Source organism: Pogona vitticeps, chromosome 4, assembly GCF_051106095.1.
Source record: "Pogona vitticeps strain Pit_001003342236 chromosome 4, PviZW2.1, whole genome shotgun sequence".
NCBI lineage: Eukaryota > Metazoa > Chordata > Lepidosauria > Squamata > Agamidae > Pogona > Pogona vitticeps.
Window position 1 is genome coordinate 25352672 of NC_135786.1, and position 62612 is coordinate 25415283.

A 62612-nucleotide genomic window follows, 5' to 3' on the forward strand; every position below is an offset into this window, starting at 1 on the left:
TCTGGAGCTAGATTTTGCCTCCTGCTTCAGGATTTTGTCCATAGAGCATGTTGCCTCTTCCATGGTTGAAACGGCACATTTCTATAAGCAGCTGCCAACTCTCAGCTATTTGTCTCAGCAACCTGAGACACAAAAAGTGACATCCAGGTTCGGTCACAATTGAGTAGACCCACTAAAATCAATATGATGTGAGAAATCTGTGACTAACTTAAGCTTGGTTCATTTTGACATGCCTCCTTTAAGTATGGCCTCACCTGGATTGGGTTCAAATATGAAAGCATATAGTTGCTTATCATGTAAAAGCCTTCAGGATTTTGTTTGTGCAGAATGTTGCCCCTGCCATGGTTCAGATGGAACATTTCTTAATTTTTTCTTAATTTTTTTCATTTAAATTTATACCAATATCATTCTGTTCAAAAGATTTAAGGAGGTTGTTTTTCTGTGATGTTGCTTTATTAAGATAAGCATGGTTTTGAACATGATAGATTCCTAAACAAAGTCTATGGAAGACGGGTGAGGCACCATGTGACCAGAAAAAAGAATCAGCAAATCTAAAATAAAAGTGATTATATGATAAATGATTGATTGATTGATATACTGTCCTCTTAGTCCAAACACTATATTGGGTGGTTTACACAAGACGGAAACTTACAAATTCTCAGTATCCCACAATAACAAATAAATAAATAAAAATAATTCAAAAACAGTATGGCAATACACTAGACCAGTGGTTCTTAACCTTGGTGTTTTTGAACTGCAACTCTCAGAAACCCCAGCCAGCACAGCTGGTGGTGAAGGCTTCTGGGAGTTGCAGTCCAAAAACACCTGAGTAACCCAAGGTTAAGAACCACTGCACTAGACAATAATTATGGCCATAAATATGAATAACCCTATAAAAATCTAGAACTGATTTTCAAAAGCTGTTATTGACAAAATCCTGGAGACTGGGTTATTAAAGGCACCGTTAAATAATTCCATCTTTATCATCTTTCTAAACATAAGGAGGGAAGGAGTATGGTGTATCTCTTTCAGCATTATATTCCGGAGACTAGGAGCCACAATTGAAAAGATATTTGGCCTCCCTTGGTGAAATACTGCTGCTATTTCAGTGGTAAGATCTATGAGTTACATTAAAAATATATAATTAAAAACAGGCATGCCTTAATATTGAAAGACAACTGAATCAAAAGCAATGAAAGGACACATAAATATTTAAAAGCTTAGAAAATTTCTGTTTTGAACCCCAGCTCCTAATATCTTCCAGACAATTTGGCCATTGGCCCCTCCCAGAATCCTCCATCTGCTGACCATACACACTGAGAGATAATGAATGACAGTCCAAAAGAAAGAACTTGTACGAGCTCTGTTAAAAAAATAAAAATAAAAAATAAAAGTTTAGTATCTCCTTTCATCTCTGCTGTTCAGCCAAAAGTGAGTGGAAGCGCAACAGGGAGAGGGCAGGGTGACTGCATGAAATGGAGGATGGCGGTCCTGTAACGTACCTTAGTATAGCTAGTTAAATGTATTATAGGAAACAGCCATTCCGTACTAAGTGTGAAGACACATAAAAAGAAAGAAGCCTTAGGGTACACAGGCATCCTATCCTTGGAATAAATGGGTTAAGGACATGGATAAACCCTATCCATCATTTTCATTCTGGATAGGACTGATGCAGAATGATATGAGAAACATCCAGTAAGGAAAAGGTATTCAAAGAAAGAAACTTGAAAGGAATTTAATTACATTACTTGTTTCTGGTGCTTTGTGTAACCACTATAAAAGCTACGCTATGTATTCTGAAGCTTCAGACTTCTATATTGACACCTTAGGGTGTGTATGCATTGATTTCCCTGCTGGGGTTAATAAATGTTCTCCTGACATCACACAACTTAAAATGCCTCTTGGCAGATTTCTAAAACAAAAGTCTCCAAAATAGGAGGTGGTGAAAATTAAGCAAAACATGGTGAAAGACATGCAATGGAAGAAAATCTTCCTCCTTAAAAACAAACAAACCATCATGGTGCTGAATTGATTTCACTGAGTGACGTCTCTAACTACTATCAGGCAGGAATCAGAGCAATATTCAAAGAATGACCTTGCTTTGTTTTTTTCAGGCAACTGAAGATCTGATACTAAAGCTTCATGAACATTTCCAGAGAGTCAAATAACAAACTAGGACTGTGTGTGTTGGTTGGCTTTAAGTATCAGATGAGCCTTAACAGGGCTGAATGGAGGAACACTAGTCAGTGTTGAGTGTAAGAGGTCCTGTAGCATTACTAGATTCGGAGAGAAGGATATGTTGTTGTTGTTGTTGTTGTTGTTTAGTTGTTAAGTCGTGTTTGACTCTTCATGACCCCATGGACCAGAGAATGCCAGGCCGTCCTGTCTTCCACTGCCTCCCGGAGTTTGGTCAAATTCATAATGGTAGCTTCAATGACACTGTCCAACCATCTCGTCCTCTGTTGTCACCTTGTCCTCTTGCCTTCACACTTTCCCAAAATCAGGGTCTTCTCCAGGGAGTCTTCTCATGAGATGGCCAAAGTATTGGAGCCACAGCTTCAGAATCTGTCCTTCCAGTGAGCACTGAGGGTTGATTTCCTTTGGAATGGATAGGCTGGTTCTCTTTGCAGTCCAGGGGACTCTCAAGAGTCTCCTCCAGCACCACAATTCAAAAGCATCCATTCATTGGCAGTCAGCCTTCTTTATGGTCCAGCTCTTACTTCCATACATTGCTACTTGGAAAACCATAGCTTTGACTATGCAGACCTTTGTCGGCAAGGTGATGTCTCTGCTTTTTAAGATGCTGTCTAGGTTTCTCATGGCTGTCCTCCCAAGAAGCAGGCCTCTTTTAATTTTGTGGCTGCTGTCACCATCTGCAGTGATCATGGAGCCCAAGAAAGTACTGTAATATCGGTCACTGCCTCCATATCTTCCCCTTCAATTTGCCAGGAGGTGATGGGACCAGTGGCCATGATCTTAGGGTTTTTTTTATGTTGAGCTTCAGACCATTTTTGGCGCTCCCCTCTTCACTCTCATTACAAGGTTCTTTAATTCCTCCTCACTTTCTACCATCAGAGTGGTATCATCTGCATATCTGCGATTGTTGATATTTCTTCCAGCAATCTTAATTCCAGTTTTGGAGTCATCCAGTCCACCCTTTCGCATGATGTATTTTGCATATAAGTTAAATTAGCTGGGGGACAATATGCAGCCTTGTTGTACTCCTTTCCCAATTTTGAACCAATCAGTTGTTCCATGACCAGTTCTAACTGTTGCTTCCTGTCCCACATATAGATTTCTCAGGAGATAGATAAGGTGGCCAGGCACTCCCATTTCTTTAAGAACTTGCCATAGTTTGCTGTGGTCCATACTGTCAAAGGCTTTTGCGTAGTCAATAAAGCAGAAGTAGATTTTTTCTGGATCTCTCGGGCTTTCTCCCTAATCCAGTGCATTTTAGCAATTTGGTCTCTAGAGAAGGATATAGCTTATTTTAATTTTATTTTTCTGTCTGTTGTTGTTGTTGTTTAGCCATTAAGTCGTGTCTGACTCTTCGTGACCCCATAGACCAGAGCATGCCAGGCCCTCCTGTCTTCCACTGCCTCTGGGAGTTTGGTTAAATTCATTTTGGTCACTTTTTTTTGTCTAGGACTCTCACAATCTTAGTCTCTAAACTATAACTTTCCTGACTTGTGCATAAATCTGTCCCAAAGCTTTCGTACATCAAGTATGTTCAGCAAATGGCTCCATCCAAACTATATTTAAACCTCTTTCTTCCATTTCTTCCTGATCACCATCAATAACATTGTTAAAACTTCCAGTGCTATCTGCATAGGCAGGCCGAGTAATAATTAATGATGCCCTTTTGTGGAGTACAAATGGAAGATATGATGGCTCAGCTAGTTATAAATCACACTGCAAAGTTTCCATCTGGTCAAAAGTCTATTTATATCACAGCAGCCCCAATTACAGAAGCCCCAATTAAAACCATGGGCCAGCTTCTCCAGGTGGTAGTAACTTTGGTACCTGAAGAATTTTATATCCAATACATTGCACATTTCACCACCCGAAAGTGTTCACCCCTCTCTCCCTTCTCCTTTCCCTGTTTCCCTACCCTTGTTCTCCTTCCGTTTTCTTTCTTTATTCTCCCTCTGAATCTGCAGCCATGATGGCAGTTGCAAGACCGAGGCTGCTGGAGGTTGCTATCTGTTGCCTAAACAGACTAAACAACGGGCCTCCCCACACTGGCATATTGTTATGATATATGGATCACTGATAGCAGTGGTTCTGAAAAAAAAATGCCTTATTTGCTTGTATTTCTATTTAGGATACATCCTTCCCCTTTAAGACCTGTCCCTGACACAAACCTAGGGGCATGCATTCTTTTTGGCACAATTTGGTGCCCAGCAAGCTTGGAGGCAGCTGGAGAAGAGCAGCCTGGGAGAGACCAGCAAAGGCTCCTCAGTGACTATCCCCCCAGAGACAAACTGCACAGGCTCACCATGGCATGGGGGCTGTGCAGTACCCTGAAGGCTGGTGTCACCTCCACCACCACAGCTCCAAATATCACCTTGACAGCGGTGGTGACAGAGGTGCTAGCAGCGATCAAGAGTGGAGAAGAACAGCTGACAGGCTTCTGGGAGGCTGCAGAGTCCTTCAGTCTTGGTTCCCTCAACCAGCTTTTGGCCTGATGCAGCTGTGGAGTGGAGGGGAACAGCTGAGCGATGGAGAGAAGCTGGGAGATGGGCAGATGAGCTTCTCTAACACTGCAGCCACCTTCCCACCCTTATTGATCAGCTGGGAAGCAGAAAGGAGCAACCAAAAACAATGCATGCCCTATTGCTGGTCCAGAAAGATGCATGGCAGGTCTTAAAGGATGGATTGTTCTAAACAGAAACACTTGTAGATGAGATCTTTTTTTCAGATCCAAACTATGCCATCAACAATCCATATATCAAATCTGTATACCAGCATGGACAAGCCCCCTAAAGCCAGTTTAGTCCTACAGTGGTGCCTCGCTAGATGATGATGATCCGTTCCACTGAAATCATTGTTTAGTGAAATCATTGTCTAGCGAAAAGTTTCCCCATTGGAATGCATTGAAACCTGTTTAATGCGTTCCAATGGGGCAAAATCGTCGTTGTCTAGTGAAGATCAGCCATAGGAAAGTCGTTTTGCGAACCGCCGATCAGCTGTTTAAATTGCTGTCTTGTGAAGCTTAGGTCCCGAAAACACCTGTTTTGCGAGTGCGGAGGGAGCTGTCAAAATCGTCGTCTAGTGAAAATTGGTTTGCGAAGCAGGGACCAAACATTGTCCAGTGAAATTCCTCCATAGGAATCACTGTTTTGCGAATCACTATAGCGATCAAAAAAGTCAATGTTTAGCAGAAAAAACTGTCATGCGGGGTAACTGTCTAGCGAGGCACCACTGTATTGAGATTGTGGGTGCTATGTGCTTTCAAGTCATGTCCAACATGTATTTATGACCCCTAAAATGTCTCAGCATGAATAGGACTTGCTCAGGTCTTGCAAACTCAGGTCTTGCAAACAAAAGGTCATGGCTTTCTTTATTGAATTAAACTATCTCATATTTGATTTTTCTGCTGCCTTCAACTTTTCCCAGCATTATTGTCTTTTCCAGTGAGCCTTTTTGTCTCATGGCATGCCCAAAGTATGATAGTCTCAGTTTAGTGATTTTTAACTTCTAGAGATAATTCAGGCTTCTAGCACCCATTTATATGTTTTTCCAACAGTCCATGGTATCTATAATATGCTCCTCTAATTACACATTTCAAATGAATCATTTTCCCCCTCCAGCTTTCACATCTTTACATGATATTTAGGAACACTGTAGTACTGATGATTTTGGCCTCAGTCCAGTGCCATGTCCTTCTTCTTACAGATCTTATTAGTTCTTTCATAACTGTTCTCCCCTTACTATTGGATGCACACTTTAATGCAGTGAGAGATGTGATTGTGTCAGGGAAGCGGAGAGCAATGCCATCCAAGGCTAGACCATAGGTTCCCAAACTTTTTTGCCCCGTAGACCACTTGTCAACTTATTTATTTTCCGTAGATCCCCTGCCTACCTAATATCGCATTTACAACATACTGACATTTACCATAACATTTTACCAATTTTACAAACTTAACACATGAATGTAGCACACCACAATACAGATAGCACATAGTACCTAATTAAATAATATTATGAAATATTATGTACACAGAAGCTGTGTTTAATGTAATTAAGGATCACCTAAATATTTATTATGATCTGCCAAATGGGATCTGCTCACATAGACCCCCCCATTTACATCTCGTGCACCCCCATTTTTTTCTCTCTCCGACATGGAGCCCTTGCAAGTCGATATCAACCCCTGGGGTTCCATAAAGACCACTTTGGGAACCTATGGGCTAGGCCACTGGTTCTTAACTTTGGGTTACTCAGGAGTTTTGGACTGCAACTCCCAGAAGCCTTCACCACCAGCTGTCCTGACTGGGGTTTCTGGGAGTTGCAGATCAAAAGCATCTGAGTAACAAAGGTTAAGAACCACTGGGCTAGACTATATTATGAGTCTAAAATCCTAGCAGGGTCAGCTAAGGCAGAATGGTCAAAGCTAACAAACCAGGCAAAGATGCATTTATCATCTTCAGGAACTAATGGTAACATCAGTAGAAGAGAATTGATAGTTCCAATGGAGATGAAGGTGGAGAAGCTTCTAAGGGGCAGCTGCATTAGTGGTTGGTGACACTGGTGGAGAGTCTTTCCTAGAAAACAATAGTGACACTCAAGCTAAATCTTGTCAGCACTGTGCAGTAGAACCGCATGCACATTTTGTACCTTGGAAACCCTAGGAGATGACTAGTATAGTCATCTAAAATTAAAAGGAAATTGTCTCTCTGATCATTTATCAACTCTACTAAATCAAAAAGTTATTTTTCTTTCCCTAAAATATAATCCCCATTATATTTGAAGAATATCCATGCACTGCATTCTTCCTGATATATTACTAGTAGACATGAAAAATACAAGATAGGACTTGCTATAAAAAGAGTTCAGTCTTGCAGTAGGTGGATTCTTTTTAATGGGCTTCTGAACTATTTTGGAGTCTGACAAAGCAGAATGAATTCTGCATGTAAAATTAATTCTCCTGCTATAATTAAGTGTATTTTTAAAAATCCATCTTGGTTTTTTCAACCATAAAATGTGATGTTCCTTTTTCATGATTTTAAAAAAACCCTCTCTCCTTTTTAAAACATAGGTGCTCACTGGCATGAATAATATAATTTTAGAGGGAATGGTGCCTGTGGTGTTACATAATACTCTTGCTGGTTCCTACAGTCAAGAGCAGATTGTGGCTTGACCTATCACTTGTGTACAGTACTATCTTGGGAGGCATAAGTACCAAGTGGCTACGTGACTTCCAAATTAAAACAGGTTTCCTTCTGGTGTACTTGTTGTTTTTCTAAATTTCAGATTAGATTTGATCAGAAAGATTTCATAATAGATTTAATCCAGATAGATTTGATCTGCCCTGCAAGAGTAGGTTGTGTGACTCCACAGTAGGAAGTGTTGTTGTTACATGCTGTCAAGTTGCTTCTGACTTATGGCAACCTTAATTAGGTTTATGAAGTATGTGAGATGTTCAAGAGTGGTTTACCATTCATGTCCTCCAATGAGTTTCCATGGCTAAATGAGGATTTGAAACCAGTTCTCCTGCATTCTAGTCTAGCACTCTACCCACTACAATACACTGGCTCTCACACCAGTAGGCAGTACTGTAGCTCTTATTCAGTTCAAAGCCTAACCTTCCACCCCCTGGAGCTCTGAAATCTTCTTTACTGAACTAACACTCTACAGCCCTTCAAGTATGAAGCTATGGGCTACTTCTCCCACATAGACAACAGCACTTATGTCAATGTCCAGTAAACAAAGTGAGCTAGCATTAAACATTTGAGTTGAATGTTAGAAGAGAGATGCTGTTAGGCCAGGTTGAGGTTGAGATAAATTTGTGTCTGCATATATTTAAGGTATTCCAGAGTGATTCTGCTAAACCCTTTTGTTGACTGACTTTGTCTTATTTACACGTGCAAGCTCAGTGTATTCTTTTCCTCCCCAGCCCTGTACAAACTGTATGTTATGTACAGTCAGTTTGTGTGCTTGAAGAAAAACAGTATTTTTGACACAGTCTGTCAGATTTCTTTTTCCTCCTTAATCCTCATTTCCACCTGTAACTACAGATTATGTACATTTAACAGCAAATATCCACATTTCTCTGAAGTCTGTAGAAACCTCAAGAAATCTGTTGATCCAAAGGACTACGGTCCTTGGATTCTACAAGCTGGACTGTGGCAATTAAAGTGGAATCAAACTGCTATAATTTTGAATGGAGCAAATAACTGGGATCGAAACACTTCTGAGAACTGCCTAAATGTATCAAGGCTCAGCAAAACTAATCCCCTGTGTCTAGTAAGCAGATGGAAGCATGTTCTCTATGAGAGTACAGGGCTTCTCAATGATGGCAGCCCCTCTCATAGAATGCTCTCCCCAGCAAAACCCACCTGGCACTTGCTTCGTGATCATTCTGGCACTAGGTGAAGATTGATTAATTCTTCTGTTCCTCTTAAGTCAGTGGTTTGTCAGTTCTAAGCCACAGCTTGTGACAGTTACAGTTTTCTAATTGTTTAGGTTTCTTCTCTCTGCTGGAAATCAAGAACAGATCACAAATAAAAACAGAAGCTGACTTTTGCATCTGCTTGCATGCGTGTTGTGTGTATGTATGTGTTTTGTTATGTTTTTACATTTGCTGAGCTTATGCAGCTCACAGTAGGTCCTAAAGATGCAAAGCTGGCTCCCAGGCCAACCAAAGTTACCCAACTCCATTTATACAATATTCTTATTTTCTCATATTAATATCCTGCTTTGGCAAGGGTTTGGGCTTGGTGACCTGCTAGCTCTATAAATCTATGGTTCGTATTGTATTTTTATCCTATTTTCTTATCCTGCATTTTACCCACACTTTGCTATTTTAAAACTGTGAACCACGAGTCGCCTTTTAGAGCTTAACATCCTACCCTCTCCTCCTGCAGTGTCATGCAGCTGCCCTCCATGCTTAGTTTGGTGAGGGAACCAGTTGATGACATTTATAGACATAACCAAAGGCAATTGAATGTGACAAAGTTGCTAATTATTTATCAACCTGTCTTTGACAAAGAGCAAGCAGAAGTGCAGAACCCCCATTGGCTGTCTAAATAACAACAAAAGACGTCTTATCAAAAGTTTAAACAAACCCATTTCCCTCCACAAACCAAGTCCTAGTTTCATTAGGAAATGCACAGTGGGGGAAAAATATCAGAGCTGTATGTCTGCAGTAATGCAGTGTGTCCTGAAAGATATTGCTTAGTAGGGAGTTGCCAATTCCCATTCTTAGCACTTGGCAACATTTGCCAACATTTTGATATTTACGGATTTAAACTGGTGTGCGTGTAGTGTGCCCATATGCAGTGTGTGTGTGCACGTGTGTGCATGTGTCTCACTGTGATCTCACTGTGGATGATGTTTATCTTATTTTTGAGTTTCCCATTTTAAAATTCACATCTTTATACACAGAGAGACAGATACATACTGCGCCTTCTGCTCCATATGGCACTATCTGCCTGTGTGTATGTGTAAGGATGTGCATTTTAAAATGGGAAATTCAAAAATAAGACAAACATCATCCACAGTGAGATCATACATACAGAGAAACATCCAAATGTGACATGTAGCCTCTTCGTTAAGTGCAGCAACAAAAAGACTGCAGGAATTGCTGGAAGAAAGTGCCCCACATAAACTCTTTACTCTTGATGTCAGCACAGGAGTTTGCTTTCTCAGAATGTTCTCTTGCACAGTCTGACTTGCACAGCCCTGCAGTTTCAATAGGTGAAACCTCTCCCCATATTAGGGAATGAGAAGGCTTGACAAAACAAGTTGGATGATGATGGACGGATATTATAGCTTGATGCATCTTGGGGGGCGCGGGCTGGCTTAAAAAAAGAGACCAGTCATATTTGGTTTCTCCAGATACATGACTGAGTCTGTTAATATTTCCCAATTTCCATTTCATCCCGTTTCAGGCACTGGGTTCTCAAAACCATGTCCTTGCTATGCTGCTAAGCTGCTGTTATCCCTCAGAGGGTATATATGAAGTCACATATAAGTCACATATAGCAGTGTCATGGGGTAGGCAGCTTCCTTGGGTTTGAGGGCTGACAGGCCCATGCTTGGCTGTAAGTCACTTCTCATGCTGTTGATGGAGGAAGACCTCCCTAAGTTGAAAATTGCCTGGGGAGGGTCATAGCAAAATGTCCCCCTCCATCTCCTAGAGCATGGGTCTCCAAACTACAACCCATGGGCCACATCCAGCCTGCCTTGCCATTTTATCAGGCCCATTCCCTTCAGCCCCTATGGGTTGGGGAGGTAGGCAGGCATCCGTGCATGCATGCGGGGAGTAGGGGATGCATGCGTGCGGGGGTGGGAGGCATGCACAGTATTTTGAAATATAAACCAGGGCAACAGGATGCTACTTAGATTTGCTAGAGTGGCATGTGGTCACTGGGCTACAATTTGCCCAGGTCAGTTGCATAAACATTAGATGCTCTTATAAGAAGCCCCAGACATGAAGGTGAGTAGTTGAAGGGAAAGAAGAAAACCTATTTTTGAGTTTTAGCTCAGCATGGTGGCCAGTGTCTTAATTCCACAATCGGGGCTTGCTCAAAATATTTTGATGACAAGAAGGTCCCTACGCTCAGTTTATCTCTAGAAACTGGTGAATCCAACTACTGAATTTTAATTGAACAACTCATCTGCAGGCAGCTAAGCAGATCCTTGCTATCTTTTAGCAGAAGAAAAACAGGCTGGAGATTGTTGCTGCTACCCAACTCACAGCGCTCACTGTTTCCTGAGGCAGCTGCTTCATTCTACCTAATGAAAGGGCCGTACACATGTAGTTGGCTCCTAAACATCTGTTTCTGCTTTGGGGTGGGTAGAAGAGGTGATATTGACAAAACTCAATTGCAAGGCACTCTCCTGTTTCTTCTCCTTTATGTCCTCCTGTTGGGTGGGTATTTTGCTGTGAAGGTTTTTTCAAAGGTGCAGCACACCCTATAGGATTGTGTAGATGCAATTCTGCTCCTCTCCTTGTGGGATCAAAAACCACCTGGTCTTGAGATGCAGCAAGCAGACAACATTTGAAGTCCTTTCCATTTGAAGTCCTGAACCATCTGAACCCCCAGTGTTCCTCCTGAATGCAACTAACCTAATGGACATGCAGAGTTCGCTAATGGAATGGAAATGGCTCTGAAAATGGGGGACATTTCTCATAGGGAACACCTTCATTCAGCAGTGGCAAAGTGCCCTTTATCCTGAAAAGCCCATAATTTCCTTTGTAACACTTAAAGGCAACTAGCCAGGTGAGAGGAAGCTATCTTATAGAAGATGCTATCAATTATTACCTCAGAAACAAGAAATACTTACATGTGGGCAAAGCAAGCCTCCAGGTAGTTGGGTATGATTTTTTTAATCGTGCAAAAAAATCATTAAGGGAGATAGTGAAGAAAGAATCACTGGCTTGATGTATTCAGCATAAATACTGGTATCCACTTTTAAATAATAGCCAAGTTACATAAGTACTGGAGAGCCAAGTGTGGTGTACCAGATAGTGGGATGGACTAGAATTCAGGGGAACTGTGTAAGAATTCCTGTGGAGCCATGGAAATTGGCTAGGGGATGGCATTGGTAAAACCACTCCTTAAATATCTCACTTACCTTGAAAGTCCTACAGTATAGGGTTGTCACAAATCAGAAGAGACTTTCTGGCACACAACAAAACATAAGTACTAGAAATATAGTGGAGCCATGGCTTGCAGTGAAAGAATGGTGGGACTTCTAGATTAGCAAGGATGATGAGATCATCTCCCTAGGTTTTAATCTGAAGTTTACAGCAGCTGTCTAAGTTGCTGAGCCTATTTTGTGGAACCAAAAAGGTTCACCACCAGCAATAATATATTGTTGTGTGTTATCTCTGTTACTACAAATACAAATGTCATACAGTGGACAGAGTGACAGACCATGAATCAGGAGCCCTGGGTTCAAATCCACTCTCTTATGGAAAATCACAGGTGTGTGCATGTGTGATTGGTAAAACCACTCCTTAGATGTCTTACATATTTTGAAAACTCTATTAAAATCACATAAGTCAGATGTGACTTGACAGCACACGACACACACACACATCTGTTACTATGGGAGGTATGTTGGGGTGGCTTGGTCTTGAATGGGCAATTAAGACCCTTTACATTTCCAAAAGACATGCTTCTTGTGGTGGTGAAAACTGCTAGAGCTATTTTATTGATATAAATGATGGAGTAGTAATTATGAGCACCTGTGCTTCACAGTTCCCTAGTCCATGAATGGAGAATAGAAGGCAGCCAAGTTCAGCCATTGATTTAGAGGAGAAAGCTGAAAGAAATCTTTCTCCTGGTACAATGATTGCAGCTTTACCTTTCAAATCCACTGACAGCACTAAAGGACCAACACAATCTTTATGACAGCTGGAGGGATTGATGTGAAGGCTGCCAGGCTGAGAGCTGTCGATCAAACTGAAAGAACTAGATTTATTTTGTTTGAACTTCTTTATCTATTTAACCTGTATAGCCACCCATCCACTCAAGTTCTCTGAAGTGAAAATAAAACGCAAGTGAAAATAAAATGCACAGTTAAAACAAACAATATTACAATATGCAGCCAAATATAAACCCAAATGGCCAGCATAAGCCTTAAAAGGTTTATTGGTTTTCATTGCTTATTGTTCAAAAAGCCTGGCACAGGGGAGAATTTTAATTTGGTGCCAGAAAGAAAATAGAGAATCCTTTATTATTTACATTGTTTATATCTTGTCTTTTAGAAAAGTAAACCGAAGCAGCATGAAAGAAGGGCAAACCTTTCACCATTCAGATTCCTGCTGTGGGATGCCGTTTCTACTATGAAGAAAGAGGGTCCAGGAAAGCTAAGAGAGGCAGGAATGTAGCACGATTCCTAATTTTAAATATGTCTACAGTAGGATTATCAGGTGAGCAGCATCCCATTCCCTGAGATTTCTGGACTGAAACCAGTGATTAGAGGTCCTTGTGAGGTCACAGCAGGAAAGGCCTTTGCGATGCTAGGAGAGGTTTGAGAGGGACCCAGAAATGTTTCTGCAACAACTGATTGTATAAATATGAACAGGAGTGAATATGGGCCAATGTCTGGACAAAACCCAGCTCATCAGGTAATATGGCAGTCCAGAGCCAGGAGGAAAACCTTTTTTTGGTGATCGGGCAGGTCACAAAATGTACCTGATGGGGTTGGTAGTCCCTTTTGTATATAGCAGAGTGCACAATGGCAGAGACTTAATTTGAATACAGTTATAGTTATTTATTTCACAAAAGCATGATTCACATTTAATTCATGTGCTGTGATTTAAATATTAATAGTCCAAAAGATATAACAACTTTTCATTGCTTATTATTTATTTTTAAATTAGTTGCTTGCAGCCTCTGTAATTTCAGGGCTCATAAATCCTTCAACAGTTTCTTTTCTGTATTCTCTCACCCATGAGGAAATATCCCTGCAGATTCCTCTTATTTCACCTGGCAGTATATTTTTATTCTGTTGCTTCATTCTGCAGCTTCTTCATCTTCTGCTGCTTCCTTCCTTCTTCCTCTCTCCTGCTGGTCTGCTTCTTCTGCTGCTCATGCTTTCTCTCTCTCTCTCTCTCTCTCTCTCTCTCTCTCTCTCTCTCTCACACACACACACACACACACACACACACACACACACACACACACACACACACACACACACACACACACACACACACTTTGCTGCTGCTGCCGCCTTTATACTGATCTTACTCAGAGGCATTCAATGTTTCTCAAGGTTAATCAAGTCATCAGTCTCACCTGCCTGTCTTTCCCTCTTGTAACTTTACTGAGCAGAAATGCTCTTTGTAAAATATAACCCCAACAGTACCTACTGGCTACAACACTTGTTCATATTCCGACCAGGACTTGCTCCCCATGTGGCCTTATCTATCTCAGTCATGACATATAGGGAGTCTCCCCACCTCCATTCATCGTCTTGCACCAGTTCTGCATGGGTTTGTGTAGCAAGAAGGCTCACAAGTTGTGATGCTGGTGGTTCATTCCTAGACTCATTCCAAACAGTATGATAGGCCCAAAGACATGCAACTGAATCTCTTGCCAGTAATTCCCACTTTCTGGCATTCCAACATTAAGCATGTGCACCACACATTCTAAAATATTCATGTGGAGCCACTGAGTCCTGGTGCAAGATGGGAATAGACACAGGTAGCTGTCCAAAAACTAAAGCCACCGCAAATGCAAATTTCCTTTTCTGCTAGAACCACACACTTTGAGATTTGTTTTCTTTCTGGAGGCTGAGAGATGAATAGCAGTGGCCTGAGACTCCAGCCAGGTGCCTTGAGATCTGTAAATGGTAGTTGTTAACATCCTTAGAAATGGATATTTCCAGTTTTCAAGTTATGTTCATGCTTGGTGTTTAATGAACTGTGACATAAAAAATGTGCATAAAATGTGACATTCAGTATCAGCAGACATTTTGTTGCCCAATGGGAAAAACACATAGCTTCCAACTGATACGGTGTAGCTTGGGTATAAGCCAAGCCCCCTTTCTCCAAACAGATTTGACATTCTCGTCTTCTGGGAACCCAGAAATTAGAAATGGAGCCTTCTGCAGATGCTGCTTCTGTCCGCCTGCTTGAGCAAGGGATATATTAGCTCCCGCCAGCAGGCGTACAGTTCTGTCTCTTCCTATTAAAGGACCATGCAATTAATATTTCATTAGCCCTGGAGCTGTTATAAATGTTGCTGCGCTCGCTCACATCCTGGGAACACCGATTTATTTCTCAAGCCTTGAGGGGGAAAGATTGATTAAGCTAGAAAATTGTTGCTAAATGTGATTGAACGGTAGAAAAGGTGGGAACGACATTGATGTGAAGGAGTGATCAATGTTCCTGCCAAGGGAAGCATTAATAAATGGTTCCCTATTGATATATTTACTCCTATTCTGATCACTCATATTCAGGTCTTATTCTGCTTAAAAGATGCTGAAAGTGTCTGTTTCCTAAAATAACAGCTTTTTCAAATGATAAATTGTATTCCCTATGACAGAGCTGGGAAACCATTTTAGCTGAATTCCCACTGGAGAAAGACTAGGGGGGCTAAGAGCAGAGGGCCAGGTCAAAGCAGTTTGGGAATGGGGAGATGTAATTCTTACCAGTTTGGACATTTTTCTGCCAGACATGAAAAACACGTCTCAGGATGTGACTATACTAGTCCTTTTGGTGAGGGTTGGTGCAGTCTAAATAGGGTTGCTTGAGGTTGGAAGAAGGAGCAATATGCTATTTGATGTGATGTTTACATCCAAATGGCATACTGACCTCAAGTGGCCCTATTTCCAGTACTGTATTGTGAAGTGGCTAAATGAGCCTCTTGAAGATATCGGCAGATTGAACACTTCCGCTGCAGAAGAGCAGGGGAAATTAAATTGTTTATTTCTGTCTCTGCTAGACCACGGCTGGTGCACCAAATAACTTAGATGATTTTTTTAAAAAAAAATCTTTATTTTGTGCGTAGTGCTGACTAACAAGCTACCCACAACCATGGTTTTGACTGGCACTTCACACAAATGGAAGAAATTTTTTTTAAATTAAGTAATTCAGTGATCAGTAATGATCTGGAAAAGAAAAAAAGTCAGCAAAATGTTCCATTTGCTGATATCCTGAAGTGACTCACTTATTAAGCCATTTCACTTTACCAAAAATTGACACTGGAAGGAGGCTTGGCAGCTTTGAGAGATGAAAGGCTCAATTTTGCTCCATTCCCAGTGATTACGCACAAACTAGAGCATACCAACCTGCATCAAAAACCCCTGTTGTGGTGGTCTTGCTGTAGCAATTGTGTTGTGTGATTGCCAGAAAAAGGAGCTCTAACACACAGCCCTAGTACACCAACTAGCAGTGGAAGGTTAGCCAGCATGTTACACAAAGCAATGGTGGAAGCCATCCACTTGACTAGCTTCTATGGAGAAATTAGATGCACCTTTGTTTGCTTCCCCATAACAAACAAATGTTTTGTTGATTTGCAAAACAATGGTATTCTTGTACTGTACTGTATGCATTCTTTCAAAAGTATTACTAAGATCCTAGTGAAGCATTGGTAGAATTAAATCCTGACTCATGTGAAAAGAAGAGACAACTTTAGGTGAGTATGAAATGTCAAGTTGGAAAAGAATAATATAAGCTGTTAAAGGCACAAAAATCCCTTGCCCTTCTTACCAATGTTGTTGTTGTTTAGTCATTTAGTCGTGTCTGACTCTTCGTGACCCCAGGGACCAGAGCATGCCAGGCTAATGTAATGACTATTAAAAAGACAACTTTCATGTACAAAAGACAGAGGTGCACTGTAGCAAGTGGTTCAAGTGGTATATTTATATGCCATGAAAGAACAACTAGAGGATGTTATGGGATCTGCTAGAGGAGTCATATTTGTATGACCTCCAAAATATCTTATAACACCAGGTTGGGTGAACCACATGCACCCTGTAGGTAACAGTGCATCTCCTATGTGAGAACTGCTGCCCCCACCAAATGCTGGACATGGTCTCCATAAATTCCTGGCTTGTAGAAAGTCTTAGCTTGACTTTATTGAGTCTGTGGAATGGGGTAACCCAAAAGAAGAAGCAATAATTCCCTCCCAACCTGTCCATATGTTGGGGGTGGTGGAGAACTTCCAGCACTAGTCTTCTGGGCAGCTTAGTCTTTACTGGATCCTCCAGTACTGGATCCTCACTGGGGTTGGTATTTCCAGGGTTTGCTGTTGGTGCCGTTTTAATATCTGTCCCAGCCAGCTCATTCCCATAGAGATGGCTTATAATGTTGGGTCCCCGTCACAGTCTGGAGGTCCAGGACTCCTTGGAAGCACTGCTGCCACTTTTTCTCCCTTTTGTACCTCCAGCATCTTCTCTGGCTTGGCTGGCAGCCCTGCCGTTCGCCAAGGCCTCCAGTGAGCTGCAGGATGTAAGGGTGGCTGAGGATGTATAAGGCTGAACACACCTGTGCCGTGACTTCCCCTGTAGGGTAACTAGATCTGTCTGAGGACATTAGTCCAGCAGTCTTTGATGTAGGGAAAGTTCACCACCCCTTCAGTGCAAAGGACTAGGTCTGCCTCTTTGTTGGCATCACCCTGGGTCCTTTACTTCTCAGACTCCATGGTCTCCAGGTTCTCTCTCTCAGTCTTCTTCTCTGTGTCACTTTCCTCCTCTCCCCCTCTGGTGCCTTCTCCCTCCACTGCTCCTTCTTTTATTATTGCCAGGAATAAATGAAAACTATTGCCATCATACATGTCCAGCCATTTTCTCTTACAGTATTGTTTGCAGCCATAGTCCTTTAAGCAGTCAGAAACAGAAATAGATGTGCTGGGGAAATAACACTTCTCTCCTGGTACAAAATCTTGCACCTTGGAGTGTCTGGAAAATGCATCCCACAACAAAAGCATTACCTTGAAAGAGGATGGGCAGAGTGTGCAGAACAAAGGGACGTATAAACAGTTTATTGTGCATGTAATAAACAGTCTTGGCCTGTTTCGCATCCCATTTAGGCTGCTCAAAGATAGCCAGCTTTTTCTGTCATTATTTTTATTTCTCAGCCTCTTCATGGAGCTGTTTCTAATGCAGAGCTTTACTGACCTAGATAAAATAAAGATCAGCTTGGCCCAGCCATCTGCTCTCTTTTGAGCCAGAGAAGGGGAGATGCATAATGGTCAAAAAAGCTGGCCTAGGATTTTGGGGACCTGAGTTCCAGTCCCTCCTTGGCAGTAAAACTTTACAAGTGTGTGATATCAGTTACACACTCTCAGCCTGACCTACCACTAAAGGTTATGTGAGGACATCATGCACATATGGAGACAGCATTGTATGCTGCCTTGAAGTCATTAGAGGAAAGACACGATATAAATGTAGCCAGGAAACAAATTCTTAGAATCAGAGAATTATAAAGTTGGAAGGGTCCCATGTATTTTCTCTAATCCAATTATCTCCTAACTTTAAAAAAATAGATCAGTGTCATCCAGCCAGCCTTTCTTTGAGCTATCAGAATTAAAATAACCAAAATTAGTTTTCTCGGTATAAAAATACCATTCACAAACCCATTTTGCACCATATCTATTGTTATCCATATCATGAACATCAAGAGCAGTTTGTATTTTATATTTTAGTTGTGAGATTACTTCATACTAAAGAATTAAAATTCTACAAGAATGTAGCATATGGAATAGCTCTGTGAGTACCACATAATTTCTTCTCATAAAGGGCAAAGAGGTCATTGACTATTCCCCCCCCCCAGCCAAAATTAATAGGGCTTGGCAAAAAAAACCCCACAACTATGCAAATTATTTCATCCAAAAAAAGTAGCTTAGCAGGAGAAAAGATGAAATATTGCAGGCACGAAGTATCACAAATGTAACTGATACCCATTCATTTCCCATTTAGGCAGACTTCTTGAAAAGCATGGCAAATAATTTCCAGATCCAGATTCAAAGATAGTGGGAATAGAGAAATTAGTTGAATGATTAGTTGTTCAAAAGTTCTATTATGGCTGAAATCCTGTAGTGCAGATTTATGCTATGCAATGAGGATGATGGCATCAGCCATAGCTGTGCTGCTGCTGTTTAAGGGCAATAAAAAGCTTCTAAAAGCCTCCCCAAGTCTGGGGGAGCCCAGAGATCTTGTGTGTTTTGTGATAACCTCTAGGACCACTGGAATGAGAAGGGGTGTGTGATAATTATATCCAGAAAATCACTGCACTCATGACTGGGCAGCAATTTTCTGGCTTTAAATCATCTCCGCTCCTTCTGTGGCTCCTGACAGCTGCTCCAGGACAAGTGAGAGAGAGCATTAGGGATTCTTGAAACCTAAAGAACAGGCTCTTGGAAACTTTTTATTGCTTTCAAGAGGACATCGCTCAGCACATCTTATAACATCATCTTCATTGCACAGTGCAACTCTGCCAACAGGAATTTCAGCCACTGTTTAGTAGAAATGCTGGCACTTTGTACCTGTTAAAGCACTAGTGTGCGAAAGGTCACTGACAGATAAACAGTGGAAGATGAGGTGGACAGGGTATCACAAAACTCCCTTTTGCAGAAGGACAGAGAGTAAGGGAAAGAGTGTTCATTGCCTTTGCTTTGAAAAGCCTAAAACCCAGATTATTCACCCTGCTTATTTGTAAAGGGACGTGGTGGCGCTGCGGGCTAAGCCGCAGAAACCTGTGCTGCAGGGTCAGAAGACCAAGCAGTCGTAAGATCGAATCCACGTGACGGAGTGAGCGCCTGTTGCTTGTCCCAGCTCCCGCCAATCTAGCGGTTCGAAAGCATGCAAATGCAAGTAGATAAATAGGGACCACCTCGGTGGGAAGGTAACAGCGTTCCATGTCTAACTCGCACTGGCCATGTGACCACGGAAAGATTGTCTTCGGACAAAATGCTGGCTCTATGGCTTGGAAACGGGGATGAGCACCGCCCCCTAGAGTTGAACACGACTGGACAAAAATTGTCAAGGGGAACCTTTACCTTTACCTATTTGTAGTAAGTATACCACTAGATGAAAACCATGGGCATAGTGAATTTATATCCTAACCTCTGACTCACGTTGATCAACTGGGGTTATTCTCCACTTTCTGGCACTTCCAGTGGTGTAGTCCTGACACCTCACACGGGGTGTAGCCACCTGCAGTTCTCCTGCAGCCAGGGCCCTATGGGGTCCTTCCCTATTGTCTCCCTTCATCCCTTCCCCTCAGGCAGCTGCAGTCTTGTATCTTTTCAGACTTGCCCCTCCTTCAAAACTACCATCCTTTCTTATCTCGTTTATTGTTGTGATATGCTGTCAAGTCATTCCTGACTTACAGCGACCCCATGAGTGAACAATCTCCAAAATGTCCCGTCCTCAGCAGCCCTGTTCAGCCTTAAGCCTAAATGGTTTCCTTTAGCGAGTCAGTCCATCTTGTCTTCTCATGATGTGCAAAAGTAGGACAATCCCAGTTTCACAATTTTTGCTTCCAGAGATATTTCAGGCTCAGTCTGCTCTAGGCCCCACTTGTTTGTCTTTGTGGCAGTCCAAGGTGTTAGCAAAGTGCCACGTTTCAAATGTTGCATGCTACAGGAATATATTTTTCCCCTCGCTTCCCCTTTAGGTCAGGGAGGAATCTTGTCCCACCTTGCAATCCATCCAAGGTGGTGGGAGCTTATTTGCCCTCCCACATGCCTGCCTGCTTGCCTGCCTGGGACAGTTTGTTGCTTGGCTTTCTGTGCCCCAATCTCTGTCTCAGCATGAGTGCAAGGTGTCAACTAAAACCCAGAAAAAAGAGTCACTCTGAAACTCACTCATTGGGCTGCTTGGAAAACTGCACATCTCTTTCTCCCACCACCCGGACTCTCCCTCCCTCCACCCCCTCTCTCTCTGTGTTTCTCCAGCTTCTTCCTTCCTTGGCCTTAGATTCCTGTCTCCCCCTCATGGTTACAGGTAAATCATCATAATTTAATGTTTGAATAACCAATGTTGCCTTAAAATTGTTTGGGCTGTTCTACTGTGTTATAAAGTAAATCTGTTTATTTGCTTTATGAAACCTATCTGTAAACTGCAGGTGGCATGAAAAGGCTGTGCTGTGATAATCAGCTGCCTTTTAGGCACTGAAAGAACTCCCGCTTCTAATGATGTCTTAACTGTAATCCACATATTGAGCCAGAATGAAACCTCACCTCAGTTCTTAAACATATCACTCAAACAAACTGTGGAATATACTTTTGTATTAAAAACAAACACCAGACATTTCTATATGGCTTACCATGTTATTCACTGAAATACAGTATGTATTAAAAATAAGTGTCACTAACTTCTAAAATGATTTTTAAAAGGAGCTGTCTGTTTTTGTTTTCAGAAAAATATATGCCTTCAAATGGTCTGTGGAAACATAGTGTTAAATAGACTTTTGATCTGATATTCCTCACCCAGCACATGTGGATTCACTATAATATGGTATGGGTCATTGATGATGACTAAGTCTCTCAGTGGCTACTTGTCATGATGGCTGTATTTAACCTCCAAGATCAGAAAAGTTACATCTTTGAATAACAATAACTGACAGCAACAATGAGAGGACTCTTGTGTTCATATCCTGCTTGTGTACCTCCACAGATACATCTAACTGGCTACATAGGAAAGCAGGATGCTGGACTAGATGGGCCTTTGGACTGATCCAAGAGGGTTCTCCTTATGGTTTTATTACTCCCAAGGCAGGTTTTAAATGTATCTGTAACCCAATGTCAGCATAAATCTTTTAAAATATTAAGCCTCATGATCTGCTTGCAACTTGACTAAATTAGTTTGCCCTTTGCAAGAATTAAACCATATGGAATCAGTAATTGTTGATTTTCCTCAGATATCCAAAGTTCAAAAACACTAATTAATATCTTATTTTGACACACACACACACACACACACACACACACACACACACGGATCCAGGTCTTCTTTTTATGTGGCTCCTGATCCCATGAAAACAATTTCTAGTCGAAGATCAGTAACTTTGAATTATTTATTAATCCCATTTTCATTTGTACTAATGGGATCTTCAGATGATCACAACAGGCTTGTTTTGTTTCATTTACTGCTGGCTCCTGAGACCAGTCCAATCTTTGTACAAAGGGAAATGAAGGCTTTTGTCCATAATTATATCAAGGTGTCAAGCCGGCAGCTGTTTGGAGCTTTGGGGGGGGGGGGAGCCTTAATACCTTTGGCAAGCATCATTGTTTATTTTCCTAATGACTTGTCTTACAACATCTGTTGGCCCAGATGAAGTTCCTCAAAGCAGCTGGAAAGGCTCATTCAGAAAGTGATTTAATTTTTCCCTCATCTATCTGCTCCTCTCTCCCCTACCTGGCCATTGTTACTTGCCAGAAGCCAAGATCCACTCCAACTTTGTCAGAGAAGTCAAGATAAAGCTCTTCTCAGCTGTCTCTATACCTGACTCTGAAGGCTGAGAGGTTGCTATTTAGGACCCAGCTGAGTACCCGCCCTCCAAATCTCATTACATCTTAATGGGTTTGAGATATGACTTATGGCTACAGGCTCCATTCTGAATAATTTATTCTGACAGATCATATAATATTGAAAAGATAGCAGAGTTGAATCTACATCCCCTTGTCGATAGGAAATGCTCACAGGCTTCTCACTTTAACAACATTATTTCTGGCATAGACTATGGTCAACAGCACCACAAACAGCATCAGATAATAAGTGGAATTGGCAAAGCAAAAATACTTTCGTTAGCTAGCCATTTCCCTGCAGCTTGCCTCCCAATCTTGGAATTAAAAATAAGCAATCTAATTTCGATGGCCTCAGTTTAGAAATCCAAACAGGAATGTGGTGAGCAAGATATTGCAGAAAATGAGAAAGTTATGGGATTGCATTCTGTCCCCTCAGGTCCAGGTATTGATTCAATCAATGCTTTTCTATACCACAGCTGACCACACTTAAAAACATAAGAGCAGGCAGTGAGGAGCAGCAATCAGAGGGTCAGCCTGGATTCTGAGGAAGTGGACTTCTCCACGAAAGCCCACATTAAAATATCACAGTTACTTTTTAAGGGGCCACAATGTTTTAGTCATCTTTATTTTTTTTATTTTGCTTTTGTTTTAGCCCGATATCCTGGAACTTCAGATACTCAGCTTCAGACCTCTACTCAGGTGTGAAGTTAACTCTGTAACTTTGGGCCAGCAACTATCTTTCAGCTAACCTATCTCGCAGAGTTGTTGTGAGGGTAAGATGAGGAGAGATGTTCTGGGCTCCTTAGAGGAAAGCGGGGAATAATTGTAATACATAAAATGTAATTACATATGAACCCTGCTGGATCAAGCCAAATGTTAATTGAGCTATGAAGAGCGACAGTAGGAATGTCCCAAGTCACCCTGACTCTATTTTCTTATTGTTCAACAGTGTCATGACCTCTCCAATGCTGGAGGCATTCAAGAAAAAAATTAGACAACCATCTGTCATATATAATTGGATTTTGATTCCTGCATTGAGCACGGGGTTGGATTCAATGGCCTTATAGGCCGTTTCCAACTCCAATATTCTATTATTGTGCAAAAATACTAAAATAAAATAAAATACAAATGTGCTGTTGATCATTAGGTAGGATAGCCAAGGAGCAGAAAACTTCTGGTATTCTCTACCCTAGATTCCATACACACATTTCCATGCATATATTTGAACAGTTGTTTTTCCACTGGGACTGCTGGCAGTAATAAAGTTGACTACTGTATGCACATAAGCTTTTGCAAAAACTGGACAGCATAAGAATACAAATACTTTCATTAGAATGGTGGGGAAAGCATGCATAAAGTTCTCTAAAAATTTAGGCTTCCCCGCCATCTGCTGGAGGAATATGAATTTGCACTAATTCTTACATGAGCAGGGACAGGGAGCATGCATATTTATTTTCAGCGGCATGCTGCCTTGAGTAATTCTTTTCTATATGCATTAAAAAAACTACCAAAAAAAGCAAAAACAAGAAGACCACAAACAGGTTCAAGCAAGGGAAAACAAAAGCCTAATTCAGTCATTAGCTGGGTACCCAGGTATAGCCCTGCTCTTGGCTAATATTCCAGCATTCTCCAGTCATGCAGATTGTGACCATGGATATAGAAATGTCTTCTCATCTGAAGGCTACCCTCCAAGTATGGGGAGTGTCTGGAAATTGCAACAGCAGGATGTGAGTCTATGTTACTCTCCCTGCTCATGCAATTATTTACCCAGATTCCTATAGTTAAATAGGCCGAAATTCATAATACAGAGATTGCCATTTTCTCAGCACTTCTTGAATCAATATTATGTTAAGGTGCATACCTGAGCAAATCAAATGCACATTACCTATGCAGTGAACCAAAAGAAGCATCCTCTGCAGTGCAAAATAATCTTCAAGTATGTTTTCAGATGGCTTCATTTTGATATGATCTTATTCACAAGTTAAAAATAAGAGTTATCTTAGATAATCTAGGGACCATAATGCCTTTTTATAAGCACTTTGCATCAGTGGATCAAAAATGTCTTGCCCTCTAATGTTTTCAATTTATGTTTCACGATCCTTTGCTGTTGGTCAGTGTTTATCTCCTATTCTTCATTCATCATCCAGCTTCTATCCCTTATGTATTCAAATCATAAGTTCCAGAAATATCTCCTTTTGCTTATCATGGCTATAAATCTCTGAACTTTCTGCAAAGTCAACCTGCAATCCAACTGTTTTCCCTTCACAGGAATGAAGTCTTGATAAGCAATGATATGAGGGGTGAGACCTGTCAGTAGAGTGTCCTGATATATGATGTGTTCTCTGCCCTTTGCTTCTGATAGACAGAGGTGTGGTTTTCAAGAAGCTGGCACAAATGCTGTATTGTACAATGTACTGCACAACAGACATGCTTTCTATCTTCATACTGAGCTGATGCTTTTATAAAGCAATCACAAAGGCAGAAAAAATGTGCACAGGTTCAAAAAACGTGCTAGCTTTTGAAAGTATATTTGTTCTATAACTGTAATGCTAAAACTAAATGGTGGGGAAATGAAAGTTTGGGAGAAAGCCTGGTATTAAGTCTGTACCAAAGAGTGTTCACCAATGGTTCTTTGTCATCCTGGATAAAAGTGACAAGTGGAGTAGCACTGGATTCTTTCTTGGGCCCATGTTGTTTGATATCTTTATAAACAGTTTGGATGGATGCTTATCAAATGAGCATTAACACATCTTACTCCTCACTTTCCTCCACCATCCTCTGCTGTGATGCTCTGTCCCCTTGCTAGCACAGGTGTATGCAGCAATTTAACCACTGGGAAGGTGTCAAGAGACAGAATCAGGATTGAAGAAACAGTTTAGAGCAGTGGTCCTCAACCTTCTTCCAACCATGGACTGATGGGGGGGCATGTCGTGCTTGCAGGGGGGCATGTCGCGCTCACACGCATGCGTGGGGACATGTCACGTTCATGGGGGAGGGCAGAGGTCTGTGTCCATGGCCTGGTCCTGCCCAACCCCCGGGACCTGTTGGGGACCCTGGTTTAGAGAACCCAGCCAAAAACATAGAGACACAGATACCCCTGTTTGCGGTCTGTTGAATTTCAAGCCAGGAGCCCTACAACATATCCAGCTTTCCAGAGAACCAAAAGCAGGGGTGGTAAAACAAGATCACCTGGAAAAAAAGAGACACCATGTGGGACAACAAGACAGTGAGATGCCTACGTGGTTGTGTCTGCCATGGGAGTAGAAGGTATTCCTGGGAGAGAATAGAAGGAGTTCTTATACCCATGGTGGATGTAGAAATGAATAGATTGAACCCTGCAGCACAGCTAACTGCAGTACTTCAGTCAAGCCTCTGCTCACAATTTGTGATCACAATTTGTGATCAGTCTTGACAAATTCAAGAAGCCTGCTCAGGGTTGATTTAGCCTTCCATCCTTCCAAGGTCAATAAAATGAATACCAGCTTGCAGGGGAGGGGGGAAAGTGTTTCTTGCATAATTATGTTGTAGACTACCCAGAGAGCGTTCTACTGTGTTTTCCCGAAAATAAGACAGGGTCTTATATTAATTTTTGCTCCCAAAAATGCATTAGGGCTTATTTTCAGGGGACGTTTTATTTTACAGTCATGTCATCATCTGGTTGCTGCACAAGGGTGCACAATGGTGGAGGGCGGGGTTTCACTTAACTAGAGCTTATTTTTTGGTGGGACTTATATTACGAGCATCCTGAAAAACCATACTAGGGCTTATTTTCAGGTTAGGTCTTATTTTTGGTATATAAATCAAAACAATTATAATACTATAAAGGCTGGCTTGCTGCCAAAAAAGAAGCCTAGAGGGATGGAAAGGGAGACAGCAGGAAAGGGACACAGTAGAAGTCAGAACTGATGGGGTGGGTGGCGAGAGAAAAAGGAAAATATAGAAAACAAGAGACAAATTATAAGAGGACAGGAGGAAACCCAAGTAGAGCAGGATGGGGTGGAAGAACAATGGGACATCACCCAGGAAGAATGGCCAGGCTCCTACTGGGCGGAGCGATCCCCAGGAGAGGAACCAGAAATATCTGGGGATTGGCATTATATTTATAAAGAAGGTCCCTAGAGGGGAGTGCTGATGCAATTTAAAGTCCCAAATGGAGAAGGAGAGAAATGGGAGAACCCTCCTATTGAGGAGAAAGAGAAAGGAGAGAGGCAAGAGGACCATCACCAAGTAGAGGCCAGTGTCGGAAAGGGACCTGCAAGTCTCAGTGACGAGAGGAAGTGGCTGGGCCAAAGCCCAGGAATTTGGGTTAGTCTGCGCCTCCACCCAAAACTCATCCACTGTTTATTCAGCATTAGGAGCCAACAGAAGATAAGGCAGCATGGGACTGAAAACTGTTCAGATCAGTACAACTGAGGAGTTGGTGGGAAGTACCTTTAGGGACTAAGGGGCTATCTAGATGGGTATATAGATTGATACTTGTATCACTGTTGGTACAATTCGGTTCAAGACTGTGTTTAAGAGACTGGGGACTACTGAACGAAATGAGAGTGGTCCACCTAGAAGTGGACCATAAAACTCTTTAGTACTTGTTTGACCCCTTCTAAGTTTAATAAATTCTGTTTTATTTCAGTCTGGCAGTCTGTTGTGTATGGAGTCTAGGATGGAAGAAGAACCATCTGTTCTTTCCATAACAATTTCAGTCCAAAATAACATTTAAAATAACTGTAACAATAACAATGAAAACCACATGGTGATGGCCAAACACAGAACAAGATTAAAGTGCAAAGTGCTAATATCAGCACGTTAGCTAGTCAGAATTGTGTCCTCAGTCTTCAAAAATTAGTATGTGTCTCTTCAAGTTCTTCATACAAGGAAAACATGAAGGGTGATGCTAGAAGAGTATTGGGTGTAGTTTTGTGACTGACAGCTCTAGTTTCTAATAATTTGTGCAGGCATCACCTTTTTACTTCTAACATCAGTGCTTTGAGAAAGGATGTAGAAGAAAGGCTGCTTCTGTGTTTTCACCATCTCTGTCAAGAGACAAAGTACTATAGAAGCATGAAGGGTGATGGTAGAAAAGTACTGGGTGTAGTTTTGTGACTGACAGCTCTAATTTCTAATAATTTGACCAGATATCACCTTTTTACTTCTAACAACAGTGCTTTGAGGAAGGATGTAGAAGAAAGGCTGCTTCTGTATTTTCACCACATTTTTGGACTATGCATCTGTGTCTAGAGACAAAGTAGAAGCACTCAGGGATTCTACAAATGACTTGAGAACCAGCATTAAATGTACCCACAGCTGCCCATTCAGTGGATGGCTACCATAGACACAAACTCCATGGGCAGGTATGTGAAGTCCTTACCAAGTCCTCAAATTCTGCCAGTACGGTACATTCTTTCTGTCAGTGCAATGATGGCAGAGCAGTACCTTCCTTCTAAACAAAGACAAGCTCCAAGCATGGAGACTGCTCTTGAGCAAGCCCAGCCTTTCTTTCTATTGCTCTGGTTCTGTCCTCCCCTTCCTTGAAGGATCACAGGACAGTAAGAGCGCAGAGCCAGTTCTGTCTCCACAGCAACCCTATTTGGTAGGCTTTGCTAAGAAAAGTTGACTAATTCAAAATTTAGAGTTTAATTTAGAGTAAAGATTTTACAATAAATAGCTATGGCTTTCTTATTACTCTATATCCTATGCAAAGATAGCTTCTTCAGTCTGAGGAGAGTTGGTAGGGGACCCCTGATATCTCCTCCATGTTGGTTTCCCTTTCCCCTGGTCTGAATAGGCTCCTTAGATGGACAAGGGGAGGGGAATGAGAGAAAATATCACTTCTGCAGTCCTTCTCCACTCATTGTCATGGTTCGTTAACATTAACAGTGGTCTTTCTGGTGAGTGTGGTTCTGGTCTTTCTAGGGAGGAATGAAAGGGCAGCATGATAAATCGGAGACAGACTGTATCTAAGGCCTCTACCCCTGTTGAGTGAGGGATTTTCTATATGCACATGTATGGCCTCTCTGTCCCCTCTCTCAAACCATCTTCTCAGTTCAAAATGAGTCCTTTGTCCTTCAAATTAAGGAACACTACTGATTGTGGTCCTGAGCCATTGCCCCTCCTGTGCTGGGTCATTCTGCTGTTTAGTGGCTGGTTTCTCCAGTGTAGAGCTCCAAACACTTCTCTTTGCATTGGACCACATATACTATAGTATATTGCTCCTGTTGTGTTTTGGTGTCCAGTCATTTGGGTGGATGGGTCTTTGCCTTAATGTGTTTGTGGGTTTGAAGTGCACAGGTATGTGGTGTTTACCAAAAATCATTTTGAGCTTTTCGGACACACCTGCTATGTAAGGAATGACCAGGTTCTTCCATCGGCTCTGGGTCTCAGACTGTTCCATTGTCCTGCTGGGCCAGGACATTGCCTTGTTAAAGGTCCATATTGGATATCCACAGGGCTTAAGGGCTGTCTTCAAATGTCCATCTTCTTTCTTATTGGCTTCTGTGGAGGTGGGGATGTTTCTTGCTCTGTGGTTTAGTGTCCTGATGACCCCTAGTTTGTGTTGCAATGGGTGATGAGAGTCAAATCGCAGGTATTGATCAGTGTGTGGGGGGGTTTCTGTAGATTTCTATTCCTTAACTGCTGTTGGATCCCATGATGACTGCACAGTCCAGGAACGCCAGTTGGTTGTCTTTGATGTCTTCCCAAGAGGGAGGCTGACAGGGGCAAAATATCTCTGTTGGTACTTCTCAATATCTCAGCCATCTTCGATACTGTTGACCATGGTATCCTCCTGAGAAGGCCCTCCGAGCTGGGAATCAGTGGTCTAGTGCTAGCCTGGCTCTGGTCCTTCTTGGAGGACCATCCCCAGAGAGTACAACTTGAGGAGAGTGTATTGGCTCTGTGGAATCTTAATTGTGGGGTTCCGTAGGGCTTGGTTATCTCCCCAATGCTGTTTAATATCTACATAAGGCCGCTGGGTCAGGTCATCAGGGGGTGTGGGGCTTCTTGTCATCAGTACGCTGATGACACCCAGCTCTACATCTCCTTTTCTCCAACAACAGTGGATGCCGTTTCATCCCTTCAGTGCTGTCTGGAAGCCATATTGAAATGAATCAGGTGAATGATCTGAAGCTGAACCCGGACAAGATGGAGGTCCTGAGGGTGGGTGGCCCTGATGTCAGTAATTTGGGGAACTCCCTCTCTTTGGGGGGGGGGGTTACTCTCACCACAAAGAATTCAGTTCGCAGTCTGAGGGTTCATCATGTCCCTGCGCTTACCATGGAGAACCAGGTAGTGATCCATACCGCCTATTTCCATCTTTGGTGGATTACCCAGCTGTGCTCCTGTCTTGATATGGGGGCTCTCACCACTCAGGTCCATGCACTTGTAGTCTCGAGATTAGACTACTGTAATGCGCTCTATGTGGGGCTACCTTTGAGACTGATGCAGAAGCTTCAAATGTTGCAGAATGTGGCAGCCAGACTTCTTACTGGGGTGAGAAAACATCAACATATCTCCCCTACTCTGACTGCCCTGCATTGGCTGCCTGTTTGTTTCTGCATTGATTTCAAAGTACTAATGATGACATATAAAACTCTAAACAGTTTAGGACCTCAATATCTGGCGGAATGTCTCCTCCCACCTAGATCTACCCGAATCACTTGCTTTAGTCAAGACGGGAGGCTGAGGGGCCTAACACTGAGGGAAGCCTGAAGAGAAAGAACAAGAAAGTGGGCCTTTTCAGTAGCGGCCCCTCACCTCTGGAACATTCTCCCCCCAGAAATTTGTCTGGCTCCCTCGCTGGGTGTTTTTAAGATCCAACTCAAGACTTGGCTCTTTAGGCAGGCCTTCCCTCCTGCCAATAACTAATTTATTTGCTATATTCAATTGTATTAATGTTGTTGTTTTATTTTATTATTCTTGAATGTTGTTAGCTACCCAGAGTAGACTCCAGTCTAGATGGGTGGGATATAAATTAAATAAATTCCTAGTGAACTTAATATTTGGGTTCACTGCATTCATATGGTCTCTAAAAGCCTGTACCACAGAGCACAAAACATCTTCAAAGTTGTTAAAACATGTTTAAAGACTACGAAATTCTTAAAGCTACCAAAAAAAACACCCTGTAGGCACAAATGCTTTGAAAAATACATTAAAACTAAACTTAAGTTGTCAGCAAATACTTAAGTCAGAATTCAACCCAAAATAAAGGAGCACAAGTACGATAAAATACCAAAAAAAGTCTACATTCTAGATTATATTCTAAAAATGGAGGAGTTTATAGCCTAAAAAGCACAATTAAAAAATCAGAGACTATATCTCTACACATCATTAAGAAGTAAAAAGCACTATAGTTTTAATGAATCTTTCTTTAGCCTTTATATGTTTGTATTACAGATGACACACAGAAACTTATTTTAATTCCTCACACAGCGAAACCAGTTTGAATCTATGGGGGAAAGTCCAAATTGTCCCCGTCTGCTGTTGCTACTACATGAGCGCTGTTCTTTGATATCAATGTTGTTTGTATCTGGTGTCTGTGCCTGATGTGATGCATTGTGTTATGATGCCATGTATGTGTCCCCTGCCTCCCTATATTTGTATTTCTTTCAGATGTTTACATTTCCCCTCAAACTGTAACCGATGTTTCCAGGATCTGTAATTGTAGGGTATTGATTCACCAGGGAAAAATTTATAATAGCAATTTGTATCATTTTTACAATTTCTGTAAACACAGTTCCTGCAAAGTAGAATCCAGCAAACTGCCACAATGAACAATAAACATTATTTTGAGTAACAGTTACAGTCTACGAATTTCAATAGGCTGAAACTACAGGGGTCTAGTAAGATAAAGTAGAGCAAATCACAGGAGGAACAAACAGCACCCACGAGTCATGTCTACATATGACAACCTTCTACTCATTTCAAAACAGTTACAGTATTTCAATACACTTTCAATTCTCTCCTTTGTTTACAGCTATCATTTACAAACATGTTCAACAGTCAGGTGTGTTATGGTGTAGTAACCCTGCTTTCAGACTTGGCTGAAACTAGCTGATGATTTTTCAGTTACTTTCAATAAACGGATGTTCAAAGCCAATTTTGTAAACACAACGTACATTTCCAGGGCTGCTTTTTCTACACAGACCCCCTTAATTGTTTTAGCACTCTGTGCATTCAAAATTCTGCATCATGTCCATTCAAAATTTCATATCTTGAGGTTCCCGCCTGACAGAAGAACCCAAGGCTCTTAATTACAGGAGTTCTTCCCCACCGGCTAGCTGACTTGCCCGGGCACATGGGATTCACCACTAGGCTACATTGCCTTCCTTGGCCGTAAGCGGGAACCGCCTCTAGAGATGTGAAGCTACCCTTCACACAAACTCCTATCCATCCCCATTGGGTGATGAAACATTTAACCTAGAACACTCCAAGGTGGAAGCAACCATTGGTAAAGGTGAGGGGGAAGGAGAGAGGAGTTCATTTCTTTGTTCTCATGGTTCCCCTGCCCATTTTGCTTTGGATTAGCCCTCCTCGCACTTGAGTAGCTGACATGGCACGGTGAAGACAGAGGAGGGGCGGGGTGATGCCTAATGGACATGAACTATGCGGCGGGAGGGGAAGCGAGATGGCTTGAAGACAGGGGGTCGGCCTCTGCTTCCGCCGCCGCCGCCGCCCCCCCCAGGACGGACTAGACCACCACGGCGTGTTGCCATGGTTACGGAGCGGCATTCTCCCAGCCTGCAGCCGGCCCACTCCTCTCCGCGGCCCGGCTGGTCCAATAAGGGAAGCGGCTGAGGGAAAAGGGAGGAGGGGAAAAGAGGCGTGTCCCTGCCGGAAAGGGCGTGCCGCCGTCGCCGGAAGTGGCTACAGGAGCTGCAGGGTGTGTATGTGTGGTGATATAGCGAAGCGGGCTGCCGCGCGCCGAGACGGTTGTTCCCCTCAGAACCGAATCTTTGGAAGCCTGAGCCTCCTCGCCCTCTGCTTGGCCTTATTGCTTTTGCGTCAGGTGAGCGGGTCCCCCCTCCGGCACAAACTTCTCCCCTCATTCCGGCTTGTCCCTCCCCTCCCCCAAATTTGGCCGCGCTCTCGCGGTTTAACGGCTGCGGCTCTGCGTGCAGCTCCGTTGCCCTTCCCCCATGAAACAAAGGGAAAGAGTAGAACCATAGGCTCCCCTCTTCCTTAGATTCCCTCTCCTCTCCTGCCAGCGGGCTTTGAGAGGCGAGAATGGTGCCGTGTCGCGATCGGTTCCTCCTGAAGAGCAGACTGGAAGAGGCCTGAGGAAGGCCGCCGACTGTCCGCCTCACGGTCTCGCCGGCCGCCGAACCGAAACTGCCTGGCTAACGGCACCGCCGCCAGCGGTGTCTATCTGAGTGGGGTTGCATGCCCAGTTCTGTCTTCCCGCGATAGCCCGCGGCCGGCCTTCCCGCCCTGGCGGCGTCGATGAGCCGGGAAGCGGCTCCGCCCTGGCTGAGTCACCACCTCGGGGCTGGGCGTGCTCACCTGTGCGGAACAAACCGGAGTTAGGGCTGTTCTGTTTTAGCCACTCTTCGGTCAGAAGGCCCTTCCTTCGGTTGCCTCAGAAACTGGTTTGCTCCTGTAGGGGAACCAGTGGGTGGGTGTATTATTTCACCTTTTCTCCATCTGTTTTTATTCTTCGCCCACCTGCAGGAGCGAGGCAGAGGAGTCTTAACAGTTCAGACCTCTTCAACGAGTTCAGTTGCAGATATTCCCCATGGAATTTCAAAAACATGAATAGGGTGATTTTTCTGGCTCAGATTCCCACAGATTACTGTCAACCTAATTTTTTAGATCACCACATATGATGTACATGAGGTTTCTTTTTGCAAATATATATATATGTTTTATTCTTAGAGACATGGGAAGGGGGTTATTTGCTTTTGAAGCTTAGCATTTACACTTTGGGCAACTTTAGTTGCTTTGTGATTGGAGAAGAGGGTGAGTTGCGCGGCTGTTTTGGAAACTAAATGGTAGGCTAATACGAAAATAATAATTAGTAATTGTGTGCTATTAACACAATTCTGACATATTATCACCCTTCTCAGGGCTTTCTAAGAAGAAAATGACCATGAATGGTTTACCATTCCCTTCTTCAGACGGAGTCCTGGGACTATGCACTTGCCCATGACTACACAAGTTGGCTGTTGTCCCAGGAGGCACAGTGGGGGATTGAACTCTCAAACCTAAACCACAGGAGCTATCCAGCAAATAGTATGAAGATAGTAGTTACTATTAATTAGCCATTCAGGAGCCTTAATGCAATTTATGTTAGGAAATAGTAAACCAGATTAAGAATTCTTAAATAAAAAAATACTGCCTTAGAGAATCGTCTGAAGTGTGCTTCAGAATTTTTTTGCTCTAGAGAAGGGATATAATTTAGAGAACAATTTGTCTCTAGGGTAAATCATTCAAAATAATTCTGTAATATGTCATCTCTTTAAATAAAGAGCAAGTGGAACTGGTGAAGAATTTTTCATATTCCTTTTGTAGTTTTTCAGTTTGAATTGATAGATTTCTGTATACAGTACATGTCTACCCTGTTTCCCTGAAAATAAGACCTAGTGTGATTTTTCAGGATGCTCGTATTATAAACCCTACCCCAAAAATAAGCCTCAGTTAAGTGAAACCACACCCTCCACCATTGTGCAGTAACCAGAATAAGATGACATGACTGTAAAATAAAACATTCCCTGAAAATAAGCCCTAATGCATTTCTGGAACAAAAATTAATATAAAACCCTCTTATTTTCGGTGAAACACTGTAGTAGTTTTTCAGATTTGAAAAGTTTACAAAATGAGCTTCCTAGTCAATGGCAGCAGTTTATCCCATAGCAGGTATGCAGAGTTGTGAATTGGTTTATTAATCCAGTGCTCTTATTTAAGGGGTGTAAGTAAAAGGTACCTTTGATCCTTCCTAGGTAAAAACCTTCAGAATAAATTAGCTCTTTTCAATTCATATTGGGCTAACAGAGTAATTAGCCACCCTCACAGATCCAATATGAATGAGTACAGAACGCCTTCTAGAGGACATCCTTCCCTCATCATCCTCCTTCCATTTGGCTAGTGGAAAAAAGAAAGCTCATTAGATTCAGGATTTAAGCCCATCCTGGAACTTCTCAACCTCTGTCAAGTGTTCTGTGCTTCTCACTGAATTTCTGTCACTTGACTGAAACCCAATTTAATCTGCTATGTGTACATTGTGTGAGTATCTTTGAGGTGGTTGTTGTTTAGTTGTTAAGTCATGTCTGACTGATGGTTGTTCTGGGTTTTTCGGGCTCTGTTCTGAAGGTTGTTCTTCCTGACGTTTCGCCAGTCTCTGTGGCCGGCATCTTCATAGGACGGCAACCCGGCCGCGAAAACCTTCGCGAATATATCATGTCTGACTCTTTGTGACCCCCATGTACCAGAGCACACCAGGCCCTCCTGTCTTCCATTGCCTCCCAGAGTTTGGTCAACTATATGTCAGTAGCTTCTATGACACTGTGCAGCCATCTTGTCCTCTGCTGTCCCCTTCTCCTCTTGCTTCCACAATTTCCCAACATCAGGATCTTTTCCAGGGAGCCTTCCCTTCTCATGAGATGGCTAAAATATTGGAGCCTCAGCTTCAGGATCTGGCCTTCCAGTGAGCACTCGGGTTTGATTTCCTTCAGAATTGATAGGTTTGTTCTCCTTGCAGTCCAGGGAACTGTCAAGAGTCTCCTCCAGCACCACAATTCAAAAGCATCAATTCTTCGGCGATCAGCCTTCTTTATGGTCCAGCTCTCACTTCCATATATTGCTACTGGAAAAACCATAGCTTTGACTATGCAGACCTTTGTCGACAAGGTGGTGTCCCTGCTTTTTAAGATGTTTTCTAGGTTTTTCATCGCTTTCCTCCCCAGTAGCAGGTGTCTTTTAATTTCATGGCTGCTGTCACCCTCTGCTTTCATGGAGCCCAAGAAAGTAAAATCTGTCACTGCCTCCATATCTTCCCCTTCTATTCGCCAGGAGGTGATGGGACCAGTGACCATGATCTTAGTTTTTTTAAATGTTGAGCTTCAAACCATTTTTTCTTTGAGGTACTAATTTCCAAAGTGCTGCAATAGCATGAAGGTATTAAGGTGAACATAGTAAAGACTGTCATGTCCTTTATGAACTTCAAGGGAAACATGTTCAGTATTATTTGTGTGTTTATAGTTATATATTTTCAATAGGATTATTTGGGCTCATGTAGAAATAAGTTGGTTACTTGATGGGTAGTCTCAATTAGGCATAATTTAACAGATTTTGGAATAAATTTTTATGGAGTAGAATCAGTTTTGTCATGGCATAAGTAATCAGTCCAGTTCTAATGCTCCTCCACTGTCAGTGTTCATCTCATAAAAATTCACCACATTTCTGTGCAAGAAAGCTAATGTTACAAAAAGATAAAATATGTTATTGCCATGCTGTTGGAAGGAGCTGCTATTCTTGTATCTGAAAAGTAACAGCCAGCTGTGCTACCTATTAGTAGAACATTCACATAATAAGTGCCAATATTTTATATGGATTGACATGACTAGGACTAAATAATAAAGGAAGCCCTTCCCTTCTTTTATTCTTATTTTTCTATAATATGAATATTTTAGAACTGAGGGATTTGTCCTGAAGATGTGGCCCTTACTTTTTTATTTTAGAAAATTAGAACCTTTTCCCCAATTTAATATTAACTTCATTTTAGTTTTTAAAGTACCTTTGATCTGCACCTGTTTTACATTAGAATCTATGCTTGCTGGAATGAGATCACCAACCTGGTTGGGGCTGAATCCAATTATTATGCCCAAGTAACATAGTCCAATTAAAGCAATGGGCTTACATTGTTGTTGATTCAGTAAATCTAATTAATTCCGTTAGCTTACTCTAATTGGAATTAACAATTTAATTTAGCTGTCATTTTTTTCTGGCAAAGAAAATTCTGAAACTATTCCTTTTCATTCTGGTTTATTAATGGGTGCCATGGACTTTTCTTTGACATATATCTCATGAGGTTTAATTCTTACGAGATAAATTAGATCATCCTCCAAAGTCTCTGCTTTCTTCAATGTGAAATGAAGAAAATTATATAGTCATCAGACCATTTATTTGCAGTAGTTTTACTTTTCACAGTGGTTGAAATCCTGTTGCTTAGCATAGTATATTGCACTAGAAGAGGCCCACTGCGGGGATCTGATGAGTCAGTTCCTCCATAAGTTCCATTAATTCCAATGGGCCTGTGTTAGTTGTGGCTTACTTGTAGTAAGTAGTAACTAGAGTAGGCCTGTGTGAATCTATGGAACCTACGGAGCAGTAGACTCACCAGATCCCAATTGATTTAATGGACCTATTCTAGTGCAATTTACTATGCTAAGCAACAGAACCTCAGCCAAAATGTCCAGTAGGTCAAGAAATTTGAGTTGTTTCCTACTCTTTTAAGTGTTGACTTTTAATATCTTTTAAATGTTCTGTTTCATTCATAGAAATTGAAAGAACGGATAACAAAACAGCACCTTTATGTTTTAGAGTACAAACTGTGGCTTACCTGAAAGGATCCGATAGCCAGACACAGAATACTAATTCAGTCATATTTTGAAATAGCTTCTGGTTTTGCTTGTGTGTCCCAGTGTCTTTCATTGACCTTTCTCAGGAGGAATCGTTTGAAAATTCAGTGTCTAATGTAGAGCAGTAACACTCAAAATGCATGTCATGTTTTCCCATATACAAAAACTCATTTCCTGAGATGCCTACTGAAAAATGATGTGATTGCTTATTTTCCTTATGATGTGCAACCTATTTCTCAGATTGCTTGGAATCTTTTGTCTAAAGATTCCCCACCACCACACACAATATTTTTCCCTTTGTTCTAATACCCTCATAATGAGCAGAGTTTCTTTTGGCTTAACAGTATAAGCAGTGGAGGGTATCCAAACTGTTTCTTTATGGATTTAGGCTCATATTGCTCTCAGTCTCAAGAAAACATGGTGTCTCTTAAAACATTCCAGGACTTCTAATCTGACCAATTAAATAGGTGTAGATAGTACATTTTCCATCAAGGCAAATTATATATAAGAATAGAAATAACAGTTTTGAAGCATCAATGCTAGACACTAATGGGAGGGTGAAATTAGAAAAGTGTCTTTAAATGTGTTTGAGACTTGATAATAAGATTCTTGTTCAGGAGTTTTATACAAAGATTCCTTTCTCATTGTGGGGGGAGAGCAAGATTATGAATAGTTCCTGTTCTCATCTTAAGGGCCGTTTTATATTAATGTTGCCAGTAGCCAGCCAGAGGATTTACCTTTTACTTTTAGTGACAGTTTTTGGAAAGCTATTGAAGGTTGTGTCATACAGGATGCAGATGTAATGTAACTCTTGCAGTGCAGGTCTGCAGAGATCAAGGTAGCTATAGTTCACTACATAACTATATTTCATTGTATAAATTGGTTTGTTGGTATGAGTTGTGAGCTAGATATTATTCAGAGGTGGAGTTATTTATGGTGAGTATCAATTCGTTGTATTCTTGAGCAAAATGCAGAGATATTCAAATTCAGAAGCATAGGCTGAAATCCTGTTGGTGTGACTGTTTCTGTGGAAAAATTGCAAGGGGCTATTTTGGAAATCAAACAGTTCCTAATTCTTTCACATGGCTTCCATGTCCTTTTATTGTATAGAAGGTGAAACGCACAAGACAGAAGTACAAAGTGTTTAATTTCAGAAAATTCCCCCCTTCTGATGACATTGTTACCTTTCCATAACACCAGTAGGATTTCAGCCATAGAACTGTAGAACTGGAACTGACCTCAAAGTTTGTAAGGTCCGTGATACTGCCTGCAGGAAATCCACAACTAAAGCATCCCTGGCAAAAGACTATTCATCCTCTGTTTGAAAAACACCAGTGATGGATGGATGCTACACCATGTGAGGTCCATTCCACTGTCAGACAGCTTTTACTCTCAGGACATTCCTCCAAATGTTTAACTGAAATCTCCTTTCTACTACTCCTTTCAACTTAGAGTCCCGCCATCTAGTACCACAGAAAACAAGCTCCCTCGATCTTTCATATGACAGTCTATCAAATATTGGAAGATTGTTATTTGCAAAAAACATATCTGTCTATAAGAACCAGGAATCTGTTATTCAGGCTCTGTGAAGTCATTCACATATTGCTTTCCCCTGGAGCTGTGAGCACCACATAGCTAGAAAGGTAATAAGTTTGTATACTTGGTAATATTTATTCAATACACTAATTGTCTTTAATCATGTACAAGCTGTTTTAAGAGTTTTATTATATGTAACAATCTGGAAAATGAGGCAAAGATCATCTTGAGATTGTCTCCATTGCTCCAGTGTCTGGTTTTATTCCTTGTATATATAAACAAACAAAACCAGAAATATTTAGGTGTCCAAGAATAAGATGGTATAAACAAGCATTCTTGACATTGCTACTTAAAAGAGCAAACTACCATTTTTTAAATGCTTAGAATGTCTTTGGTTTGGTCAAGGCTAAATATCGTTGATTCTTATTACACAAAAACTAAGGTTGTGTTTTTGCCCCATATTTTTTAATGATTTTTAAAATAAACTGGGAGTTTGTAACAGTAGTTTCCTTACACTCATACTGCACGTCAGCAGAAGATTCAACCTTTGCTATTTTGAAAGAGCCATGTTTTGCCTATATATTAATATTAATTGTCTGATGCATATAAACGTATTCTTGCGGTAATGAAATGAAGGCCTTCTCTTCTTGTCATGTGAATTTAATTTTTTGATCTCCTGGTGACGTGGCAGCCATATTTATGATATCCAAGTGCAGAATTACTTGTGTTATTTGATTAGTCCAGGTCTCAAGATCTGAGGTAGATCTTTCCATTCCTGAGAACAACTACAGTAGTTATCACTGGTAGAGCCAGGATTTTCATGTGCTTATGCTCTTGTCACTTTGGTGTTCTCTTGGATCCTGTACATTAGGTTTAGACCAGGGTTGTGCTATTTTATTTTTTACTCCAACTCCATGAATTCACCAAGCAATTCACCAAATACAGAGCCTGTATTCCAAGCTGCCTCTGTGGAGTTTCTGGTTCAGTGTCCCTTTTTTACAAGAAATGGTCCTGCGTTAGCCTGGAAGATAGGCTGTGTTCCAGGTGAATGAAACGTCTGTAGATGTATATCTGTGAAACTCTCAGAATTCTGCCTGAGGGATTTTTGGAGAATTCTGGGAGTTGCCATTTAAAAAAAACAACAACTCCTGAATGGCACAACCTTCATGAAAACTACATGCAGCCTGCAAAACCCTTCTAGCCCCAATTCATAGTTAATCATTTTGTGTGGTATAAGCAGCACTAAAGTTGCTTGATAAGTCACGTTGCCCTTGTATTAAGGCTAGTATTTTCCATGCTTCAGGCTTGGATTTTATAGCAACAGCAGAATAACACTTGTTTTCCTGCTGTTAAATGACTAAATAGTGTATTAAGAATGGGATTTACTTTTGTGAAGTATGTATTTGTGAAGCGGAAAGGTTAGAAATATCTTTACTGCTGTATTGTAAACAAATACTAAGTGGAATGTTCCACTTCATACTATATCTAAAGTTTCCGTTTTTAATGAAAAATGCTTATGAAATGAGAGGATTGTGGGTTCTAAATATTCCTTCTGTTGCTGATTTTGTCTGCTTAATGCTGCTGTAGCGGTGCTTATAGAACTGAAGACATAGTGGTATTAGTCCCTTGGGTCTCCCTTTCTCATATTAAGCAGCAATTGGTTTGGGGGCTAGGAGAATGAGCTAAAATGACAATGGATATGTGGAACTTCCAAAAAGAAAAATCCTAACTAGTTCCCATGTTCATCCTCTTCGTGCTCATACACATGCAGCCCAATCAATACCATCCACACAGAAGATAGTAGATTCATGTGAGCTCAAAAGCTTTGAGAAGTATAAACATTTTTTTTAACGGGGGGCTTTTAAAACCTACACAGATTCAACACAGGTGCCAGGACAAAGGGGAAATAATTTTCCCACCCTGAGCAGCCTGCTACTTACAGAGGAAGGGTCTTGAAGGGTAGCCATAAACTCCACATCTGTGGGTTCATACTTTTATATATGCATCCCAATATTCATTTTGGTCCCTCTGTTTTCTCTATTAAATTCCATGAACTGGATTTGGAGTACTTCATCCCCTTTGAAAACTGGGTTACTCAAAATCTTTCTTCTTATGAAAAGGATCATGTCCCTCTCTTACTCCTGAACTATATGTTGATAATAGGGCTGACTTTTAGATCCATTGATCCTGTTGCCCTTTTCTTTAGAACATGTCTGACTTCCTTCCCAGAGTAGAATTGTGTGCAGTGAACTCCTTTGGCTTCTGAAAGCATCTCAACCTGGCACTCCTCGCTCATCTTTGGGAGGAATGCAGCCAGTAGTTACTGGAATATAGAGCAGAAACGTTATGGCTGCCCAGTAAACGAAAATCTATCTGTTTATGAGCAAACCTTTCTGGGGGTGTATAGCTGGGAGATAACTCATAACCTCATCGCATGCCTTAAAACTTACCACATCTTATGCTTGCTACCAATCATGTTTCTGCCCTCTTTGATGAAGTTGAACAAGAAATGCATGCAGTTTGCCCCCCCCCTTTTTTATAGGAATCAATATGGATAAAAGTGAGCTGGTACAGAAGGCCAAACTAGCTGAGCAGGCAGAGCGCTATGATGATATGGCTGCAGCTATGAAGGCTGTCACTGAGCAAGGACATGAGCTGTCCAATGAAGAAAGGAATCTACTCTCTGTTGCCTACAAGAATGTGGTTGGTGCTCGGCGCTCTTCCTGGCGTGTCATTTCCAGCATTGAACAGAAAACGGAAAGGAATGAGAAGAAACAACAGATGGGAAGAGAATATCGTGAGAAGATTGAGGCTGAATTGCAGGACATCTGCAATGATGTTCTGGTAAGTGTCCAGTACCAGTTTGTGTGGTAGCATTTATTAAATACTTCTATCTGTATAAAATAATTATGAGATAGAGACAAAGATATAACTTGCTTCCTTTGTTAACAGGTCTAGTTTGGTCCAGCAGCAAAAACTGTAGCTTTTGATTGTAACTAGTTTGCTCAAAAGAATGGCAGAAAATTGTTTTTTTTAAAAAAACATCCCTTGCAGCTTGATAGATAATGTCTGACAGTATGCATGTGTGGCTCAAGCCTTAATACAGCTGCTTGTTATAGATTTACATAGAGAACTGTTTGAAGTGTCAAATTAATATGCAACAGGTATAACAATTACCAAGTATCTTGCTAGTGTATTAAGGAAACATGACGGTGCCTTGAAATAATGTATCACATTTCCTCCTAACCAACATATAGATAAAAAAAATCACACAGTCACAAAGAGTAAGAGCAGTAAAAGAATTAGCAGGAATATTCTATCTTGTAGACACTGCTGTTGCTGGGCTATGTGACAACCATAAAAATGGTTTCTTTTACACTGGTGATGGAATCTTTGTCACTATGTGTACACTGGCCAAAGTCCTGTTGCTTAACGTAGTAAATCACGTAAGATCATAAAACTAACAGAGATTTGGTGAGTCAATTCCTCCATAGGTTCCACTGAATCATTTGAGCCTACTCTAACTGTAACTTACTATATAGAATGTCACAAGATTAGTCTTATTTGACTCAGTGGAATTTACAGAGGAGTTCACTCTCCAAATCCCCATTGATTCAGTGGATCTACTCTCATGTGACAAGATTTTGGTTGATGCATACATAGTGATAAAGATCACATCATCAGTGTAGGAGAACTCACATTTTTAATGGTTGTCACATTACTCAGCAATAACAGTGTCTGAGAGTGTTCCTGATAATTCTTTTGCTGCTTTTACTCTTTGTGACTGTGTTAATTCATTTTTTTGTACCCATATATTGATTAGGAGGAAATGTGTTATATTATTTCAAGGCTCCAGCAGAAACACTGATTCAATAAAAATTTGTGGCTGTGTCAAACACATCCTAGGTTAACAAATCTGTCTGATGGGTACATTGGAACTCTATTTGTCCATGAGCAAAAGCGATGGTTTGGTTATCTGACTCTTCTTATATTTCTGCATAATACTTCACTTCAAATTAGTTTTTCAATTGTGGTCAAAGAACCATAATGCCTTATCTGTTTTATCAATGTATGAAACACAGGGAAAACATTAACTAATTAGGATCCATCAGTGTGGCCTCTAGAGCAGTGATCCCCAACCTTGGGTCTCCAGATGTTTTTGGATGTCAGCTCCCCGAAATCCTGGCCAGCAGAAGTGGTGGTGAAGGCTTCTGGGAGTTGTAGTCCAAGAACATCTGGAGGCCCAAGGTTGGGGATGACTACTCTAGAGTATACTCTTCAGTATTAAGCAGTTGTGATGCAAGTACCTTCTTTCCCCAAAAATAAGACCTAACCTGCAAATAAGACAGGGTCCAAAACCGCATTCATTAGGGCTTATTTTCAGGGGATGTTTTATTTTTTTTCATGTACAGTAATCTACGTTTATTCAAATACAGTCATGTCAACTTCTTCTGGTTGTTGCACAATGGTGGAGGGCGGGCTTTCACTTAACTAGGGTTTATTTTTGGGGTAGGGTTTATATTACGAGCATCCTGAGAAATTATTTTCTGGGAAACGGTATCTAGATTTTTAAAATTCTCACCAGATGTGATTGGGTTCTTTTCCTGAAGAGGGCGGACCAAGGGAATCGGCGGGAATAATAGCCGGAGTCGATGTAACAGTCAAAAACGGATTGGTTTTATTAACTTTAACATCAGATAACTCTGGACCGAATGGGTCCGGCAACTCTTCGTCTGTTAACAAGTTATACTTCTTGGGTTTAGTCCCAGGCGCCACATCTTTATGTTTCATTGTTTCCTCACCCCAAAACGAATGGTTGCGTTCGGGTTCGCGACCGACGCAGTCAGAACTGAGCAGGTAGTCCTGCAACAGGGATGGACCACGGTCGACCCCTCCAACCTGGGTAGGTAAGGGCTGACACCACCAGGGGTTACCTTGTCCATCGTAGGGCGAAAAGCCATACCCCCTCCCGGTTTCCATCCCTCTTTGGACTCACGGACTCCCGCCTGACTCAACTCTTTAGGCAGAGGCAGCAAGCCGTCTTCTTTCATAAGGTTGGGAAAGTTCTTAACCAGAGTCGCGATTCTTTCCCTCTCTGCTCCTGTCTCTCTCGTTTGGGTGCCCTTTTCCTCCTTTTCTCTGTCTGTTTCCCTTTCTTCCTCCCCCTCCTTTATAACCTCATCCCATCTCCACTCGCTCGACTCCTCCCCCCAGTCTCTCGTCCTCTCCGCTAGGAACACCTCTATGGCTTTATTGACGCCCCCTTCTTCCTCATCTAGTTTTATCAATTCTCCCACAGCGCATCCTCCGCCTCCTTCTTCTGTTGACACTTGTGAGGACGGCTCACTTTCCTTCCTTCGCTCACACGCCCCCCCTGAGGAGTGGGCCGTCCTCTCTTCGGTTTGCTGTAGCATCTCTCCCTGTCGGGAAAAGTAATCCGCATTAGCATGGGCACTTCCCTTACGATATTTCACTGTGAAGGTAAATGGTTGTAAACTTAGGTACCACCTGGTCAACCTGGGATTCACATCCTTCATCCGGTTTAACCATTGTAATGGGGCATGGTCTGTGATGAGCGTAAAGGGTGCTCCTAACAAGTAATACCTTAAAGCCTGTATAGCCCATTTAACCGCAAAAGCCTCCTTTTCAATAGTTGAATACTTCTGCTCTCTAGGGGTAAGTTTCTTACTTAAATACATTACTGGAAATTCTACCTCGTCCTTCTCTTGTGATAACACTGCTCCCACTCCTCGGTCTGAAGCATCAGTCTGAACTATGAAAGGCCTGGAAAAATCTGGAGCATATCTACTGGGCAATTCAGCTAGTATCTGTTTCAATTCCTCAAAAGCTTCGGTCTCCTTTTCTCCCCAATGAACTATTTTTGCCTTCTTCTTTCTGGTCAAGTCGCTTAGGGGAGCCGCAATGTGGGCAAAGTTGGGAACGAACTGCCTGTAATAACCTGCTAGCCCTAAAAATCTCTGTACTTCCCTTTTTGTCCTGGGCACGGGCCAAGCAGTCACTTGGTCGATTTTGTCTGACACCGGTTGTATTCTACCTTGTTTTACTTGAAACCCCAAGAATTTCACCCCTCTACGCGCCACTTTGCACTTGGTCGGATTAACTTTCAGATGAGCCTCCTGCAACACCTGTAGCACCTTCTCCAGATGCTCTAAATGCTCCTCCCAGCTTTTACTATATATGAGTATGTCATCAATATAAGCTCCGGCAAAATCTTTTACGGGGGCTAACACTTTATCCATCAGTCGTTGAAACGTCGCTGCTGCCCCATGCAACCCGAAGGGCATACGCGAGAATTGGTAAAGGCCCTTAGGTGTTACAAATGCTGTCTTTTCTTTATCTTCTGGCCTCAAGGGTATCTGCCAATATCCCTTGGTCAGGTCTATTGAGGTGAGGTACTCCGCCCCTCCCAACCGTTCTAGTAAGTCATCAATTCTTGGCATCGGGTAAGCATCGAATTTGGACACTTCATTTAACCTGCGATAATCGATGCACAGCCTGACACTCCCATCTGGTTTTGGTACCACTACCGGATAACTCCTCCAAGGGCTATAAGATGGCTCAATCACGCCCAGCTGCAGCATCTCTTCTATCTCTTTATTAATAGTCTCCCTCAGGTGTCTAGGCCAGCTCCTACTTCCTGATCTAACTATGACCTGTGGTTGCGTGTTGATTGCATGTTCGACTAACGTGGTGTTACCCGGTCTTCCTGAGAAAACTTCCTTGTATCGGTGTTCTATCTCTCTCATCTGCCTCTCTTGCTCCGCAGTTAACTCTTCTCCCAAATCTAATTCTACTCCTTGACGCAAAAAATCCTTCGTTTCCGGGCCAAATTCTTCGTCCTTTACTTCCCCCCATAATGCTTCTCTCTCCTTCCACTCCTTTAACAAATTTACATGAAAGATGCCTTTCTTTTTAACTTTGTCAGGCATCCAGATCTCATAATCCACTTCTCCTATCTTTCTCAACACCTTATAAGGCCCTTGCCAAGTGGCGAATAGCTTTGATGAAGCTGCTGGCATCAATAACAAAACCTTTTGTCCCGGTTCGAATTGTCTTGCTTTAACTTTGGCGTCATATCTCCGTTTCTGCCCTTCTTGGGCCTTTCCCAAATTTTCCCTCGCCAAGGAGGCTACTAACTTCAAATGTTCTCTCATCTCTATGACATGTTTAACGTTCGTTTGTACCTCATCTCTCCCACTCTCCCATTTCTCTTTGACCAGATCTAGTATACCTCTGGGGTTCCAACCATACATCATCTCGAAAGGCGTAAATCCCGTGGATGCCTGTGGAACTTCCCTCACTGCGAACATTAATGGCGCTACTAGCAGGTGCCACCTTTTCGGTTTCTCCATCACTAACTTCCTCAGCATCCCTTTAAGCGTTTTATTAAATCTCTCCACTAATCCATTAGTCTGAGGATGATAGACTGCTGTATGGAGGGGTTTTACTCCCAATAATCCCCACATTTCCTTCAAGGTTTGTCCCATGAAGTTGGTGCCTTGATCTGTCAAGATTTCCTTTGGGAAACCCAGCCGGGTAAAGACTTGTAACAATTCCCGAGCTAACACCTTAGATGTTGTGGACCGCAAGGGCACTGCTTCTGGATACCTGGTAGCATAGTCTATAATAACCAGAATGTGTGTGTGGCCCCCCGCCGACTTGAGAAGGGGCCCCACAATGTCCACCCCTATTCTCTGGAAGGGCTGATCCACTAGGGGCATGGGTACTAAGGGAGCTCCTGGTCTGGGTTTGGCTTGAGTTTTCTGGCACTCTGGGCATGTCTGACAATAACTTTCTATTTCTTTCCCCATTCCTGGCCACCAAAACCGTTGTTCAATCCTGGGTTTCATCTTATCATATGCTAGATGCCCCGCCATAGGAATATCATGGGCCAAATGTAAAATCGCCATACGCCATTTCTGTGGAACCACCAACCTCCTTTCCCCTTTTTCTGTCACATTATACAATAGCCCATTGTCCAAAATCATCCCCTCTTTTCCCCCAGCTACTTCGCCCACCTCACGCGCGGCTCGCAGGTGTTCTTGTAGCGTGGCGTCATCTTGTTGCAACATACGCATGTGGTCGCGTGTTGTCTCCTGCAAGAAATCATCTCCCACTTCAATTTTAACACAGTCTCCTTGCATCACTTCTTTACATTCGGCTAATGTTCTATCACCCACCCAGTCTCTTCCCAACAACATTTCTCTCGAAAGTCCTGGAACAATCCCCACTTTCATTTTCCGTTTCTCCTCTCCAACTTTAACTTCGGCCCACGTCGTCTTATAGGTCTTAGAGTCTCCGTGTATGCACTTCACTGTAAACCCTTCTTCCACCCCTTCTAATTTTATGTCCCGTACCAAGGTTCTGCCGCATCCTGTATCAATTAGCGCCTGTTTCTTCTCCCCATTCACCCATGCAACCACCTCCCAACCTACTTGTTTCCCAGATTTCTCTTGGGTATTATTCGATCCGCCTACCCAAGAGCAGTCTGTCCCAGGGCAATCCCGACGCACGTGGCCCGGGGTCCCGCAGCCGTAACACACAAGCCCCCCAAACACGCGGTCGTCCACTGTAACTGGGCGCACTGGCTTCGGCCCCATAGGTTCGAAGGGGCGCCCGCGAGGACGAGCTCCTCCTGGCACGTCCATCCCTCTCTTCACGCCGCCGCCTTGTGTCTGCGTCCCCGCCTTCTCACGAGGTCTCCCGCGTTCCCCTGAGAAGGCGGGACCTTCTTTGATTGCTTCTTCTGAGGCGCAATAGTCTTCGATCAGCTTGATGGCTTCTTCCAACTGCTTCGGGTTATTCTTCTGCACCCACCCTTTCAGATTCCCGCTCAAAGTCGTCACCAAATGTTCCAACACAAACGCCTCCATGACTTGTTCTTTAGATTTGTCTTCTGGTTTAACCCATCTAGTCATGTTAGCTTTCATTCTTTGCACTAAGGTTCGTGGATGCACCCCAGGTTTCCACTTAAGCTCCCTGAACCTTTTCCTGTACGCTTCCTCCGTCAAATTAAGAGTCCTTAGAATCGCTGTCTTTACGGATTCGTATTGTGCGGCTTCTTGGGGGCTCAGGGTGTCTACCACTTCTTGCAATAGTCCCGTTAGGCAAGGTACCAATATTAAAGTCCATTGTTCTTTAGGCCACCCTGCAGCCACCGCTACGCGCTCAAATGTATGTAGATACGCCTCCGGATCATCGCTAGCACTCATTTTTTGTATCCTGATGGGGGCAGGGCCGGCCACTAGACCATTCTTTATAAACACATTGTTCTTTGAGGTTCTTTCATCGTCCATCCCCAGCTTCATCATGTGTCTGGTAACCAACATTTGCTGTTCCGTCAAACTTTCAATCATCTTCTCTTGCCTCTCTATGGTCTTCAACATCCTCGTCATTTCTTCCCTGCCTCCCCATTGGTCCGCCCCACGTTGGGCGCCACTGTGATTGGGTTCTTTTCCTGAAGAGGGCGGACCAAGGGAATCGGCGGGAATAATAGCCGGAGTCGATGTAACAGTCAAAAACGGATTGGTTTTATTAACTTTAACATCAGATAACTCTGGACCAAATGGGTCCGGCAACTCTTCGTCTGTTAACAAGTTATACTTCTTGGGTTTAGTCCCAGGCGCCACATCTTTATGTTTCATTGTTTCCTCACCCCAAAACGAATGGTTGCGTTCGGGTTCGCGACCGACGCAGTCAGAACTGAGCAGGTAGTCCTGCAACAGGGATGGACCACGGTCGACCCCTCCAACCTGGGTAGGTAAGGGCTGACACCACCAGGGGTTACCTTGTCCATCGTAGGGCGAAAAGCCATACCCCCTCCCGGTTTCCATCCCTCTTTGGACTCACGGACTCCCGCCTGACTCAACTCTTTAGGCAGAGGCAGCAAGCCGTCTTCTTTCATAAGGTTGGGAAAGTTCTTAACCAGAGTCGCGATTCTTTCCCTCTCTGCTCCTGTCTCTCTCGTTTGGGTGCCCTTTTCCTCCTTTTCTCTGTCTGTTTCCCTTTCTTCCTCCCCCTCCTTTATAACCTCATCCCATCTCCACTCGCTCGACTCCTCCCCCCAGTCTCTCGTCCTCTCCGCTAGGAACACCTCTATGGCTTTATTGACGCCCCCTTCTTCCTCATCTAGTTTTATCAATTCTCCCACAGCGCATCCTCCGCCTCCTTCTTCTGTTGACACTTGTGAGGACGGCTCACTTTCCTTCCTTCGCTCACACCAGACTTAGAACAGCAGAGCTGCAAGGGACCGTCTTGATCATCAAGTCCAATTGCTGTCAAGGAGGCACAGTAGGGAATCGAACTCTCAACCTCAGGCTTCATATCCAGAGACCTAAACCACTGAGCTATCCAGATTTTTCACTGAACACAGCCACATGGGTTTTCCCATTTAGGTCTACCCTGCTTTCATTTCTTCTAAAGATATTATTATCCATCCTTGACAATTAAAAAAAACTCAACAACCCCAAAAACCCTTGTCCAATTGTCTTCCTTTTAAGGCCTTGGGAATTAATAAGACCTGGTTTCTGATTCTTTTTCCTTAAAAAAAACAACAACACATACACATAAAGAAACTAATATGGGCATAAACTGAATTATATCTTAAAAATTGAAATGTTGATGATTTGTCTTTTAGGAACTGCTGGATAAGTACCTTATTGTTAATGCCACGCAACCGGAAAGCAAGGTCTTCTATTTAAAAATGAAAGGTGATTATTATAGATACCTTTCAGAGGTGGCATCTGGAGAGAACAAGCAAAGTAAGCCAATTATTTATTTTACATGATGGGCTTTTTTAAACAATCCTCCACAAAATCTCTATATAATATCACAAAGATTCTTCCTAAATTACAGTTTATCTTTGTTTAAATTATTTCTAATGCTCAGAATACAATGGAAGGGGAACAACAACCAGTCCATTCATCTATCACTTCTGAGTAAATGTATAAACTTAGAATGCAAGGAGAAGTTTAGTGTCGGACCATAAGAGAAGATGTGAAAGTTGTAAGATGTATGGGAAGCAGAAAGCTTGAGTTGTTCATACTTCCTACTGAGTACATCTTGACCCTGTAAAGTCACAGATTTACAGAATAAGATGTGTTTGCAGTATATAATTACAGAGATCTGATCTTTCTTGTTCTTTAAATACTTAGGATGTTCTAAGGCAGTGGTTCTTAACCTTTGTTACTCGGATGCTTTTGAACTGCAACTCCCAGAAACCCCAATCAGGACAGCTGGTGCTGAAGGCTTCTGGGAGTTGCAGTCCAAAACTCCTGAGTAACCCAAGGTTAAGAACCAGTGTTCTAAGGCACTGGTTCTTAACCTTGGGTTACTCAGGAGTTTTGGACTGCAACTCCCAGAAGCCTTCACCACCAGCTGTCCTGACTGGGGTTTCTGGGAGTTACAGTTCAAAAGCATCTGAGTAACAAAGGTTAAGAACCACTGTTCTAAGGTGTTGTTTATAAAAAGAACATGTCTTTGAAAGATACCAGGCTTGCAGCTTTCTATTGTTTAATCTACCCTGTGTGGGTAAATTAAAATAGTGTATTTGTTTCATGGCTTTTGGTCCAGCAGACATATTATCTAATAAAAGAGGGAAATTCACTTTCTTTATAGTGCCCCACTCTACCCATGATGGAACCCTTTGGAGTAGAGCTACAGGCAGAATGGAAATCAGTCAAACTTGGCCTCCTCTTCTGCTGGTGGAGCATCTGCTGTTTGAAGAGCATGTGGCCTTTCACATATTGCTGAACTGCAGCTCCATCAGCCCTTGCCAGCATAGCCAGCAATGCAGAATGTTGGGATTTCACTCCAGCACATCTGAGAGGCTGCACTTTGCTCATTGCTGTTTGAATATTTTTCTAATTTTGAATTCCCTGCCACAAATACACATCTACCATGCAGAATCATTAAATTATCAGATTTGTAATGCATGTGAAATAGTTGGTAACATTGATAGTGTATAGGGCAATTTATTGTACTATAGTAACAATCCAGACTATTGTATAATTTAGTCCTGGATCAAATATTTGATGACAATGGAACAGGAGATTTCCTACAACTGGGATCATGCAACAATATGTAATAAAGAGGCAGAAGACAGATCTCTATATCTGGTTGATCTCTGATAATAGATTGACTCCACCTTATCAGACAACTGCAACAATTAATACACCTATCCCCCAAAATTATTAAGACATGTATCTGGAGTGGACTTTGGTTTAGAGGAACATGTAAGTTTGGTCCCAGCCCCAATCACATATTTCTGGTTTTGACCTGAGCTTGAAGGTGTCCTGTTACTTAACTCATATGTTCACCCACTTACCTGCTATTTTCCCCCAAACTTGACAGAACTGTGGCACATTTCAGCATTTCTGGAAAAATTGAACGAAAAGCTAGAGCCTGAAAACATGAAACCTGTTCATCCCTGGTTGAGGGCATATTATTTTATAGTAAATTGGCTGCCTCTTGTATATGTTGCTGCTTTTGTAAGATGGCTTATATCCACAGTTAACTTTCAAAATTAATTTATAAGAGTAATATGTTACTTTTAATTTTTGAGATAGGCCTGACTGAAATTGAGTGGACCCATTTCCCTCCATTTCAGAATGTGAGGTAAACATACTCTGTCAGTAACTGGAAAGCATTAATGGGAGATGTTGTTGCATCTCTGTCCTGCTTGTGGATTTCCTACAAGCAGCTCATTGGCCGCTGTGTGTACTAAATGCTAGACTAGATGGGCCTTTGACCCCAGCTTTATTTGTATGTTATTCAAACACTCCTCCACTTTTTGTCTTTTTAAATTTTGAAGCATGCAGAACCCACTTACGTGTTATCTAGCATTTCAGAAGAGTTGTTCCATGGTGAACCTCTTTACAGTCCTGATGCTTCAATCAATCAATCAAAAACCTTTATTGACATTTACAAAACACCTAGTCAAAAACTACATTCAGTAAAACTTGTTTGCAACTTTCTGGAACAATATCAAAGTTCGTTTAGATTCAATGCAGTTTTACTATTTATGCTGCAAGACACACTCTCCACCCTATCCTATGTACCTAATAATAATTAAAACTTTTATTGCCATAATTAACCCAGTGTTTACATCAGAAAATCCTTAAACCTGGCTCAAAGAGGGAGAGTTGGTTCAAACTGTTCTATTTTGGCATGTTCACTTATGTGTTCTATGAAGCATGCTACTTTCCCCACCTTGTCTTGTACCCTATTGCTTAACAGAAAACATACAGTGGTGCCTCGCACAGCGAGGTTAATCTGTTCCGGATTAACCCTTGCTGTGTGAAACATCGCTGTACGGAAGTAAAAAAGCCATTGAAACGCATTAAACTACGTTTAATGCATTCCAGTCGGCACGTTTACTTACCGTACAGCGATGCCGGCAGCCATTTTCGCGCCCTCCCCTCGCAGAACGAGGGCGCGAAAATGGCTGCGATCAGCTGTCCGGCGGGTCCAAAATGGCCGCCGGAACAGCCGAAAGGGGCCGGGGCGCAGCATTTTCGCGCCCTTGGTAAGCAAGGGGAGGGCGCGAAAACGCTGCCGGAAGCCCCGAAATGGCTGCGCGCAGCGTTTTCGCGCCCTCCCTTTGCTTACCAAGGGCGCGAAAACGCTGCGCCCCGGCCCCTTTCGGCTGTTCCGGTGGCCATTTTGAAGCCACGGAACAGCTGATTGTCAGGTCGTAAAGCGAAGGTTGGTAAGCGAGCAGCTTACCAACCTTCGCTCTGCGATTTCCCACCTATACGGGCACCGTTTTGCGATCGCAAAAACGTCCTCGTAGAGCGAATTCATCGCTCTACGAGGTGCCCGTTCTGCGAGGCACCACTGTATTCTGTTTATATCTGACCACCCTCTTTATTTTAAGCAATATTGAGCCCAAATATTGAGTGTGGGGTTCAGAATAGCGAGGTCAATATGAACACATGTGTACAAGCAACTCAATTCCTCCCAGTTAACAAGAGCAGTTCCTGTCATTGTAAGGAACACCCTGAAACCTGCCAGATAATACTGCTGAAGGCATTACATTAAATCTGGCCAGCGAATAGGCTCTGCATTTTTGAGGCGATTGTAATAGGTTATAGTATAGGGCCCTCTGGCCCAGCCTAACAGGAATCAGGTGGCTTAGAGGAGAACAGGTCTTATTTGCTGCACTTAGGAGATTCTGGAATTCAATATCTAATATCCTGCGTTTAATCAGCTGAAACGCTTCCTTGTGGGGCAGGGAGCCAAGTGATTTCACTGACAGGCCTATTAGTGAGATTTTTCTTTTCAATATAGGCAAGCTCTCTAGCGATGTTATCATTTCAACATTATTAATTTGAATTAGTTGAGTTGCTAGTTAATGGCAGCACCACCCATCGGATTTCATGAAGGCCAGTTGGCTAACAACTGTGGGCAAAGCTTCCTCAGTAGAAATAGCTCTTTCTCAATTTTGTTTGCTTTGCCAAATTTTGTTGTGGATATTTTCATTGCGAGGTAGAAGACTACTGAGTGATGTTAGAAAATACCAACATATCTCCCCCACCTTGGCCACCTTACACTGGTTACCTATTCACATCCATTCCAGCTTCAAAGTGGTGTTAACTAGAGATAGGGACGAATATAAAAGCGGATTGATTTTTCTGACGAATATAGCCGATTCGTTAAATATTCATTGATCCGTATTTGTGGATTCCAGAGTCCCCCACGAATACGAAAGGACAAATATTTACCCGTTTTTATTCGTCCTTCATATTTAAAAAATAGCCATTCTGCCTACCGGCTGCCGATCAGTTGATTGGTAGCGAGTACCCAGCCATCAGTTGATCAGTGGCAGAAAGGCAGCCACCACCCCACATAGTCAGCCATCCCCTTCCTTTCCTTACCTTAGGCGCCACGCCACCCCCACTGACACCCTTTTACCTTAATTGCCGCCGCCGTGGTCTTCTGGAGACTGGCTGCTCTTTGCAAAGATGGCAGCTGCAGTTTCATTTAGGGTAGGGAAGCTGCAGCTACCATTTTTGCAAAGGGCAGCCTGGATCCCCTTAACCTGCCTTAAGGGAATCCACACTGTCCTTTGCAAAGATGGCAGCTGCAGCTTCCCTACTCTAAATGAAGCTGTAGCCGCCATCTTTTTACACGCCATGCCTGCGGAAGCCTGATGGAGACCTCGGCAGCAGCTATTAAGGTAGGGGGGTGTTGTGGGAGTGGGTGGGGGTTAAGGTAGGGAAAGGAAGGGTCTGTTGGGGTGGCTGGCTGTGTGTGTGTGTGTGTGTGTGGGTGGCTGCCTATCGGCTTCTGATCAGCGGCCGGTAGGCAGAATGGGCTTCTGTGCCATGTGGTAAACTCTCCTGGGGGTCCAATTTGTGGGTGAATAACTCCGATGTCCGATATCCAGTCTTCACCAAAGTTGGCAGGTGTGTTGGGAAAAGACATAGGAAGCTCTGTTGTGATTCTGGATTCTCTTAAGTACCTGGGGGGAGCATTCCTGCGGGGTCCTGTTTGTGACTATATAACTCAGGGGTCCATGATCCAATGTTCACCAAACTTTTAGGATTTGTAGAAAAGTGTCTGAGGAAGTTTCCTTGCAAATTTGGTGTCTCTAGTGGTTGGGGTCCATTGTTATAGCCGTTTACATAATATTTGTATTTTCGTATTCGTTGATCCATTAACCTTGATGAATAACAGATCAAAATAAATTGCCATTTTTAAAATTTGTCCCCATCTCTAGTGTTAACCTGTAAGACCCTAAACGGTTTGGGATCTCGATATCTAGCCAAGCACCTCCTTCCTGTTAGGTCTGCCCATCCAGTAAGATTGTCACAGGCAGGGTGACTGAGAGTTCTGATCCCGAGAGGCCTGGAAAATGACCACCAGAAATTTGGCCTTATTGGCGGTAGCTCCACAACTGTAATACCATCCTGCCTGAAGTCCGCCTGGCCCCCTCTCTAGGCACTTCTAAAAAAACTACTAAATACCTGGTTATTTAGACAGGCCTTTCCAGATCAAATAACATCCTGATGTAATAGTGTTTCCGATAATGTAATGTCTAGTTTACCACCATGTTTTCATGTTTTATTTATTTATTTTATGTCTTCTGTTGTATTTTATGATATTTTGCACTTTTATAATTTATTGATATTGTTATGTTTTGTGATTCTATTCTTGTTGCTGTTTAGTTGTTGTAAACCACCCAGAGTCACCTTGGCTGCCAGATGGGCAGTATAGAAATCAAATAAAAAAGTTGGCCAGCTGTACCGTCATAGATAGAATGTGGCCTACAAAATTGTGTTGAAGCAGCAGCTGTTTGGGACTGTGGATTAGTTTTCACTTTTGTGCTCAGAATACCTGATAGAGAACACTTTGCTCAGTCTTGCTTTAAAAATAAACAAAACATGTGTAACTGCTTCTGGCTTTTAATTTCCCACATCAAGAAGCTCTTAAGATAAGCTATCACTGTCTCTTTTTGCAGCAACAGTATCAAATTCGCAACAAGCCTATCAAGAAGCCTTTGAAATCAGCAAGAAAGAGATGCAGCCAACACATCCTATTCGACTTGGCTTGGCACTCAACTTCTCTGTGTTCTACTATGAGATACTAAACTCTCCGGAAAAAGCTTGTACTCTGGCAAAGACAGTAAGCAGACTTAATTTTATTAGAAATGGTAATGGGGAAGTAATTTAGAGGTGTTCCTTCAACAGCTGTGGTTCAGAGAATAGTAGTTGAGGGCTGTAAAGTCAAATATGTCATTTCAGAAGGAGGGAAAAGGCTAATATAAGCAGTCAAATTTTTGAGATGATCTCTGGAAAACCTGAGACTGCCATTGTCTGAAATTCACAAGTTTTTTTTTAAGTCTAAAGGCATCAGTTGCAAAAATAAGAGCATGATCTTAAATCTAGATGTAGTTCTTATTAGCTGAATGGCGTTTTCTCCACTCAGAAACTCAGTACTAGAAGCTAAATATAATGATACAGATATATTGGAAATTGGCCAGAATCCCACTGGTGTTTGTGTAAAGTTGGCATAAATCTGTACGTCTGAGTGCTGGGGTATGTCTGGTTCTGGTTTATTGGGATTGTGTAGCTAAGATGCACCTAGCAGCCCTTAATTGCATACAGAAGTTGCAGAAATCTTATGCAAATACTTATTGAATTTTGACAATTTTTTGTGTGAATAGGGGAAAGCAAGATTACAATAATATAATTATTTGAATTTCTTTTAGGCATTTGATGAAGCAATAGCTGAACTGGACACACTGAATGAAGAATCTTACAAAGACAGCACTCTGATTATGCAGCTACTTAGAGATAATCTTACTGTAAGTATCCCTTTGAAAAATATTGACCAGTTTACATGATGCAGTATTTACAGTTACAGATTTTACTAGTCCATCATAAATGATAATTTCATTCTTACAAACTGTTCTAAGGATAGTGCAGAGTTACATAAAAATGTGACAGATCTCAGCTTTGTCTGCAGAACAGTCATACCTGGCAGATACCCTTATTGACATGTTAACAATTTCTACTTCAGATGTCATGTGCCTGTTGTTTAACTCCATCTAATCTCCAGCCTTTAGGTCATCATTCATTAGCCCTTTCTTTCAAATGATTTATATTGATCTGTTGAGATGAATTATCTCAACTTTCCTTTCTGGACCAGTGTAATTAACTGCATGTTTTCAGCATAAACATGTTTGTATTTTCTTGCAGCTATGGACATCGGAAAACCAGGGAGATGAAGGGGAAGCTGGGGAGGGCGAGAACTAATGGCTGTCACACTTCACTATATGTTTAATGTCACTCTGTATCCTACACATTATATCCCTTTGTGCGACAAGCAAAAAGAATAGTACATCGACTTCACAACCTCAACGTAGCAAACTGTCTGTGGGGTAAAAACAATTGGTTGGTGTTCTGTGTACGTAAAATGGAATCAGTTGAGCAATGGTATTCTGAACCTTTCCTATTATGAACACTTGCAGTTATGATTACTGTGTTTATATTTTTTTTATCTGAACACTGTGATTATGGGTTTTGCAATTGCAGAGGAGTTTACAAAACTATTTAATGGAGAAATAGACACAAATCATGTAATTCTTTGGAGGATTATAATCTGGTATCAAAGTTGTTGAAGTACAATTCTGTTGTAAAGTTGTATAGAAAATTATAAAGATTATATTGTGACACTGCAACATGGAAGGGAAACAATTTATTGTGTGGCATTCCAGTTCAGTAGCTCACTTGTGAATTTAATAGGCACATTCATTCAGATTTTTTTAATTTGTTTTTTGAAATAATGATGTTGGACAAACTGCTTTTCAGCCAAATGCTCATGTAAATGTAACCTTTTATGCGTCTTCAGTTCAAGGCAGGGGATAATGGCAACTTAACTCAAGGCTCTCTAATAGTGGCAAAAAACTGGGACTTTGTGTCTGGACAAATATTCCAGAGCTTTTAATATGGGCAACGAGCCCTTTCCCACAGCAGTGAGACCAGTATTTGCAGTGTGGACAATTCTGCACAATGAATTTTCAGTGCATTAATATGGCATTTCAGCAAGACATATTAACTTCTATGGCCTTACTAGTTGCTGGGTAGTCATGCTGAATAGGAGTTCTCTTCCCACTTTTGATAGTACTGCTAAATAAGAACTCTCTTCCCACTTAAGAATGTTAACAACCTGAATCTCCCTCCTCCCTTCAGGTCAAGGCCTTTATCTTTGAATATCTGACAGTGATCTTCTTTGTAAAGTAAATATTTTTTTGTAAAGTAAATATTTTTTGTCACGCTGCTTCAATTTCAAGTCAGGGCTTTTGTGTGCATGGTGGTAATCTGTGCTGGTAGAAGAATCATAAATATATTGGAGTACAAATCCCATATAGATGCTGAGGAGCTGCCAGTGCAGTTTCAGTTCTCATATCTTAGCATTTGCCACTCTTGAGTCATAATGAGGATCAGGCTCTTATTCAAGATTCCCCAGAGCTGCCTTAGAAATATAGATCATAAATGTGTGTATTATTTGTTAGCTTAAGGTACTAAAATTCTTAACTGCTCAATTTTTCATAAATATGTCCAGTCAAAGATTAGAATTCAATAGGAGTTGCATGAAAAATGCAGTGGAAAGATTTCAGTACTCACCCTCAGTCTTTCCAGTATCATTCCTCTGCCTTCAACATTCCACTTAGCTCATAGAATCTATCTGTTTGTCTGTTCATTTGTCTGCTGAAGAGAGAAATTCATGCACTGACTTCAAAATTCCCCTCTACTAGCTGAACAAATTGTGCAGTTATACATGGCGCTTGATATATGCAGTAGTGAATGTGGAACCGAGCCTGTCTGTATATCTGGTAGCTCTTTTTGCTTTGTTTCTACTGACCAGTATTTTGCCTAAAGTTTGCTTCTGTGACGGTTGTATTGCCTAGCACACATGTGGTTGTGAAAATAGTATAGCAAAAAGAAAAACCTGGTTATCGATGTACTAGATTTGTGTATGTCTTTTAACAGTTCTAGCTTCACCTTACACGATCAGGAAAGTGTAAAACAATTCAAAGACAATAAAAAATTTTATCAGTTGGTGGTCTGTTTTTTTTTTTTTTTTAAATAAAAAACAAGATTTCTTACTTTGGATGCTTACTGTGCTTACATACTGACTGTGCTATTTTATGTCCCATTGTGTATAATAGATGAAATTATTCATCTGTAGGTTCTGTGTAAGAACCTCTTGTCAGTGAACAGGGTGGGAATATTTCTGTAATTCTGATTTTCAAATTATTGCTACTACCCTATGAACAAAGGATTCCTAATGCTGGGGTTTTGTACTGGCAGTAAAAATTGTGTTTTGTAGGACAGAAGCACAGAGTGGACCCTTAGGTCTGTCTGGAAATGTCAACAATATGTAATAATACAAATAGATGGCATAAAAATGAGCTTCACATGCTGTGTATATTATGAACAGACTCAAAAAGCAAGGAATTTTATAACTATGTTCATCTGCTCACAAAAATGTTACCAAAATGTCCTCCTATATGGGCTTAAAGTCTAGTAAGATAGCTGCGCATAAGCAAAATTACTTGCAGTACATATTGATTATAACCCAGCCAATACCAAACCTGAAACACTGCTGAACATATGGACATTATGTTCATCCTGTCTATTGGCTACAACACAGTTACTGTACTTGCAAGAGGAGTTTTCACAGAAAGAACATTCATAATCTACAAAAAGAGCAGAAAGGAGGAATCTGGGAGCTACAGACCAGTCAGCTTGACATAAATCCCAGAGATAAAGCGATCACACCTAGAAAACAAACCAGTAATAAGTAGAAGCCAATATGGATTGGTCAAGAACAAATCCTGCCAGACTAATCTGATCTCATTTTTTAAATCAGGTAACCTCCCTGATAGAGGGAATGCTGTAGACATAGTATATCTTGGCTTCCACAAAGCTTTTGACAAAGTGCCACATGATAGTCTGATTAGCATGTTAACTAGGTAGGCTGGACATGACAACTGTCAGGTGTATACATGGTTGGCTACAGCATCGCATTCAGAAGGTGATGATTAATGGCTCCTCCTCAAACTGGGCCAAGGGAACAAGTGGGGTACCCCAGGCTCAGTCTTGGGCCCAGTGCTAGTCAATATTTTTATTAATGACCTGAATCGGGGATACAGGAAGTACCAATCAAATTTGTGGATAACACAAAACTGGGTGAAGTAGCTAACATCCCAGAAGACAAACAATTCAAATTCAAAATTATGTAAATAGGCTCGAGTACTGAACTGAAAACAGAATGAAATGCAGGGATACTGCACCTACAAAAAAGAAGCTAAAAATGCAGAGTTACAAGATGGGAGATACCTGGCTCAGCAATGCTATGAGCGAGAAGGATCTTGTGAGTTGTAGATCACAAGCTGAATATGAGCCAACAGTGATGTGGCTACAAAAAAGGCACATACTATTTTAGGATGCATTAACAGAAGTATAGTCTCTAAATTCCATGAGGTACTAGTTCCCCTCTATTTGGCACCGGTTAGGTATCATCTTGAGTACTATGTAACATCTAAAAACAAAGAGACTTTTTACCTCAATAACAAAAAAGTATGAACTTTGTTCCCATGGTGATGGATGGACTTCACTCCAAATGCTCAGATGTGGCAACAAGTGGTTGATGCCATATCCTAGTGCTTAATCTCTACACTAGAAGGCTGCATACTGTGTATAAAGTAAAAGAGAATACTGTAGTGCTGTTATTTAGCTAATTCATACCATTAACCAGCTTTTCTTGGACTCTGACATACCATCTTGAAGTGTAGCTAGGGAGTTGCATGTTTCAATATTCATGAAGTTCTGTAAAGACTGTAAATGTGATGGGGAGAGGCATACTTGATTTAAAAAAACGATTTTATACCTTCACTCTGCTTTACGGGTTTTATGTGTATACATTAGTTATGCCAAGGAGATTCTAAACATGCATTATTCCAGCTTGAGGGCAGTGGAGATACAGTTCAAAAACAATGCTTTTTATTTTTTGCTAAGCATATAAGCCATTCTTCCCAGACTGAAGAATGTTGTACAGTATGTTAATTTGGATGCTGCATAGCATCATTTGGAGATGCTGCATCCAAAATCAGAATAGTTATAATTATGAGCAAGCTTGTGTGGGAGAGATTAGAAGAAAAAAGTACATTCACAATTAAATTGGCTAGACTTGTTAGGTCCACTGAGTGGTGTTGGAAGAAAGTCGTTCTTAGGAAGAGAAAATGGAAACATCTACCTTGCTTTTAATTTTGAAAAGCAGACGGCTAGGATTTCAAATAGCTGTTACTCACTCTGATGATAAATGCATCTTTTCCATTCAGGATGAGCTGTTAAGAAAACAGGACAGGGCAAGTATTTATGCTCAGACATCAGAAGTCCAGTTCCCTAGTTGCTTCTGCAACAACATTAAATCAATTATGACTGTTTGTAGGATAGATGCTGATAGCTATCTGAACAGCTGATTTTGTGAGAAGATGAGGGCAAAGTAATTGAGTCGTCGATTGGAAGAAGTAGCAACCATCTGACTTTCACAGAATTTTTTTTAAAGAGCTCAGTGGTTTTGAAGCAAATACCGAAATCATGACTGGATGAACCTTACGACCAACAAGAGTCTACAGACCTGAGAGTGATAATTGAGTGCTCAGTTGTGGTATGATCCTCACAATCAAAGCCTCTTTCATTGTTTAAGTAAAGTGGATTTATGTCAGAAGTAAATAACTAGACGTTATTGACATCAGGACTGGAATAGAGAAGGAAACAAATTTGTAAAGTCATGGTGAGGTAATGTCCTGACCTCTTCTGGACAAAAGAGGAATTCTAAGTGGCCATAGAAAAATAAGAGATACAGAGTCCAACAGATGTTTGGTTCACTCTAAGATGGGCTATTGTCAGAATCATGCCCAGCAACATAATGCGATGTCAGATTGCTGAGAGGCTTAGTGAGGGCATCAAATCATAACCAATGACCCCTTCAGAGCATCTCATTGACTCAAAGCACATGTAGCCACTGACTATTGATACTGGTGAAGGAGAAAATCTGAAATATATACAGGAAGCTGGGCTTAATATGGTAAATAGAAAAGCCAATTAGATTTGCATAAGCCTGGGGGGCAGGAAAGTTTTAAGACTCAGATCATACTTTCACACTATTGAAGAGCAGGCCGGGTAGGTGGGGCTCGTCAGCCATGGAAGGCAGCCCATCTAGGAGAAGGAAAACTCCGATTTCAAACCTCCACTGCCTTGTGGCTATATCCACTCATGGAAAAGGCTTCAGGAGTTAACCTTGAGGCAAAATTCGGAGTCCCGAAGGCAGCATGTGTCATTCTGCCAACTCCTGCGACATTGCTGGAACCAGTTGTATTGGCTCTTGCCTTTCCATTGGACCATTTCAGCAATGTGGAGAGGGGGGATCTGCTGCTTGGGTAACAGCCTATCCTCCATATTACCTTACCCGGGCTTCATGCTCTGGAGAGGACACTCCTTGATTCAGAGCATGTTACCATAGTCTCTCGAGACTGAAGGATGCCTATGCAATACAGTACCATTCATTTGCTGCTCTTTGAAGGCTGTGTGTGACTGAGCCAAAAAACCCTACTTGTTTGAAGAGCAATTAATTTTAATCTTATGTGCATAGATATGCACAACAAATTCATTTTAAAAAAATTCTAAGTGACTCAGTCTTTGTGAGTGGAATAGTGGAATGCAGAAATTAATTACTTACCCCAGAACAGAAATGTCTTATTAGAGGGTCTAGGGGGGTTATAATGCCCATACACATATTTCTGTGTCAGAATTTTTAATGTCCATTTTGTGCATGCCCATAGCTCCTAGAAAGTATAAATATGTACTGTTATGTACAAAAGAATGTCTTCAACATATGAATCTCAAATAGAATTTTTAAACGTCAGTGCTCAGCACACACAGTTTTAGATTTCAGTTATGGTTTAGTTAGTATGCATATTATTTATATGTTGCCTTTCTCCCAAGGCGGCTCACAACAACTAAAACTATGACAGTCAACAGTTTTAAAATAGCAGTTATATACCATACTAAAACAAACCTATATCAGGATTAAAACAATTTAAAAACTTTTTGAAAAGCATTTTAAAATCTCTTAAGTTTAATAATCAGCATTCTTATACTATGATATTCCTATACTGTACTTGATACTGCAGCTTAAGTCTGTTTTGTTCTGTAGGGGGGGAAAAAAGCAAAATGTACCTATCAGAGACATGGTATGTCTATTATCTTGCTTCATATAAGGGAAACAGCAACAGCAGGAAAAATAAGAGTTTACTTGTATAGTGACTCTTGCAGAGTGCAGGCGGCATACAAGTCAAATGGATAAATAAATAAAATAAATAGTGAAGGAAGAAAGGGTTTACCAATTCAATAGTTAGAGCTGGAGATTGTAATTTTAACAAGTGTGGCCTGTTATAAAATGTTATAGCATGGATTGCTCCTCTTCCTGAGGCCTGCCAACTGCCCTTTTCAGTACTGCATTCCACACATGCACAATGGTTAGTCCTCTGTACCCACTAAGCATGTCAGTTGTCATTAACACTTTTTACTTCCCTCCACCTGAAGGGCTTCTATTTGCTTCTGCAAACCTCAGGTATCTCCCATGCCTTCCTAGGTCCTGCCTCTCATGTATGGACAGTGCAGTTTTGGATATACAAGAAACACTTGAAGAACAAACTTGCAATGAGTATATAAGGTTCAGGGTGGTTTGAATTTCAACCGTAACTTAGATACAAGCCCTCAATTTTATTTTTACTACAGTTCCTGTGATCCCTTCCAAT

General features: G+C 41.7%; 1 protein-coding gene across 3 annotated transcripts; it reads left to right on the forward strand.

The window, feature by feature from the left end:
- Positions 1-31908: 31908 nt before the first annotated feature.
- Positions 31909-57846, forward strand: YWHAB (tyrosine 3-monooxygenase/tryptophan 5-monooxygenase activation protein beta). Of its 3 annotated transcripts, none has more exons than XM_020789234.3 (7): positions 31909-32157; positions 38177-38367; positions 40803-41104; positions 48918-49041; positions 54744-54907; positions 55494-55589; positions 55984-57846. In XM_020789234.3, exons 3-7 carry the CDS (start codon positions 40811-40813, stop codon positions 56038-56040), a joined length of 735 nt encoding a protein of 244 aa, XP_020644893.1. In that variant the 5' UTR covers positions 31909-32157; positions 38177-38367; positions 40803-40810; the 3' UTR covers positions 56041-57846. The 3 variants fall into 3 exon arrangements, with proteins under 3 accessions (XP_020644893.1, XP_020644892.1, XP_078248712.1); XM_078392586.1 differs by lacking the exon at positions 31909-32157 and adding an exon at positions 32825-32908; XM_020789233.3 differs by lacking the exon at positions 38177-38367 and having other exon boundaries at positions 31961-32157.
- The last annotated feature ends 4766 nt before the right edge of the window (positions 57847-62612 follow it).

Coding starts and splice junctions, on each gene's coding strand:
- YWHAB (XM_020789234.3), top strand. CDS start 40,811: ATGGATAAAAGTGAGCTGGTACAGAAGGCCAAACTAGCTGAGCAGGCA. Junction 49,042..54,743: donor ATCTGGAGAGAACAAGCAAA/GTAAGCCAATTA, acceptor CTCTTTTTGCAG/CAACAGTATCAAATTCGCAA. Junction 54,908..55,493: donor CTTGTACTCTGGCAAAGACA/GTAAGCAGACTT, acceptor AATTTCTTTTAG/GCATTTGATGAAGCAATAGC.